The following is a 71353-nucleotide window of genomic DNA, read 5'->3' as shown; positions in this document are numbered from 1 at the left end:
CGTTTTAAGAATTTACGCCCCAATCACCTATTAACTGCTTTTCCTATGTTTATTTATGCTATTTTGGTTTGCCGGGATGTTTGGTTTTGAGTTTCGGAGAGTTTTGGGTCACTTAGTCCCTAAATGAGAGCTTAAGTATTGGAAAGTTGACCGGAGTCGGAACAGTATGAAGACGGCCTTGGAATGGAAATTTGATAGTTCCATTAGCTCCGTTAGGTGATTTCAGGCTTAGGGGCGTGATCGGATTGTGTTTTGGAGACCCGTAGCTAATTTAGGCTTGAAATGCTGAAAGTCGAATTTTTGAAGTTTCCGGTCCGATTGTGAGATTTTGATCTAAGGGTCGGAATGGAATTCCGAAAGTTGGAGTAGCTCCGTAGTGTTGAATGTGTCGTGCTTGCAAAATTTCAGGTCATTCAAACGAGGTTTGATAGACTTTTTGATCGAAAGCATAATTTAAGAGTTCTTGGAGCTCTTAGGCTTGAATCCTATATTAAATTGGTGATTTGATATTGTTGTGAGCGTTCCGAAGTTTTGAACAAGTTTGAATGATGTCATGGGATGTGTTGGTACATTTGGTTTGGAGTCCCGGGGGCTCGGGTGAGTTCCGAGATGTTTTAGGCCTAAAATCATAGCTGTTGCAGGTCCAGAGGAGTTGCAGACCTCTGAACCCATAATGCGGTCCGCACAGGATTTTGTGCTGCCATGGTGGGGGCTTTGTGGCCACACAAAATCCAGTGCGGTCCGCCGTGAGGAAAGTTTCACTGGTCTGACTTCAGGAGCTTATATCATTTGATCTGCAAACAATTTTGAGATGATTCAAAAACGAAAGTTGTAGCCCTTCATGTCTAGTTTCCATAAAGGTAAAGAAATCACAATTTGGACACCTGTAGAGAATGTTATGGCCAAAATATTAAAGCCTATCACTGCAGTCAAATCCACCACGAACAACATTGGTTTTTGTGCGGTTAGCGGTGGTTTTTGTGCAGTCACCAGTGGTGGAAATCCAGGAGGTGCACTATAAATACAAGGTTTAGGGTTTTATTTCATATTATGACCCAGAGAGCTCAGATTTTGGCGATTTTTTGAAGGTTTTTCAAGAAATTCACCGGGGTAAGTGATTCTAACTCGTATTTGGCTAGAGTACATGAATCTATCATTGAATTCATCATTTAATTCGTGATTTGGGATGGAATTTGGGAAGAAAATTGTGAAATCTTTCAAAAATATAAAATGATGATTTGAAGGAACAAATGGTATCGGAATTGGATAATTTCGGTATGGTTAGACTCGTGAGAGTATGAGGATTCTGAAAATGTAAATTTTACCCGATTCCGAGACGTGGGCCCAAGGGATGTTTTGGTCATTTTACCTAATTTCGCATATTAGCTTAGAATTTCTTTGTACAATTAGTTACTTGAAGTGTTATTTGCATTATGCAATTGAATTAAATAGATTTGGGTCATTTGGAGTCGAGTACTCGTGGCAAGAGCGTGGTATCAGATTGATTATTGAGCCAGTTCGAGGTAAGTGGTTTGCCTAACCTTGTGGGGGGGGGGGGGGGCTTCCCCTTAGTCTATGATATATTTGATAATTGAAATGCCTTGTACGTGAGGTGACAAGTGCGTACTTGAGCTAATTGTTGAAAATTCGATTTTCTTTAAGTATTTCAATTGAGTTCCTTTTTCCTATTTTATTCTACTTGCGAATTTAGTCTGTTGTTAGTTTAGAAAAGCATGTTTAGTTGACTTAATTGCCTATTTGCTTAAACTGCCTTAATTGCATTACGTGAAGCATGTTAGGCTAGATTTACCTATTTTACTTAGTACGAAATTTAGCTTAATTGAATATTCTTGTGTTGTTGCTGTGTGTTTTATTTTGGGACTACGGGATGGCATCCCGGGAGATCCCCCGAACGTATTTATGATTTGAAATGAGGTGAGGATACCAAAAGATCCCTATCATACATTAAGGATACCAAGATATCCTCGGAATACCAAGAGATCTCTATCATACATTGAGGATACCAAGAGATCTTCGGGATACCAAGAGATCCCTATCATACATTGAGGATACCATGATATCCCTGGCATATAGTGAGGGTACTAAGAGATCCTCGGGATATTGAGAGATCCCCGGTTTTTATCCCTGTTATGAGTGGTATTTCTTTGTGATTGTCTTTATCCATGTCTCAATTATTGCACTCCTTATTATCCTGTATAGATTCTTACTATAGATTCTCAATTGTACTGCTTATCTTATCCTGTCATATTTATATTTATTTAATCTCAGTAGGGCCCTGACCTTCCTCGTCACTACTCGACCGGGGTTAGGCTTGGCACTTACTGAGTATCACTGTGGTGTACTCATGCCCTTTCTGCGCATATTTTTTTTCATGTGCAGATCTAGGTACCTCTACTCAGACCTACCATTCTTGAGGCGAGGCGATCTTTCCGAGACTTCGAGGTATATCTGCCGCGTCCGCAGATCGAGGAGTCTCTCTCTCTATTCTATCTTGTAGTGATAGCCTTTCCATCCTCACTGTTGATGTAGACATTCCGGAGTTAGAGCATTTTACTATGTTTCGTAGCTTGTGATTCATGGGTTTCCGGGTTTTGGGAGTATGCATTGGTTTTGAGAAGTTAAATGTTGTGTATGCCGAGCGGCACCTTTAAAACGATGTTTCATTTCTCTATTTCTATTTTTAAATTATTTTTCTTTTCCTCCGCAAGTTTGGGGTATTTTTCCGCATTTTAGGCTTACCTAGTCATAGAGACTAGGTGTCGTCACGATGGTTCACGGAGGGCGAACCGGGTCGTGACAGTGCGGATGGCTTCACGCCTTTTTCTGTATTTGTGATACCATATTCATGTTGGCCTATCTTTCTTACACCTTATAATCTACCACCCCGGGGCTATTCTGAGCTGCCATAACATCACGAGCCCTACACCTTCGTGCAGACACCAGGTTTTTCATCACAGGGCCATATGACTATAAGTCCGGCATACAGTCTAGCTGCCTCACGACCACGTGGATCGCAACCATATGCATCGCATGGATCGCATACATCCATGTCACATCCACATGGATCACATCCATCTATGTCACAGCCACTCGGGTCACAGTCACTCGGGTCACAGACATCAGTATCATAGCCATCAGTATCACAGTCACAGGGATCACAACCATCTTCATCAGTGACTCCATATATTTCAGGCCTTCGCCTGCGAGATAGTAGTTCTGACCCCCTACACCTTCCACACATGCCTATGATATACATGCTTCGGACGGTGATGTCGATGATGACGAGGAGGTGCATTATGATCAATATGGCAGGATCATCATAGTCCCTGAGGGTGATGGGTAAGAGTTGTTTGTTATTTTTACTTTTATTATTTTGTACAGTTTGTACTAAGATATTAATGTATTTTTTTTAATTAAATTGCAGGTTCATCCCGAGTAATATTACTGCGAGGATAATCATCAAAGCCACCAGAAAGCTTTATGATGGCCCTTATGCGATTTGGAGTGAATTTCCATTCTTGCTGAAGGAGCAAATTTTCAATCAATTTAAGGTATAAATGTTCTTTTAAGCAGTATAATTATTTATATTTATGATATTTTCATATAATATTTAACTTTTGAAATACAGAGCAAGTGTGTATGGGAATACCGCTATAGCGCGGAAGTGGCTGCAAATTTTCATCACAAAGCTCGCAAGTGGTTGTCGCATAGTTTCTCTAAAGCTAGAAAGTTGAACTAGAAGCCTGACTGGTTGCTTCAGAATTTATGGGAGGATTTGCAAAGGCAATCGCTTACTGCAAAGTTCTTAGAGAAGAGCGAAAAAGGAAAGAAAGCTCGCGCATCTGAGAAGGGAGGCTCCTTGCACACTGGAGGTGCAATCATCCTAGGGACAATAAAAAGAAGATTGGTACGTAATCGCTTAATTTATTTTAATTTTCAAAGTATATTTATTCTGTTTATTAACTAAAATTTATGAGTTTTCAGGAAAAGAAGTTGGGGCGTCCAATGAACCAAGATGAGCTATTCAAGGAGACTCATATTGTAAAGAAGAAGAAAGAGACGGATCAAGAAAGGTGGGTCAAGGGCCGAGCCTCGACTATACATGTAAGTTTTCACTTTTCATTAAGTATTTTAATTTACTTTTATATAAATTTTGAAATACTAATTCAATGTAATTTTTCTTATAGGGTTGCTTCATAGCTGACGTAGAGGAATTCATACGCAGTCAGCCACCTAATGAGTCGGGCGAGCCAATCCAACCTTCGGACGAGGATGCTGAAAGAATGTGGATGGAGGCTGCTGGCGGTCCAAAATGGGGGAAGGTATATGGGCTTCCTACTAAGAAATTCCTTCTCTATAACTGTGGAATGCAAGGAATAGGGACTTCCTCGCAAGGCGAGCAACTTGATGGGGAGATCCTCTCCGCTATGCGGGAGACTGTGACAAAGCTCACATCCGAGCTAGAAGCGGCCAAGGAAAGAGAAAAGCTTAGAGATGCTCAGTACATTGGCATGCAAGCTCAGTACCAGGGCATGCAAGAGCAGCTCAAATCTCTCCTAGCTTCTGGAGGTTTTTCGATTCCCCGGTCTAGTGAGTCATCGCCAGAGGCTCGACTTGAACGTGACCGTTCCTTTTGTCCTTCCCATGCTCGTTCCTCCCGTCCTCCCCGTGATCGTTCTTCCCGTCCTCGACAAGTAGACCCTTCTGTATACTGTCTTGTTTATGAAAGTTCATCAGACGGTGATGATAATGATGTTGTACAAAATATTTCTTGACTTTTATATACTTTGAACTAGACAAATAGAACCGATTTTGAACTGGGTGTAATAAGCGTTAACTTAGTTTTGTTAGTTTAATTTGTTAGTTCTATTGAACTTTAATTTGTTGGTTTTAATATGTTTTTTGAATTGTGTTGTTGTTGTTGTGTTGTTGTTGTTGTTGTTGTGGTAGTGGTTGTGGTGGTGTTGTTGTTGTTGGGTTGTTGTGGAGATTTTGTTATTGAAATTGTAGTTTATGAATTGAATTATATTGTTATTCAGGGATTTTGGTATGCTAGCAGGTGGTGTAGCTGCTAAAACAGGCATTTTATGCCAAAATTATTACTCAAAAAAGCGACCAAAGTTGGTCGCTTACCTATTAAAAAAATAATTCTGGCAATTAGCGACTAAGATTGGTCGCTTATATATAAAAAAATTAAAAATTTAAAATTGGCAACCAAGGTTGGTCGCTAATAAACCCAGATTTTATCAAAAAAAAATATCCTGAAAATTAGCGACCCAGGTTGGTCGCTAATTTTTTTATATATAATCATTTAAAAAATATCGTAATTTAAATGTAGAGACCAATGTTGGTCACTAAATTTATATTATTAAAATATTATATCAACCAAAGTTGGTCGGTATTTTGTTTACAGTGAACATTTGGTCATTTTAGCTAAGCGACCAACTTTGGTCGCTCTATTGAGATAAGTGACCAACGTTGGTCGCTTTTTGTGGTCGCTAAAACCCGAATTTCTAGTAGTGTCTAGTCAGTCAGTGTCGTGTTTTAGTATGCTAAGGGTACATGTTGTGCTCGTACTATTTTCCAGGACCTTGTTATTGCACTGATTATTGATATTGCTTTTCCAGGTATATTTTCTGACTCTTAGCTCGCTGGTACTATCTTTCTGGTTATGTTATTGTTACTATTTCTATTGTCGCATTTCATTTTTTTGTGCCGAGGGTCTATCGGAAATAACTTTTCTACCCCTAGGATAGGGATAAGGTCTGCGTACCCTTGTTACATGTGTCATTCGGTGATTCATTCCTTTATCACGTCAATAGCTTTCGTTTGTTTCATGCATGAGGTTTAGTGGATCGAGGGGTTCATAAGACACACTTCTGCCAAGAAAATATATCTAGTTAATCATTAGGTAAGTTTAAGTATCAAACTGACAATTGATGCAAAATCTGAATATTTGTCTGTGTATTTTTCCAAACAACTTTGAGTGACAGCAAGTTCATTTGTAGTCCACAGCAGAGTAATGAATGGAGTTGTTATAACTATATTGATAATTAGGGTTACATGGTCACTGAATTTTACCCGTAATCACATCAATACAGTGACAATTACTTTTGTATTATTAAAATTAGTGAACATGTGTTAATTTTTAAAGAAATATAACTCATTAGAAAGTCAAATTTCTGAGATGAGAAAATCAATAAAAATTCATATAACCGATCTTAAGTTGTTTTTTTAAGTTTAAACCATCACTTTCGATTGTGAGTCTAGGGTGTGGGGGGTTAGGCTTGGACTCCTACCATATATATTGAATAATTTACAATGACAAGAGGAAGATATGGAACCTTGCCTCTAGTCTACAAAAAGTTTGCCAAGCAAAACAAGGAAAGGTGAAGCCTATACAAAAGCCTTTCCATCCATAAATCTAACTTAACTAACAAAAAAATTACATTTTTCATATCGTCTTCTAAAAGTAGGAATTTGCCATTTGTCAAGTTGAATCAACCCCTTTGCCTCTTTAGGAAAGTTGTTATGAGAGTGATATAAGGTCCTGTTTCCACTTGTAGAAGCCAACTTTGCCAACAGATCCGCAATTTGGTTTGCTTCTGTAAGGCAATGAGAGATACAAGAAACAGTGTTGTCAAGCATAGTAGTTGTGCCATTGATAATGTGTTGTAGCTTCAAGTTGTTGGTGCTCTGATTTGTAAGGATGTTAGTGAAAATCAGAGAGTCAATCTCCACATGAAGATGAGAGTAGCCATGTTGAGTGCACCATTCTACCCCAAATCTCGCTGCTATGACTTCTGTTTGCGAGCTGCTACTGGCTTGTACCGGGATAGAAAATGCAAAGATGAAGTCTCCATTGCTATTTCTCACAATACCCTCAATCCCAGCTTTCCTGCTTGTTTTGATATAACTGCCATCAGTATTAATTTTGATCTACCCAGGTGCTGGTTTTATCCAATGAACAGAGGTACATATGACCACAAGTTTGAGCTTCTCCACTAATTTGCAGAGATTACTCCATGTACCAGTAGTGTCCAGAGTAGGAGATGCATTCTGAAGAACTTCCTTGATATTCCAAACACATTGAGTAACCATTCGATACAAGTAAAAGCTGTTGTTGTCCCCATACTTACATGCAGCCCAAGATTTCCAAATCTCCCAACAGATAATTACAGAAAGAGCTTGCAATATTAGTTTGTGGACTATGTTTCTTGCCTTAATGTTCCACCACCTATTAAGAAGACCTCTGATCGGTAATTGTTGATAGATGATTCCCAAAGGATTGCCCATGGCTTTCCATACATACTCGGCTGCTCTACCATCCACAAATACATGTTGCAGTGTCTCTATGACAGGTGTTGGACAACAACTACAAACTTCAGTATCTTGGGAATCCAATCTTGTAATAGTTTGTCTAATGGGGATTCTACCAAGGAAGATTTTCCAACACATGAAAGATTGTTTGAAGGGAATTAATTTGTGCCATACCATGTTGATTGTGACATTGATTGTTCTGTGATCCCTAATTATATTCCAAGCAAAACCATTTATAAAATGACCATCCTCAGTTGCATTCCATATAGCATAATCATTTTTGTTTTCCTGGACCAACTGTATCCTCATAATGTGTAATGCAATATGGCTAGATAGAGTGTTGTATAGCATCTGTGCATCCCACCCATTAGTACTCATGAAATCATTTACCTTCTTTTTGGTGTTGCTAGTGTTAATATAGCTTGAACAAATGTGTGCTAAAGGTCCCAATTCAGTCCAGTTGTCCCACCAAAAGTTACAATTACCACCATTAATATTCCAAGTAATCAGTTTTTCACACTTGTCTCTGTCCCAAAGTAGGTGTTTCCACGCTTGAGAGTTGCCACTATACCATTTCTTAATAACAGGATGTACCCTAGGGCAGTATTTTGCCTTGAGGAAGTCAGCCCACATAGAATTACTAACTCTAAAATGCCACCATCTTTTGATGGTAAGTGTATTAGAGATATCATCCATTCCCCGGATACCAATTCCAGATTCATTATTTAGAAAACATAATTTTTTTCCAAGAAGTCCAATGGTACTTGTTTTTACCATTACAAGTGCTCCAGAAGAAGTTAACATTATAATTCTCAATGAGCTTCAAAGTTCCTTTGCGAGGATTGATGGCAGATAAAATGTAAATAGGAAGAGATTGTATAACAGATTTAATCAAAACCTGTCTACCTCCATAGGAAATCATATTACCTTGCCAAGTATTCAACCTTTTAATAACCTTGGTACACATGCTATCAAAATAAGAAATTTTTTTCCTACTAATGTAAATAGGAAAACCAAGGTAATTAAAAGGGAAGTTTTTGTCCATGAATCCAGTTTTAGTTCTAATTCTGTTTGATCCTATATGGACATATTTTGGGATCAGTAAGGAAAAAAATCTTATCCATGTTAACTTTCTGTCATGAAACACATTCATAGTTCCTAATTTATTTCATGATCAACTTAATGGAGTTAGTATTACCACTACTAAAGATCACAACATCATCAGCATATGCTAAGTGGGTAATATGATGTCCATTTCTATGCATAGAGAAAGGAATGAAGGCATTGTTCTGTAACAAACTATTTAGGGATCTGGATAGAACCTCAGCAGCAATGATGAAAAGGGATGGTGATATGGGATCTCCTTGCTTAAGACCTTGGGAAGAAGTAAAGAATCCATGTCTAATACCATTCACAATTATAGAGTACCACACATTAGAGATACTTTTCCAAATCAGATTACACCAATCCTCATTAAAACCAAACCTACATAAAACCTTATTAAGAAAGGACCATGATAATCTGTCATATGCTTTGGCCATGTCAAGTTTAAGGATAACATTTCCTCCCTTATTGAGATTAGATATACCATGAACTATTTTCTGAGTGAGCATTACATTATCAGTGATTGATCTCCCAGAAACAAAACCACTTTGATTTTTAGAAATTAAGTCCTTTAAAAGAGGATTCAATCTATTAGCCATAATCTTAGAGATAATTTTATTAGTGTAGTTATTAAGGCTAATTGGTCTCAATTCAGCAAAGCTAGTGGGGGAATCAATTTTGGAAATTAAAGTGAGACAAGTATGTCTCCTGGAAACAGCCTCTCTACCCTTCGGGGTAGAGGTAAGGTCTGCGTATATATTACCCTCCCCAGACCCCACTTGTGGGATTATACTGGGTCGTTGTTGTTGTTGTTGTAAAGTGAGACAAGTATGTGTGTAAAATTTGGTTAAAGATTTACCATAGAAGTATTCTTTAATAAAAGCAGTAACATCACTTTTAATAATATTCCAGCAGGTTTGAAAGAACATACCATTGTACCCATCAGGTCCTGGGGAACTGTCCTTGCTCATGTTGAATACTGATTGCTTGATTTCTTCCTCATAGGGCATACTGGCCAACATCAAATTGTCTTGTGCAGTAATGATTCGAGGTATACAATCTAAAATAATGTTGTCTCATTCAGTGAGATTCAAATTGAAGTGCTTCCTATAGTATTTGACAGCAGCCTTTGCCACTTTTTCATATCCTTGCACCCCATCTGCCTCTATGATTCCTGATTCTTTGTATGTGTAGTTTCCTTCTTCTACTTCTCAAAACACTCTGAAAATATTTGGTGTTTCTGTCACCATCTTTAAACCATTGAAGCTTTGTTTTCTGTTTCAGCATTGAATCCTACATGTTGAGCCATCTGGTATATTCAGCATACCCTTTGTTCAAGTCTTCTCTTCCCTGTTCAATATTGTGCATAATGTCTAATTCCTCTAAAATTTCAATCTTAGCTTACCATTCCTACATCTGTTCTTGGATATCACCAATTTATTACTTGGACCATATACTTAGAACCTTGCTAAGCCTTTTCATTTTTGTTTGAAGCCTCCAAATAGCATTGCCCCTTACTTCTTCATTCCAGGATGTTTGTATGATTTCCAGAAAGTTAGGTTGATTCACCCAGAAATTCGTAAGTTTGAAGTATTTGATGCGAGTCAGGTTCAAGTTTTGACATTTAAGAAGAAGTGTTCTATGATCAGACCCAAACCTGGATAGATGTTTAATACTATTGCTTTGAAAAATCTGGGCCCAATCATCATTGATAAGAATTCTATCTAACCTCTTCCATATTCTCTTACTTGGCCTCCAATAGTTGCACCAAGTGTATTTAGGACCTCTAATGCCTAAATCACTTAGTCTACAAGCCTCCATGTAATTGATAAACTCCATACTTTTTGACATTCTATGGGCAACCCACCCAGATTCTTATCCGGATCCATGATAATATTGAAGTCTCCTCCCGTGCACCAAGGACACCTGATTTGATTATGGAGGTTGCCAATACTATCCCAAAGGTCTTCTCTTTCCATTGGGGTGCATTTAGCATACACAGGAAAATGTACCACTCTCACTAGGAGTATCTTTCATGTTTAATGTGAGTTATTGATTAGTGTTAGCAATACAAATGGTGTGATCCAATCCATTCCAGAAATACCATATTTGACTATTGGAGTTAGTCATACAGTATTGGAATCCCAAGTATCTTTTGTAGCCTTCAATCTTGTTCATATTCATAAATGGCACATATATAACAACAAAAGCCACTTTATTAAAGTTGACAAGGTTTTTGAGTCAAAAGTAAGATTTCTGAGCCCTTATACCCCTAATCTTCCAAAAGATTGCACTAATCATAGAATAGATGGCGGTGGGGCACTATGTCTGTGTCCCTTTCCATTTCTTTTGGATTTGGATATGGACTTAGGTCTGTTGTTTCTTTTTTTTTTCTTGATTCTGCTTCTTCCTCTAGATGAAACATCATCCAGGCTTCCTTGTATTTGTACGTAGTCAGGATCATTAGAGTCATTGGGAACAATATTTCTACTGGATTTGGAATCTTCAAAGATAATCCTTAAGAGATTGATATGTCTCTGAAGTCTCCTTCCTCTGCATTGTTGATTGTTCATCATGCTGTGAGTGTTGGAGTTTTCCTCCACAGGTTCTTCAGTATAGTCCTCAATAGTACCCTTGTTCCTTATTTCCTTATTCTAAGTATCACCATTTGCAGGAGTATTCTTCCCAAATTCACCATTTACCTCAGGATTGGCATTACATTTCTGTTTTGGATTGCTGCTACACATAAGTTCCACAAAAATATCAATTCCTTCCTGGTTCTTGATAACTGAAGGTAGACTAGGAGAACTAACTATTTCAGCAGCCTTAGAATCCCCTTCTTGATGGTCTTATTTTCTGTTAGTATCTCCAAAATGAGTATCATTCTCTTTCTACACTTCCACTGTGTTACTAACATGAGTGTCTTCTGTTGACACTCTTTTTTGTTGCTCTTTGTTCTTTGCCTCTATTTCTTCTTTGTTATCATTCTTGTTTGTGACTGAAAATTGGGCACTCTGCCCATTTATCTTGGTCTCCTCAGAGTTGTTACCATTGTTAACTCCTTCCTTCTTTTGTTTCTCTTTGTACTTTATGGAGATAGTCTTAAATACTACCTTATTTTTCTTTTTGGGCATCTTTTTGGTTTCTTTTTTCAGTCTTTTTTTCCTTATTCCTTTGCTGTACCTGATGCTGATTTTGTGGTTCATGAGATTTTTCTGGCTCCTTAAGAGTGAATGTGTTGTTGTTCTCTTCACTTCCTTGAATCTTTCCCTTTTCTTCACTATTTTCGATGACTTGTGCTTTACTGATTTTCTGTGATTGACCTATGAGTGCATCTTCCTTCTCCTTTCCTGATTTTTACCAATGTATCATTAGTCTCATTTAGCTTGATATTGCCATTTCGTGTGCCTCTCTCCTCATCCTGTTTGTTCTGAGTGGTCTCTTTAGTGGGGTTTTATTTTTTTTCACTGGATCCAATATTTTTCTTCTCCAATGCTCTGCAATTGTTCATACTGTGTCCTAATTTTCTGTAGTGTTTGCAGTATTTAGGAACACCCTCGTATTCTAGTTTTCGAGTATAGCCTTTTAGAGGAGATTCATCATCTTCTTGCCCAACAAAAACAGAGTCAGGTAGTGATTTTAACAAATCAACCTCAACTCTATTTTTGCCATTCTCGGCCTAGTTCTCCCAAACGTAGCTACATCTAAGGCTAGATGTGTACTAACAGATCTCAAGAGTTGCTTGATTTAATGTCAGTCATGCATGTGAAAAGGAAGACCCGGTAGCAGGACCCATGCCAGAGCGATAGGGAGGTCCTCCTCCGGTTTGAAATCTGGTGACCATTTTTGAAGCCACATTTGCATACCCTAGATTTCAATCACCATCTAAACCACACAGTTTTGAAATCATCTTCATTATAAAGATCGATAAAAACATTGTAGTTGTCGTAGGCACCAATTTTAGCAGCACCCTTCAAAGTGATCAATTCTTTGAATCTAGACCTAAGTCTATCAATTTTGGGACGGGGTTTAAGAAATCGGCCTAAAATAGTGTACTTACAAGATTCTGACATAATGCCATAGTAATCTTTGGCCTTGAATATCACAGCTGGTATTCGTTGTGCGTCGTTTGTCTAGCAATGGCTTTGTCTTTTTCCGGTCGGGTAGGGTTCAATGTTGAAGATGAAGAAGCAGTGACCCTTGTAGCATAAGACTGTTTTCCTTCAATTGTTTCGTTGCTAAGCTTCGTGGCTGCTGGTGGGGTATTTCCCGCATGTTTACTGGCCGAAAAAGGGCCTTCCGGCGGTTCCATCAGGTGGAGCGTGAGGAAAATGTGCTTCTGAGGAAGTTTACGTTATTAATCGTTGGAGATAGGGCTGAGCACGGATCAGATCGGATCGGATTTAGCATATTTCGGATTGGAATTTCGGATTTCGGATTCTAGAAAATGCAATCTGAATCCGATCCGAATTATATCGGATCAGATCGGATTTTAAAGTTTGGATCGGATCGGATATCGGATCGTATTATTATGCCTCAAAGTTAAACTAATATGTATATTTTCTTTGTAAAAGAGGCAATACATTAAGAAAAATCCATGTTTATGCAATTATGAGAGTACTATGGTGTCAATATAGCTAAATCTAGCAATTGTAAAGATAATAGCTTGGAGGTTGATGTAAATTAAAGTGTAGTATTTATACATGTCCTAATAATTTCGGATTTCGGATTGGATTGGATTAAAATATACCAATCCGAAATCCGATCCGAAATCCGAAATTTTAATAAACATAATCCGAAATCTGATCCAATCCGAAATCTGAAATTCAAAATTGAATGGATCGGTTCGGATTTCGGATATCCGATCCGAATGAACAGCCCTAGTTGGAGAAAGAAGAGAGAGAAAACTTGTTCTGAGTTTATTGGTGTTGTAAAGGCTATAAAAAACACCTATAACCGATCTCAAGTTGTTTGGAAATTGGAACTGAAGCGTGATAATTGTATGGTTGAACAATTTTAAAATACTACTACCATAACACAACCACACATGTGCAGTTTAATTTATTTAATGTTGTTATTCATTACGATGACTATTAATTTAATTCTCTAAAAAATTAATAGTCATGATATTATCCAAAATGATGCTGAAAATTACTTGCCTCTCACAAATTTTCTCGAATATTTAGGTGAAGGACTATTCCATCATTTTTTATATGAATCTAAAATGAGAACGTTCTAATTGCGAAAATAGCCATCAATTGACATCCAAAATATATGTTGGCTATTTTTGCACCAAATCTGATGGCTTTTCCAAAATCTCACATTTCAATTGGGAATTTTTACCTAGTTATACTATATTAGAAACGTATTTACATATGTTCTCTTTGTTTTGTAGTTTTTAATAAGTATCTAGGTTTTTCTTACAAATTGAATACATTGCTCCTTAAAAGACTCTCACCTCATTATTAGTGCTTTTAATTAAGGGATTCAATTACATCTTTCTCTCTCTCTCTCTCTCTCTCTCTCTCTCTCTCTCTCTCTCTCTCTCTCTCTCTCTCTCTCTCTCGTTTACATCAAAATCTCTTAATCTGCGCCCAAAATCTCCATCTTCTCTCTTCCGACCATTGCCGACAGCTTTATATTATTAATAATATTTAAAAATTGTACGATAATTATATCATAATTGTATTTGAATTGTATCAGATACATCGATGCCTAAAATATAATTGTATCATTTTTGTATCATAATTGTATCTAACTTGTATCTGGTATATTAATACCCAAAATAATACCTGATACAATACTAATAAATTAATATACAATTATCATACGTGTGATATAAACTGTGAAATTCGTGACGAACTCACAACTACTCATAATAATATACAATGAATATACAATTATTATATATTTGTAATACAATTTCTACAACAATTATGATACATATATAAATATAATACAATCGTGATACATGTTTGAAAAATTGTGATACAATTATGATCTTTATCTTCTTCAAGTTTCAATCACAACTTTACACTTAAAATTTAATATAATCGTATTATAATTGTATTAGTATTGTATCGAGTATTATTTTGGGTATTGATGTATCATATATAAGTCACATACAATAAAGATTTTAGAAAGAAAGAAAACAAGATCCAAAACTTACGCATAACTTGATTCTAGAGCAATATTCCAAATATCTTCTTTATTGTATCAATAAGAAATAGAAATTTCGGGTGATTAGCAAGAAAGAGAGAATTTAGGTTTGAAAACCTTTGGAAAAGGAAAAAATTTGGATTTTCTTTTGGAAGGGTCGCGGGGGGGGGGGGGGGAGGTGTATAAAAATAAAAGAGAGATTTTGGGTGATTATTAAGAAAGAGAGAAAAAAGAAATAGAATCTTAAATATAGGGGGAGTTATTGGAAATGAGGGTGGGTGTCGTGTAACTGACAGGCTAAAATTAAGTAAAAATTACACGGGGCGCCCTATTTAGTCGCCCCCATTTAACCTATACCCTTTTTTAAAAAGGTTTTAACTTGTACCCACTTTTTAAACAACTTCAGTCCCCTTTCTCCTCCTCATTCATTTTCTTCTTCTTTCTTCTGCTGTTGTTGGTGTTGCTATGAAACTGCAGTTCATGGGATGATTGTCATAAGTATGTTTATCATATTATTAAAAATAAATTATAAATAATTACGTAAGTTAGTAGATAATAATTTGTGAATATTTTCACGTACGGGAAGTTTAAGGTCACACTTAGTGATTGTTTTCATGATAATTATGTTCTTTTCACGTTTATTGTTTCCAAAATTTATGATTTAGATACTGTTGGCAATCTGATTATTTATCTAGTATGTTAGAAAGCTTTTTCAAAAACTTCAGCTTATATATTGCTGAAGTTTTTACAAATGAACTAATAACTTCAGCATCTTCTGCTGAAATTTTTGAAAAAGCTTTATGACAAAACTAATGAATTCAAGACAAAAAAACTTCAGCTTATTTAGTGCTGAAGTTTTTACAAATGAACTAAATAACTTTAGCATCTTCTGCTGAAATTTTTGAAAAAGTTTATCCAGGACAAAAAAGGTTCAGCTTATTTAGTGCTGGAGTTTTTATAAATGAACTAAATAACTTCAGCATCTTCTGCTGAAATTTTTGAAAAGGCGAAAAAGCTTAATGACAAAACTAACGAATCCAGGACAAAAAAACTTCAGCTTATTTAGTGCAATTACAAACAAAAACTTTAGCAAATAGAGAACAAAACTTCAGCTACTATGCTTAAGTTCATCAATTACAAACAAAAACTTCAGGAAATAGAGAACAAAACTTTAGCTACTACGCTTAAGTTCAGCAATTACAAACAAAAACTTCAGCACACTTGCTACTTCAGGCCCGTCTACTAGAATGCTGAAGTTTTGCGTGATTGTCTTTGCTACATCAGCCCCGTATGTTGAAGTTACGCGAAAAAGTGGGTACGCTTACAATTTTTTTGGCAAAGCGGACACAAGTTAAAACGTGACCCAAAAAGCGGGTATAGATGCAAATGCCCCTAAAATTAAAGGATCTTGAATTTTTTTCTTTTTAATAGTTTTGTATGTAACTTGTAAACATAGATATATAAAGTAATTAATAAGGAACCTAAATCGTCCACAAAACTGAAAACAGAAAATTTACAAATAACAAATGATTATTATATAAAGAATTAAATAATTAATCAGCAAACAATAAATTGTAATTATAAAATTAAGGTCTCACTTGTTTGCACTTAAGGAAGGTCTGAATCTAAATGAATCAGATCTTAGCCCATTAAGTATATTTATTTTTTCATTTTTAAATAGTGTGAATAGGTCTTATTGGGTCTGTTCGGTCAGACCTTTAATTGAGTCTTATACTGTATTTGGCCAAGCTTATTTTTGGCCAAAAGTGCTTTTTTTTTAGCTAAAAGCACTTTTGGCCTCACTTTGAGGTGTTTGGCCAGACTTCTGAAAGGAAAAAAAAGTGCTTTCGAGGAGAAGCAGAAACAGTTTTGGAGAAGCAGAAAAAAATAGCTTCTCCCCAAAAGCACTTTTTGAGAAATATTTTTGAGAAAAATACACTTAGAAACAATTTTTTAAAGCTTGGCCAAACATTAATTGCTATTTGAAAGTATTTTTCAAACTAATTAGTCAAACACAAATTGCTTCTCGACCAAAAGTACTTTTTAAAAAAGTACACCGTTCATTTTTGCAGCTTGACCAAACGGTCTATTAATTCGGTTCACAAAATAGACGGCTCTTTTTGCTCTCTCTTGACATCAGGCTATTTCTTCTAAACCCAAAACAAATTTCATCCTTCACACGTCGGATCAAGCAGACGCCGAATCTTTTTGTGGGTAAGATTTTGAAAATTATACTTGGAATTCTCCATCTTGTTTCCACTTTTCTAATGGTAATTTTCAGTTTCGAGTTTAGGGTTTAAAAAAAACCCTTTTAAAATACGATTGAATCTCTGAATTTTCTGTAATTTTGTTGACATCCCGATTCTCTAAATCGTAAATCTTAATTGGGACGTGTTCTAAATTGTTAGCAATGTTTTTTTCTCTTTTGCAGATTCACATAGTCCCTTTTGAACCTTCTTTTGTTTTCTTCAAGAATTGCATATTAGTGACTGAAATTCAATTTCTCTAGTTTTTTGAAATATAAACCGTAATTGGTGTTTATGAAGCTCGTCCAAAATTAAGAAACTTTGCTATGGCTAGAATTCGGATAATGAAGTTCTGTGTTGTTGAAATTAGAGCCGCTATAGTTTCATATTTGGCTAGAATTTGGATAATGTATACATAAGTAAGATTTATATTTCAGTGCTTTCTGAATTTTTATGTGCTATTGCTCTTGAATTATTCAGTCATTTGTTACATGTTTTATAATTAAACCATGCTTTCTTTTGTTTATTCAGGAATAGCTTCTTTACTTCCTCAATTTTTTTCCTATTTTGTGTTTAAGATCATACCATTTACTACATCTTTGCAATCTTCAAACAGATTATTTGCTTAGAAATATACAACTTATCTTCATGGGTGAGGCTAGTAAAGCCTTCGCTTTAGGCCCCAAAAATTTTGAGGCCCCAAAAAGTGTTGTAAAATACGTAATAATATTTTGACTTAGACAATTCTGAACTTTGTAGAAAAAAGTATAAAATCCGTGTAAAAAGGTTTTAAAAAAACAAAGAATATTTACTTTTTAACATAAGAAATATTCTAGAACTTCGAATTAAACTACTCAAATCTTTGTATTAGCAAATAAAGTTTTTTACATCAAGATCCAAGGTAATGCATTGCAAACATATGGCTAACATCTTGCTAATTTGAATTAACACTTGATAATATAAATAATAATATTACTAGATGAAGCTAAAAGTCATATATCTTGTTTGAATACTTTACGTTCAAAATATTTTTTTCTACAATTGTTGTTATTATATATAATTTTCATTTATAGTTCAAATAGTTTAACAATTGGATCTTACATAAGATGTGGTATGCAGATCTGAACACTGAGATTAAGATGTGGTATGCAGATTTGAACACTGAGATTAAGATGTTGAAAAACAAACAATCTTAATCATTCAGTGTTCAGATCTGCATACCACATCTTAATATTCAGACGCATGATTCAGACATCTTAATCTTAAAAAAAACAAACGAGTTAATAAGTTTTGGGCTTTTAAAGTGGGCTTTATTGGGCTATTTAGCCCATATTAAGTGGTGGACCTAAAAATTAAAACTGACCCGTTCTCTTTTACCTCTATTTTTCTTTTTCGTACATCTGTTTTTTTTTACTCTTAGAAAAAGCAATGGAGAAGAAAGGGAGCAGCTCGAAGATGAATATAGCCATAATCCATCCCGATCTCGGAATCGGTAATTATCAATTTACATATTTAAATTTCTTGATAGATCTTTTTGTAATTGCATTTTGTTGAATCATTTGCTTCAGCGATCAAAATAATTTATATGTAGGAGGAGATCATGAATTCCAAAAGCTTCCACCTTTTTTCCAATGTCTTTTGTTTTTGTGTTTTTTTTTTTTTTGGGGGGGGGGGGGAGGTTGGGGGAGGAAGGGGGTGTCTGACTAGTGAGCTTAGCATTTTTGGTTGGCGTCTAGTCTTAAAAAAATTATTGTATGAATCATTAACTAGTGAAATCGTCAGGATGTTGCTTAGTGAATAAAGCGGAATAGGTATAGACAGGGGGGCCTAGTATACAAGTTATGGGTTTGGATAACTTTGGCTCAAACTCTGTATATGTGTTTAAAAATCCACTAAATAAGTACAAATAATAGAATTCAAATTCAGTTGATCGAATGGGCTGTGGTAAAATTTCGAACTATAACCTATAAAGTTCAAATCTTGGATTTGCCTCTGGGGTATAGATGATTTACATAGAGAATACGCTTGTTCTCGAGCTTTTGGCTAAGCTCACTAGGATTTATATAGGCGCTTTCAACTAGTTTGGGATTGAATTGTAACTGATGGGTTTACTGATAAGGAAGAGAATTGTAGGGAGGAGGTGGTAGTAATTTACATAATCCCCATTAAATTGTTTTGGTTAATCGACCTGCTGAAAGAATGATTTTTGTACAGTGTGATGATATATACTTTTAGAAAGCTTTTTGTATGGAGTGGTCATTGTGTTTTTATGTTGTCTAGAGGCCTTTGGATGACTCACTATTAATGGAACAATTTCCACGAATTCCTGGATAATTCCTCTCATAATATAAAACAAAAGAGTGTTTTATGTGGCTTGGTAACTTCCTGTCTTCCATGCAATTTCTTTTAAAAATCTTTTTTGTTGGTTACTTGGTTTGCTACACGATTTTGCCGTAGAAATCAAGTTAAGTCTGTTTAGATGAGAGCAATAGAGGTGCTTAACGTATCTGGGGACAACATTTTCTTGTCAGGTTATTTAGCAATTTTATCATTTTAACATGCATGACAGATGCTTAGGCTGTTGATATGCAACTAACCTACTCTCTTCCCTTTACATTATACACTCATCGGCTTTTTAGTATTTTTATGTGTTCACAATCAGTTGGTTCTTGAGGGCGGTTGATCAAATAGGTAAAAAGGAGCGGCTAAAAGATGGTTAAATGCTGAGCTATCAGAAGCTTGAGTCTTCTCTCATCTTATAGTCCTACAGTTCGAATGACTAATCTGATTTAATTTGTCACTTTTAGTTTTCTCTTTCGTACAAAAAAGTAGGTGGGCATGAGTTTGATGAAACAAAATAACTTCTAGTATTGGCTCTTTAATTATCCACCTCAATTCCCTGAAAGTAAGTTCTTAGGCTTTTTTTCTGTGGATATACAAATTTAAATTTATAATATATCTTGAAAATAAAGAAAGAAAAGGAAATTGCATTAAGGTTGGTCTTTTACAGTTTATTGACAATAAGAGATGCATGATTCAAGGAGAGAGTGAGAGATGCATGATTCTGCACTTAAGCTGGCTGCAAATTTGCTCCTGTTCGTGTTGATAGGTTTCATCATGACTTGTTAGGCCTTCTGCCTTCTAGGATTAGTCAAGACACAAATAAGCTGCATATACAAATATCTCCTGTATACTTGTGGTCATGCTCAATAATTACGTGTGCACATTGTGTCAGTCAGATGCTTGTGAGCATAATTTTCATATGATATATTTTATGCAATGCGCAGACCTATGGGATAACAGAAGTTTATTTTATAATGTATGTAGCATTTCTCCTTTCTTCCACTCATGTGTCTGACATTTTATGATGTTTAGGTGGAGCTGAAAGGCTAGTTGTTGATGCTGCTATGGAACTTACTTCCTTGGGGCACAAAGTTCATATTTTTACTGCACACCATGATGAAAATCGATGTTTTGAAGAGACTCTGTCTGGTCAGAATTCTTACTTTCTGTGCTCCAGTCATATGCCACAGAAACATCAAGTATGTCCTTACTTGACTGATGTAAATACACGTTACACACTTTACAGGTGTCTTTGATGTTACAGTATATGGTGCTTTCCTTCCCCGTCATATCTTCTATCGGCTTCATGCAGTATGTGCATACTTGCGGTGCTTGTTTGTTGCTCTCTGCTTGTTGCTTATGTGGCCTTCATTTGATGTAATACTAGCAGATCAGGTCTCTGTTGTCATTCCACTATTGAAGTTAAAGAAGACTGCAAAGGTATTTGGATGCTCTGATAAAATCAACTATTAAGATATGATCATAGAGATATATGAAATTTATACCTCATGCAGGTTGTATTCTACTGCCATTTTCCAGATCTCTTACTAGCGCAACATACAACTGCTCTTAGGAGGATATATCGGAAACCTATTGACTTCTTAGAAGAAATAACAACAGGTATTTCATGAGTCTGTCTTTTATCATTGGTGTTTGTTTTTCTCATTTGTCAATGTTCTACTTTTTCCCTTATCTGTTCAAACATCTGCTTCTTGTTTAATTGCTTTGCCAAACTATAGGAATGGCAGATTTGATCCTGGTTAACAGCAGGTTTACTGCATCTACTTTTGCGAAGACCTTCAAGAATCTAGATGCACGTGGGATTAAACCAGCTGTTTTATACCCAGCAGTCAATGTGGATCAGTTTGAGAAACCTAATGATACCAAGTAAGCACATCCTTCTAGTTTGAGATTTGATTGCAATAACACGGAACAATCCCTTCCATGCACTTTCCCCTCTATAAAAAAAGGGGCTCGAACAAACACAAATAATACATCAGATGTTAGTATAACTTCAGTTGTTCATTTTTTTAGGTTGAATTTTCTATCCATCAATCGATTTGAGAGGAAAAAGAACATAGAATTGGCAATATCTGCCTTTGCCACGCTTCACACCCATGGAATGCATGATGATCGAGGAGTTAACATGGATGATGTGTCCTTGACTGTTGCAGGCAAGTTTATTCAGTTCTTCAGTTGACGATTTCTTGTGTTCTGTTTTGCCTCTCATATCTTTTATTTGATGGTGGTATACTGTTATTTATCTGGTATGGTTGATTTGCATTCTTAAAAGACTCAGAAGGCCATTCTACTTTTGATATCTTGTATACTAGTTAAATTCTTGTGTTCTGTTAGAGGTAGAGTTCATGGAGAGCCAATAAGATATTAAGAATTTGTCTGGTGTATATAGCCTGTCTGATCGCATATATACCTAATAAGGATATTTAGTGCGCTGAATCTATACAAATATCATTTATATATTTTCTTTTTTGTGATTATCGAGATGTTACTCAGTTATCGATGTTAGCTGGAGAAAATAAGCCTTAGAAAGTTAAAGTTCCTAAATTGCTTTGTTGCACTTAAAAGTTTTGATAAAGCTGTGATATGCCTTCAGCACCTTAGACATGGATTTGAAGTATGCTTCACTAGATGAAGTCCAACATACCTGTTGTCCACCATAAGTGGCGCAATATATGCTCAAATAAAATCGTCATGTTTAGTTAATGGAGTTCTTCCTGCTTATTTCAGGTGGCTTTGACAATCGCCTCAGAGAGAATGTCGAGTATCTGGAAGAACTGAAAAAGTTGGCAGAAAGAGAAGGTGTTTCTCAGCGGGTCAGATTCATTACATCTTGCTCTACTGCAGAACGAAATGCACTGCTTGCCCAATGCCTCTGTGTTCTTTATACACCAAAGGTACATCTAATTTTGATCTCTCTTCAAACCAGGAAAAACATCATTGTTTTCTTGATAGACTGACTTGTCGGATGAACATCTCTCTCTCTTTAGAGTAGGATATCCTTTTACCATCATAGTTGATTGATGTTAGGAAGAGCATTTTCGCGCCTTTTCTCTTTTTTCTTTTTACCTAGAAAGCGGGCTAACATTTTTTTTTGGGAAGAGTAGGATGAGCATTTTGGCATTGTTCCTCTGGAAGCAATGGCAGCCTATAAACCTGTTATTGCCTGCAACAGTGGGGGCCCGGTGGAGTCAGTAAGGCATGGAGTGACCGGCTTCCTCTGTGACCCTAGCCCACGGGAGTTCTCTTTGGCAATGGCTAATCTTATTCAGGATCCTCACATGGCAGAGAAAATGGGGCAAGACTCTCATGAACACGTGACTCGGTCATTCTCTACCAAGATATTTGGCCAGCATTTGAATAGATATCTGGTTGATGCCGCACGAGGTAAGAAGGAATAGCATCCTTTCGGACTACTACATTCAAAGGAGTGGACCTATCAGGAAGTTGTAGTTAGATTAACTCACAGGGTGATTGCACTACACTTATTGTGATACAGAAATAGCTCCCAAAGTTAGGACGACTTATTGTTTTTTTCCTTTTAATGCTTATGAAAAGGTGTATATTACTTATTAAATAGAAGGTTATGGGTTTGTGGATGTGGTTTCTCAGCATTCTTTTTCCTTTTACTGCTTTAAAGGATTCTTTTTTGGTCTCTCAAGGTTACTTAGCACAAGCATTTCATCTTATACCTGATTGATGAGTTCTCTCAATGAACTGAATGTGTTATTCTTATGCTAAGAACAATTCAGTGAATGACATTCATCTGATTGATAAATTCGCTCGTCGTTAATGAAATTATTAGTATCAATTTTCCGTATTCTTGACATTCATCAGGAACTTAGTGCGCCGGGCTGCTATTTCTTTTTGTTGTGTTCAAATATCAAGTAGGTCCAGTGAAATCCAAGATGAGAAGCTCAACATTGGTGTTGTGTTTGTCTAATCAATGGAGAACATTTACAGAACTTGTGAATATACTTGTGAACATTGTAAGTCAGTTTAATTGCAAATTTCACCATGTCATTGGCATAAATCTTGTCACAAGTTGAAGATGATTGATGAATCTGTATTTTTTACCTTGACTAACTGTGGAATAACAAATTTAATGGTCTTTTGACATTCAAACTTAATGGTTATTAAAAGTAGTCCTCCCCTGAAAAAGCAGAATATGAAAAAAGAATGGAAATATTGCTTTTTCCTCCTTTGGGACTTAAATACTACTTCCATCCTTAACTAGTATTAGTACGCGCACGATGTGTGGATAATATTATTATCCTACTAAATTCTATAAATTTAAAAGAACAAATTATATGAATAACTATTGACATAAACTTAAATACTATAACCTCATATATAGTCGGTGATACAAACAAATAAAAATACAATATGATTCAAAAATAAATACTCCTTCCCTTTCAATTTACATAAAATATTTTTCTTATTAGTTTGTTCCAAAAGAATGACATACTTCTGTATTTGAAAATAATTTAGCTTTAAATTTTTTATTTTACCTATAATGAGAAGTTCTTGCACCCATACAAATACCATGGCTCCGCAAAACTGTTAGAACCATAAGTTTCAAAAGTTTTCTTTTTCGTTCTTAAACTCCGTGTCAAGTCAAACTATCCCATCTATATTGAAACTGATTGAAGTCATACTATATAGAGTAATAACTAATAAAAATACATTTAGTAATATCTTAATTTAAATTATAAAAATATATTATATTATTATCTCGATATAATAACTACTCTCATCAACATCAACTTATACCAACCTAAAATTACACAATGACAAATTAATATATACATACATGATAATTTATTAACAACCAATATATTCTAACTTTTGGGAGTTACCAACTTATAAAATAGTTGGATCGTAATTTGGTCAATAATTTTGGTAGTTACCTCAATTTTAATCACACAATTAAAGTCACTTTGTTTCTAACAATTTAAATAATACATTTAGGATATAGTTAAGATTAATATATTATAATTAAATAAATATTAACCTACTTTAAATATTTTTCTTCTACCATGCACATGTACTAAAAAAAGATAAGTTCTTACATGTAATTCTTAACTAAATGAATCTTACCTTATGATTTTTGTAATTCACTTTATTTTGTGTAAATATCAATTCCAAATCTATATAAGAATTTAAATTATATTTAAAATTTTCTAATTTGTTTCTCGGAATTATGCCAATTGTTTATATTTTTTTAGTTTTATCTATTATAACGACTTTAAATATGTGCATCTTATTTATATAGTATGATTTAGCTCATTATTATTTTAAAAACTTTCTCATTATTATTTTAAAAATTCTCTCTTCTCAAAGATCAAATAAGTCTTATCATTATGTATACATCTACTACTTAAGTTATTTAATTACATACTTTTTATTCTTTTTCTGATTCCTTGTTCATGTTATTGCATTACCATAACTTAGAGTTGTTCATATTATTGCCCACAACTCTCATTAATAGATAAATTTAATTTTTTTTTTGTAATAAAAATTATATTCTATTTTTTATTCTACTGCTTAAATTAATATTTAAATTTATCAATAGTAATTTTGAGTATCATTTATTTATTATCTATATTTGATATTTTAGCTGATTGAAGTACTGCATACTCGTAGTATGTATTGATAATACCTCCATATTTATCTTTATAATGAGTTAGATAGGGGTGTTATTTTTATCTTTCAATTCAATTTTTTTTTTTTGTGGTATGAACCTTATTAATTAAGATAGAGTAGTTGGTTATATCATTATAAAACTATTATTCTTTCTTTCCATTCAGATTCAAAATAATCTTATTTACTATCTTTCCATTTAAATTAAAAAAAATATGTTTTAATTTTAAATTAAATTAAATATTATTATAAATATTATCCTAAGTTGTCAAATAACTTTATAATAGCGTGTCATTGCCCACTTAACTTAGCGACAATGCAAATTATCCTTTAATATGTATAATATATATAAATATAAATATGGATGATTTCAACATTGAGTTTACTTATTGGTGAAGAAAATGCTCTTTCACCTAAGCAAATTTTCCTTTATTAATCACCATATAAGTTGATGCTTCAATTTATATTTTCTCTCTTCTGTTATCACTACTAATATAATATAAATCTTAATTTCATATTTGTTATACTTAAATTTATTGAATTAACGTCTTAGGCACACGGAGAAGTGAACACTCTTGATCACCTAAGGTAGTTACGAAAGTTAAGTTTTGATCCAACAACTCGGTAATTATGAATATGGGTTCGAACCTAGATTTTTTTAGTCTTATTTCTAGTAACAAACACGTTTTTGTTTTTTCTGTTTTTTATGTTGTGAACTCAAATTTAAAAAAAACTCTTTCTCATTATTTAGAACAATTCGCCTCACTCGTTAAGCCTCTCGTTTGAATTGGAACATTTATGTGTTGATTAGCTTTCCTAATTAATTAATTAATCAATTCAAATTTAACTTTCTTTCCATTCGGATTCAAAAGAATCTTATTTACTATCTTTCTATTTAAATTAAAGAAATATTATCTTTCAATTTAAATTAAATACTATAATAAATATAGTCCTAAATTGCCAAGTGATTTTATATTAGCTTGCCACTTGGCTTAACCACAATGCAAACTTTCTTGCTTTAATATATATACAGATACCACACTATGATAATTTACATGTATTTCGTATTCTGCATAAACTGACTTATTTTAAATTATGTACACGTCATGAATATTCTCAAAATTACAGAACCACCACCACCACCACCACCAACAACAACAACAACAACCCAGTATAATCCCACTTAGTGGGGTCTGGGGAGGGTAGTGTGTACGCAGACCTTACCCCTACCCTAGGGTAGAGAGACTGTTTCCAAATAGACCCCCGGCATCCTTCCCTCCAAGAACTTCTCACCTTGCTCTTGGGGAGACTCGAACTCACAGCCTCTCGGTTGGAAGTGGGGGTTGCTTACCATCAGAGCAACCCCTCTCAAAATTACAGAACCAATGAATTAATTAAAAAATTATCAAAATCTGAAGGAGAAGTTATTGGCCGTCGATCAAAAGCTGCCAACAAGACCACCAATGGCGATTTGCAAGTTATTCTCATGAACTCATGCTTAGGCTGGAGGTTCATTTTCTCCATTATTATTTGGTGAGACCTCTACTTTCCCCCATTTTGTCAAAAAAGTCAGTAGCAACATGCCCAAAGATTGACAGGCTAGACCAGAAATCAATCCCAACCATAAACCCTGCAACATATATTTTCCAAAAAGAATACTTGGTTAGAGCAACAAAAAATTGGTTACATTTGTAGAAAAGAGTATAACACCTATGACAGGGAACGTCTATAGGTTTTTTACACTATCAGGTTAAAATGACGTGCAAACATGTAATAATTTGGTAATTTATACAATAAAGCAAACAACCTGCTATAAACAGTGGTTGATGCACGTAAGTTACCTGAGCATGTAGTTTGAACTTGAAAGCAAGAAGACCAGCTATTGGCATGCCAATGAAATAGAAAGTTGCCAAGTTGATGTACATAGCCAAATGCTGCCATCCGCATCCCCTAGTCACACCTGATCAATTAATTTATGTTTTAGCTTGTGCTAGTTAATGTGTAAAACTAAAGTACAGTGTCTCCCTCACACACAAACACACAGTGTATTGCAGCTATATAAAAATTTAACCTGATAGGATTCCTTGAATGAAATCGAACACAAAGGAGATTAAGAGGAGAGGTGTCATGGAGGCAAATTTGTGAATTATCTCCGTGCTATCGCTGAAGAGGCCAGCCCATGCATTATGCCCAAAACCTAGAGCAATATCAACTACAATGGCAAGAAGAATAGATAGCTTGAGAGTAACAACCATAGCATTCTTAGCTCTGTCAGTATTTCCAGCTCCTAACTCGTTCGCCACTCTGGTGCTGCATATGTTTTAGAGTACACATTTGGTATTAGCAAAAAATTTAGGGAGAATTAACAAAAAAAGGTTCAGAATTTTTGACAGCTTTTTGTTGGTCACATTACCTCGCAGCTGCACTCAGACCATAAGATATCATGTAGGCAATGTTTTGCGTATTTACACTGGAAGGTCACAATCCAAAACAATTGGTATTAGCAACCAAAATTCAGCTTTCAAAACTATGAAAATGTGTCGTTGACAAGGAAAGAAGCTTACCACATTGCAACTACGGAAGTATTTGTTCCTGAGCTTGGCATCAAACCAGCCAATAACACAAGTAGCTCAAAAGCCCAGTACTCCAAACTGGTATACAGCAAAATAGGAAATTATTGATAAGACTTCAATGGCAATGTGTTTTATTGTAATAACACAGAGTTTAAGTTTTATTACAGTGTAAAAGATATTTAAAGTCAAGTAACTTTAAGGGAAATTGAAGGTAACTCTATGTAATAACTGTTGATTAGTGACCTGAGAAAATGGTAAGTGGACTGCTATAACATGCTAACATACACTTATAATGTAAAAGAAAATTATATTGTCAATGCATATTACTTAATAACAAAACGACAGCTAATTCTCACCACACCATGGCAGCAGAGGGCAAAGCCAACTTCAAGTTTGTTAAAATATGATGAAATGGCTCAAATGAGAAACCATTTGGCCTTATATGGCTGAATCTCTTGGAGAAAAGCACGTATATACCCAAAGTGAGGAGTGAGATCCAGATCGAAATTGAAGCTGCTAATGCTGCTCCTTTGAAAGCAAGACCTGTCCAATTTACCAACGCATAGGCAATGCCAATGTGGATAACCAAAGATCCAACTGAACACAAAGCCAGAGGCATGATGATTGACTGTGCCTGAAGAAATCTTAAGATGTTTTGCAGAAAGCTATATGCAAACAATCCAGGAATGAGGAACCTCAAGAACACGCCAGCTTCTTTAGCTATGTCAGGATCTTGATGGAGTAAAATCAGAATTATATCAGAAAACCACCAGATAACAGCAATCACTATAGAAAAGAAGAATGATATGATGCATGATGTTTGTAGATGCACTCCCAGCATTCTGTACATTTTTGCTCCGTATCCTTGGCCGCATAATGTCTCAAGTGCACCACTTAGACCAACCTAGATTGTTAATCGACAAGTTCAATATTATTTTTTGATATAATTAAGTAACTACATGTTGGACTGACAGCAACTTCCCAAACAGAATTATTATGCAGAATATAAGAATGCACATCTCTTGCAGCCACAGGAGCATACAATTGAGATTGAGTGTGCAAGGAGAAAGCCCTGTTCGAGCTATTAGGCAGAATGTTTTCAATAGGATATGAAGTTACTGATCCTCTGATAATATTTGAATAATCCTTCTTAGTTGTATCCAAATCAGTCTTAATTTTCAAAAAAAAAATTCACCAAGATACGGAACTTTCAAGTCATCAATTTAAAGTGTGTCGCCCACATTTTCCGTGAAAAGTGTATCAATATACATGTATTCAACAGATTCAAGTTTGGTGTTTCTTCCATTTACGCAACTATTTTAAGATTCTACATTGGTATCACTCATTAGCAATTTTTTTGACACCTCGCAAGCATCATTTTTGCATTCACCTTCCATGAAAAGCACATTAAGGAACATCTTCTAAAGCTTCAGCAGATTCTATAAGAATGAAATCTGAAGAAAAGAACCCTAACTCGAACTTATACTGCACTGCTTAGCTAACAACTCAAGTAACTAACTGTAACTATCTTCTAACAGTTCTAACTGCTTACTACTTCTGCCTATTCAGCTCTTTTTCTTAGCTCAGCTCTAGAATTACATCAACATGATAGAACACTTTTATTGATGATCTAATTAATTGTTAAAGCTTTAAGAATGAGTGGTTCAGACAAGATTTGGAGTACTATCTCAGGCATGAATCCTGACACGTAAAACTCAGCGTCTTTTAAGTATTTTCGAGTTTTGTCGATTAAATAGATAAGTCAGAGACAAAAGAACATTCGATTAGCTGTAATAAAACAAACGAATACTACATCAAAATTAAAAACAAACAAGTTGTCTACATCCTTATCCCACATGAGGCATGCATTATCAGCTCTATTCCCCAAATGTCACTGAAAATCATGTGTTTCCTTAATATAAGGTCTATCAACATTATAATTGTTTACACCACCAGGGTAAGATAATAGATTACTTACCATTTATTCTAACTTACCAATAAATATTATTAAACATAGTTACCTATAATTACCTTTTAAGCTGCCTGATCATGTGTAAATGTTTTTTTAACTTAAACTAAGCAATAAATATGAAAGTTGTAAATATACATACCATGAAAGAGAAACCAGTAACCATAGCCCAGGAATTAGCAAGATTTGATGCAGCGAGCTCAAGCTTGCCAAGATGACCAGCAAACATGACGGACACAAGGTTAATGAAATAGAAACAACTGTTCACCACAATCATAGGTAACGAAAACATCAACTGATTCTTAGCTTCTTTTACGTCGATCACCTTTGCCCACCACCTGTTTGATGAAATGTCCCTTTCATTGCCACCGCCGGCCAATGATGCTGACTGTAACATGGGGCTTTCTGGATTAGATGAACTATCTTCGGAAGCCATTGCCACCTTCTTGTTTTACTCTACTGCCTCAGTTTTGTCGTCCTCCTTTTGATATAGTAGTCTGTTTCTTTAGCGTCAAGAAAACTGTAGTTCAGAATTCGACCAAAGATAGTTCAGATCGAGCAAGGATAGAGAACTTCTCTTTATAATAGGAGAGTTAGTTGCATAGTAATAACTTTTTTTTTTGTTTCGTCCGGTATCTGCATTGGAGCCCAACTATACTCGAATTTCAATCGCGTAGGTCCCTTTCGGGGAAGCGCTAAGGTTCGAACCCGAGACCTCTGGTTAAGGGAGGAGTAGTCTCATCCACTGCAACACATACTTTGGTGGTTATAACTAAAAAAAATAAAAAGTTGCGGGTTAAATGGTGTAATATAATCAAATAGTATTTTCTTTTTCGTATTTATATGTTATATCTCTTTGTTTTATACACTTTTAAGAAATATATTAAATAACCCTAATCATAAGAGTATACGTTAGTCAAAATTTACCTTTTTTTAATACCTATAATAACGTTTCACTTGATTACTACTATTTACTAATTGAAGCAGTGATGATTGATTAGAATAATAAAGTAATAAACTAGCAATACTCATATTTATAATAATATAAAACTTATTTTAATTAGAAAAAAAAAATCTATTCCTATATAATTAATCTTATTTAGGTAAGAATTGAATAAATCAACTACTTTGAATTAGTCTGGCTCATTTGTCTTGACTAGCAAACTGGATTTCTCCAATCGCATGGTTCAAATCCGAGACTTATGTTAAGAGTGGAAGAATCTCATCCATTCCGTTATACTCTTTTGATCACGTACTTCATCAACTAAATTAATTTTTAATAAATAGTTGCTTGGATACATTAGAAAAAATTAATACCATGTTTAGCTAACAAAACAGGGACGAATCTAGCCTTAAGCCTATGGATTCCCGTAATCCATGCTTTTGCTCATATACTAAATTTGTATTAATAAATTTATTAAATATTTATATAAATAGCTTGAAATTTCAAACCTATAAAGTTCAAATTTTGAATCCGCCTCTACTGACCAATACATATGGTTGAGACGAATCACAAACTATCCAGTCATCTCTGATCGATCTTGGATTATAGATGTAAAAGAAGGAAAACTTACTTACACATTTCAACTTACAGTTTATCGTGGGGTAATATTATTTGTTTTGGATCATATTTACACGATTTTCTCCCAAAAAAAGTCTTATACTAGAGACGGATTTAGGAATTAAATTTTATGGAATTAAATATTTAAGGTTCTTAGTAATGAATCCATCGTGCTTTCGAAATGATGGTTCAGGCCTACAATTTTGGTACTATTTTAGTGGATATTTATACATAATATATGTTATGCGTCGAAAACATTAGGTTCAAATGAACCCGTTATCACAATGTTGTATCCGTCATTGTGTCACACTATTAAGAGTATTCAATACCCTTAGAAGTAGTTCTTTTAATACTTTTTATGCGGGACTTTATTTATACACAGCTTGAAGTTGTCACATCACTTATTATATCAGTCCCCACATCTAAGCAATTGGTTGATGAAAATTTCCATGGAAACACAAAAGAGTGTCACGTGAAATTTTTATTGCCAATTTATACATTGCTTGTTCTGGAAAATTAGTTTGATCAGTGTTTGTTGTGTGTCTCTTTCTTATGGATTCAAGATTTGAATTTTATCGATTCTGAATTCTACTATGACTTTAAAGTGTTAATATTAGATTCTAAGTTTAAATTCGTACATATATAATGAATTTCTTGGCATATATAATTTTAAAAAACCTATTAAGTTCGACGGAAACTGTAAGTTGCCTTGTATCTCCGTCCCTGCTTACACGAGGTATAGAATATAGATTGAAAATAAATTCATGGAATGATTTTTCTATTAGCTATTGTTTTTTAATTTTCAAATGTGCTCCGATCCTACGCAATTCTTGAGTAAAGAGATTCGTTATTAATTACTTATTCGATTAATTACCACTCCACTAATTAGAAGTTAGAACAGTGATTTCTTATTTTCTAAAATGTTAAATATTTCGAAACATAGTCAGTTTGCCTAGAGCTGATGGTTTTTCCGAAACAGCGTCTTTACTCTCCGGGGTAGGGGTAAGGTCTGCGTACACTCTATCCTCCCCAGACCCCCTTGTGGGAACTCATTGGGTTGCTCTCCGGGGTAGGGGTAAGGTCTGCGTACATTCTATCCTCCCCAGACCCCCTGTGGAAACTCATCGGGTTGTTGTTGTAGTTAGTTTGCCTAATATTTGAGACTGAAAATTACTAGTCAATGTATTGAAAAGCCATCTTCACCTCTCACTAAACGAATAATCATCAACATATTATAATATCTCTTGTGGATTATCTGTTATAGTATATATCGGGAGAAATTCAAAATAGCCAAATTTCAAGTGGTCATTGAAAAATAGTCACAGTTTCAAAAGTAATCGAAATTTAACTGCTTTTTATGTAAAGATAAATTTGAACGAAAACACTGTTCAAAATCCGGAAAATATTCCAGTATAATATGTTGGACTTCCAGTATAATATGCTGGACTTCCAGCATGATATACCGGAGTTCCAGTATAATATACCGGTCCAGCATAATATGCTGAGTTCCAGTATAATATACCGGTCCAGCATAATATGCTGCAAGTTCATACACAGATACACCAATCTCCAGTATATTATGCTGGAACTTTCCGTGTTGCAGCAAAATAGTAGCTATTTTTCAATAACTTTACAAACGCTAACTATTTTTCAGTGACCAGTCCGAAAACTAGCTAGCCCGTGCTATTTTTACGTATATATCGGGCTAACAAAAAGGGGAGATCATTAGCACCTTTAGTTCTGTTATACAACAAATTAATTACATGAACAGCAAATGTAACACCTTTTAATATGTGTTATAATGTGTTAAATGTTCCTTCAAAAATCTTAATTACTTCATCAACTAACAAGAATTTTAATAAGTACCTTTGATACAAAAAAAATTATACCTAGTTAAGCTAGCTGATACATGAGGGCGAGAAAAAGACTGTCAAAAACTAATCACAAACTACCCTGTCATCTCTGGTCTCGGACTATTGACGTAAGAAGCCTACTTACATATTGCATCTCACAACATAGAAAGCTTAAACAAAATTGCAATATGGTGTTTTACAGACCAAAGAAACCCATTTCACTGGCTTTTTCCTTCTCAAATGTCTCAAAATATTGGTAGATGATTGTAACAGCCAACAGAATTCCTGTCCCTGAACCGATAGCGCCCATCAGATCAGCCAACACAGTCAACAGGCCAATGCACACGCCACCAAAGGCTGCAGCTGTTGGTATATAGCGGTTCAACTCCTTGTACAAATTTGATTCCCTATGCCCAGGCATTACCATTTGTTGTTCCTGGATATTTATATGAAAAGGATATTCAGTTAAAACAGGCTTTGCAAGTAGTCTCACGTATCAACTTTCACATTCAATGCAACCCAACTTAATGCAACTCTATTCTAGTACAATCGCTACTTGCACTCAATAGCATAAAGACATTTAACTGCTTTAACTGCTAAGCTACATCTCTTTAACTGCAACGACGAATGAAAAGATTGGAAGTCATGCAAGTTGCAACAGAAGAATAGTCATACCTTTAACTGCTTAGCCACATCTCTTGCTGATGACCCTGAAACTTCGATCCAAGTCTTTGAGAACAAGGCACATGCTGATAGCATGAATACAATGTAGAATATTGCATGGAAAGGATGCGCTACCATATCCGCCAAGCTGCAGTTAGGAGTAATAAGTGTAAGTAAGGTTTTGAAAAAGAAATTCCCATTGATTGAGGTCTTATTCAGAGAAGTTCCATCAACAAAGGCAATCACTTATATAGTGAAACAGAAAGATAAGTTACCTTGATGGTGCAGTAATATAATAGGCAAGACCACCGACAGGTACAGATTGACCAGAATATTCAGATTCTTTCCACTTGCCCAAGAGGTTCACGAGGAAATTGCCACTGTACTTCCTATACAGCAACTGGGAACATACAAATATATTCAGATGACGGTGATGTAAACAGCTTACGGAAGAAGGTAACCACTACCATTTGTTTAATGGTATATGCAAAACGTAATATACCTGGGAGATAAAGTAAACATTGGATACAAGTGCTGACTGTAAGATAATGGGCATATTGGAAGTGTAGAACAACTTAATTGGATATGAACCCTGCTGTCCACGAGCATTCTTTGACCTTACAGGCAAGACGACACGGAAGCCTTGGAGGTAGATAACAATAAGGAAGATCAAGACTGTGGCAAGCAAGTTTGTTACATTTGGAAGGTTCTGCCGATAGAATGCCTCACGAAGTGCACGGACCTTGTCAGTTCGAGTGATCAATAAATGGAATAAAGCTATAACAGCTCCTTCAAATTCAGCTCCACGCCCACTGTTGATTGTGGTTGGACTAAATGCTTTCCAGATGATGTTCTCACTAGCAAAGAAAGCAGAAATTTTTCAGAAAGCTAGAACAAGTTGCACCACCTGTAATTGAGAGGAGATAAGATCAGAAGCTTACCACATGTTGGTAGCTATAAAAAGTGAAATACCGGATCCCAAACCATATCCTTTTTGAAGAAGCTCGTCAAGGCAAATAACAATAATACCAGCAAACCAGAGTTGGATGATTATCAGTATAGCATTCCCAACCCCAAGTTGACTAACACTGCCGTACATGCCAGAGAGAACATATGCAACTGCTTCACCAATAGCTATGAGGATGCCCAATAACTTCTGTGCCCCGTTTCTGAAAATGAAAAGAATATATGAGTGATATCATGAAAGCACTGGGAGATTACACATAAGTAACTAATAAAGACTACATAGTTCCTGAAAACATTAGAAAGTAAAGCAACAAAAGGCATACAAACGGAATATACACACATGACTGGTTCATTGTGAGAAATGCAACTCCATGAACCAAAATGCAGAAAGACAAGCTTAAGACTTCACTTGATAAATTTGATGCGCTTAAGAAAGAGTTATCACCACTAAAGTGCACTTATCTGGTTATCCCAAAAACAGCTAGCACTTCTTTCTCCCTCTTTCTTCACTCTCTCACTCAGCAATGCAGACTAAGCAATAAATGGTAGTATCCATTGTCTATACTAGTATAAGGTGGGAATAACCAGCAGCAGACAGAGTACCGGTTGGATCTCTGGCTTAGTTCTTCTGAGCCATGAAGGATTGTCATGTCCTTTGGACCTCCAAATCCACTTGTTTCACTAGCAGATTTGAGGTTGTTGGGAATAACTAGGGGATTTGGCCTTTGCTTGGACGATGCTATTGGAGTAAGCTGTAGCATTGTGTAATTTCTCTGTACATGGAAGGGATAAATTGACATGGCTCATCTTGGCTACCATACACCATCCATGGTGAAAAAATATCATTCCAATCGTTTAATATTTCTGCAACCTATTATCAGCAATATGCCACAACTGGTGTTAACAGTTAACTGTTAAGACAACGACAAAAAGATAGATGGGAGCCTAGAGCTTAGGAAGTTCCAGAGGAGCACAGCTTTACTGGCTTAAATTAGCGTTGGGACTAAACATAACTTACGCAGAATCATGTTAGGATGGAAACCCTCTTGCCTAGATATGCCTCATAAACAAGGTTTGCCTAACATGATTTCCAAATGCATTATCCTGATAATATTTTTGCGTAATCAAGCTTAAAATATCAATGGACATCAATCAATCACACAGCTCAACTGGGACCAAAAGGAAGCAATATATGGGTGAGGATTTTGGCAAGCTAGGAGGATCCAACACGAAAACATATTGACTGAACTATGGAACTTACAAGAGTGCTCGGTCCTCACGTACATTGTTGTCAACTTCAATGATCTTTGACCCAGCTAAAAGTTGCATAACCAGTCCCGAAGTAACAATGGGGGTGATTCCTAGCTCCATCACAGTTCCACGATTTGAAGCAAGGATAACACGCATCCAATAGAATGGATCGGCACCAGTTGTGGAGTGTATGCCATACAAAGGTAACTGACTGCATACCAGGAAAATGAAGAGAGAAATCACAGTGTATAAAACCTTCTCTCTGAATGGAATTTTTCGATCAGCACTCTGCACTTCAGGCAGGAATGAAAGAAACGGACGAACGAGATGGAGCACTCTGAATCCGCCTCCCATCTTGTTTTCTACAACTTAACCTGCTGTTCCAAAATGTATATTCTTAGAAAGACTGAGTACTAATCGAGCACACAGAACACTCTACTAAAACAGGCACAAACACATATTTCAAATCAAAGAGTTCATGGAGTTGGATAATGGGAGGGCAACAACAGAGGGACACAAAGTTGAACATGTTGAATTCTATGAAGCATCTACTCTAAAAAAAATATTGTTACAAAAGCTCACTCATTTATTTATCAATATTGTAATACAACTTTCACTGCACCGGCCCGATTGGACAGGATAGTGAGATTCAAACTCCTGCTTGATACCCAATTGTGTGAACAATAACATCTAAAAGCTAACTAGCTAAATGTGACAGTTTTTCGAGGAGATGGTCATACAATTCAACAAAACAACTCGCTAACAAAACAAGGAAAGGAAATAAAGAACATTTGCATAGTAACAATGCTGCTGAAGATCAAAAAATGAAAATAAATTCGAACGAATTAGACACTAAAAAAAACAACTGTAATGTAAGGATTCATCATGAAATTAGCTAATTTTACCTACTGTCAGTCTATCGCAACCCTCCTCCTTTACCTGGGCTTGAGAGACATTACAAAAAAATTATAAAATAAAATAAAAATCGGAAAAAGTTTCTCAAATCAATCAGGACAAAAAGGAATTAAATCTAACACATCAACATGTAACATGCAGCAGATCTGAAAGAACAAGTAATTCCAGAAAATGCTTATTTACTTCTTTTTCATAAAACAAATTACCCTTCAGCTCACGAACTAAGCTATTCCAATCAATCAACTATATATCAATCCTAAATTAGTTTGCATCAACTATATAAATCATTTATATCAATTCGGTTCACTCGTAATTCAGAAATAAATCAAAATATTAAATTCGTGGCTAATTAACTAGAAAAAAACAAAAATTTGAAATGAATAAATGCAAATACTAATAATTTTGGAAGGTGAATAGAAGCATGAGGCTCACCAAATTGAAGATTTGTTGAAAATCTATGGATTTGAAGGAAGGAGAATGGAGAATTCTCCTTTTCAGATCTATAAAATAAATTAATATTAAAGCTGCGCCGTGTCGTCAACTAAAAATGAGGAACGAAGATTGATGACATGGAACTCTTGTAACGTATTGCATCCAATTATTCAATGACGCGTGTCTCGAGCTGTCAAGCTGACTGGATTTAGCTCAAATTAAAAGATTTTAGTTAAACACACAAGAGTCCTTTGGCAGGAGGTATTAGAAAAAAGGCGAAATACATACGGAGACACTTAAAGTTGGCACGATCTTTTATTTAGACACTTAAACTTAAGAGAGTTCCTATTAAGTACTTATACTATCCGAAACTTATTCTAATTGAGCACTTCTTGCTGAGTTGACACATAAAGTGAATTTCACCCGATATAGGCGCGTGAAGACCCAAGAAACAGATTTTTTTTTCTTTTTTCTTTTTTATTTCCTTCATCTTCTCCCTGAAAACCAAAACAGATCTGCGTCTCTTCACTGCCAGAATTCGGCAAGAGAAACCGGCGACCTCATCCTCCCCAAAAAACCAACGAGTTCCCCTCTTCTTCTCCCGTGTTGGTCAGAGAAAAGATTCCAAAACCCTAGGAAAACGATCTGGGTTCCAACGAGCTCCCCTCTTAACAAGAGTTCAATGTTCTTCAATTTTTGATTTTTTAATTTTTATTATTGGATTTTAATTTTTCTTGTAAATCCTGGATTTGATTTAAGGTTGGAGAAGTCAAGAGCAGTAGTCGCATCCCCTTGTTGTAGTGAACTGCAATTAAATGAAATCCACCATTAACGGGTCTTTAAAAAGCTTGAAGGTTTAAAATGGGTTACTTGATTTGATGAAAGTTTGGGAAATTAATATTGGAGTTGTCTTTTGGTCGTCGTGGGGAATGTTTAGCTGAAGTTATAACGAATTTGGTGGAGTTTCTCTTAAAAATTTGGATTAAAATCGTGCTTGGAACAAGAACATACATGAAAATTATGAAAACACCAAGACCACTAATTATTTTGTTTATTAAATAGATTTAACATAGTTTTTCCTTTTTTTTTACTCAAAATAATATATGTCCTTTTATCTTTCGCCACGTCAGCAGCGAGTGCATTTCACAAACTTTGTAAGTTTGGCTGATTGTCAAATAACTGCTCAATTGGAATAAGTTTCGGGTAGTATAAGTGCTCAATAGGGACTCTCTTAAGTTGAAGTGTCTAAATGAAAGATCATGCCAACTTTAAGTGTCTCCGTATGTATTCCGCCTAGAAAAAATAATGCAAGCATTACCTCTGTGCATTACTAATATCTCGTTTGATATATTTTTTCAACCTTTGTATAACTAATATACTTGTATTAGTTATACATTATACTTGGTATTATGCTATGTATAAGCAATGCATAAGAAACCATGATATTAGTAATGCAAGGGTTTTTAATGATTGCATAAACATGGGAAAAGACCTAATTGCCCCCATCAAATCCCTAATAAAATCCTTTCCCCATATTATTAGCAAACAAATTTCCTCTGTACGCTTTGGCCATGGAAAAGCACAATTAATTTTTATCTATAAAGTTAATTTTTATAGCTAAAGTTAAAAATTATGGAGGGTACTTTTGTAAACACCCTATTTTTAAAAAATTATGCAATGCTTTAATACACCAAACCAAACAGTGAATAAAAAATAATCTCAGCATAACTAATGCCAGCATTACTAATACACTCTATTCAGCATTATTGTTATACCTCCTACCAAACGACCCCTACGTGGGCTTTTGGACATAAGAATTGTAAAATTCCAAAAGAAAGTTAAAAAAAATTCAAGTGAAAAATGGTATTTGAAAATTGGAGTTGTGTTTGGACATGAATATAATTTTGAGTTATCTTTGAAGTTTTGTGAGTGATCTGAGTGAAAATTTAAAAAAACAGCTTTTTGGAGTTTTTCAAATTTTTGAAAAATTCCAAATTCATCTTCAAGTGAAAATTGAAAATTTTATGGCCAAATACTGATTTTGAAAAAAGTGAAAAAATTATTATGTCCAAACGGGCTCTTAATTGTATGAAGTACTATATAGTATAATATTGTTCTATTTTTCAAGCTACAATGAGTCCATTTGGCTCTGGTGATAAAAAGGAGGCAAGAGCTGGTAATAAACACGACGTGTTGAAAAACACTTTTAAGTATGAAAATATTATAAATAAACAATGTACGTTTTTGATATAATTATTGAAGCTATATTTAGCAATAGTTAAAATAAGTAAAATATCATTAAAGCTAGTATTTTACATGGAAAAGACGGACGACTAAAATGGAATTGTTTTAGGAAGGATATAATAGAAAGAAATTTTAGCTATATAATTGTACATATTTGGCCAAACTAAAATTCTTATAAGTGAAAAAGTTATAAGTTAGAGAGTAATCAAGGCTTTTGTGACCTTGTTTGCTCCCGATGACTCACATTTTGAAGAGTGCTCTTGCTAGTTTTTCTCTTTCCTTTCATTTTAATTTTTGATTGGAGAATTGAGCAACTTAAGTTTGGACATTCAAATTGCAATAAGTACAAAACACTAATGATTAAAGCTCAAACACAATTAAAGTACAGTAAATTAGAGTACAATAAGTGACTAAAACACATAATTATAGCCTACCATCAACACCCCACACTTAAATCATTGCTCGATCTCGAACAATCACACTACACTTTATATAAACACGACTTTTTCAAACAACTCTCTTAGGTTCATATGATTTATGAGGACAGAGCTTTGAAATTCTTGATGATCAATTACAACAGCATCTACAACTTGGTGCTGCATAGCTGCCAAGTTTAGAATAAAACAGATCTATTTAAATTCAGTAGTTGTCAATTGCTATCTTGAAAACCGTATAGTCAGGAACCTTTTCCAACTTTAAGAACTACATTTTTTTTCATTTTAACATTTTGGGAAATCTCATTCAGAATGCATCAGATAGTAGGATATGAGAAGGTTGAACTAATATGAATCTGCTTGGAGATGGCAGGTCTCTGTCCTGTCGAGTTATCAATATTATACTTCACTTGACATCAGTACATGTTGAAAATACTGTAACTGAGCACATCACCTCAGTTTACACAAGAATTGATGTGTCTTTGGGTACAGAATGTATAACGGATGAAGGAGACGCCACTTTTCGATTACTATAAGTGTGAACATTAAGGAATGTCTGCAACTTTACAAACAGTGGAGTATCAAAAATCATGCAGAAACAGGTTATGCATACAAGAAAATGGTCCAAACTGTACCCAAACAAACCATGAAAAACCGGTAATCTCTGAAGTTTCAAGAACTTCTGAGATTGAATCTGAATCTCTAAGTCTTCTTGAAAAATGATAGAATATTCCCTTGCTTAGGATCCTTATTTCCTGCTTTCTTGTTTCCTGCTTTACCTGGTTGATGCATAGGTGCAGTACTTCCCAGCGCGGGAGACTTCTTAGCCATAGGTGGTCTGAAACATACAAAATAATGTTAAAAGATTGCTAACCAGAGAGGAAGCGAAGAAACGATGATGACTAGGAAAGGCTCAAAAATGTAGAAGGTAGTAATTACGATTGAAATTATCACGTTAACAAGCAGAGATAATCTATCATCAAACCTAGAGGCTGATGGAGCCTATTTTCTACGGGTTCAACTGAATGTCTGAACCTAATATTTTTGACACGGAACATAGATATATAAGTGAAACAACAACAACCCAGTAAAATCCCACTAATGGGGTCTGGGGAAGGTATTGTATACACAGACCTTACCCCTACCCTGAAAGGGTAGAGAGACTGTTTCCGAAAGACCTTCGGCTCAATAGAACAAAAGGACAAAAGCAGAGAATATTAGTATCACCACAGAAATAATAAGAAAAAATATGAACATGAAATCCAGAAGAAAGATGCAAAGTAAAGCGATAGCTATTAAATACGCCGTGCATTGAAATAGTAAGACACAACAATGGCACTAGCTATCTTAGGTAAAAACCCTACCAGACTAGTCTCGCAAATGTATAAGTAAGACAAGACTCAACTACCTCCTAACCTACAACCTTAATACTCGACCTCCACAACTTCCTATCAAGTGTCATGTCCTCGGAAATTTGAAGCCTTGCCATATCAAGTCTGATCACCTCTCCCCAATACTTATTAGGCTACCCTCTACCTCTTCTTGTCCCCTCCACATCTAGCCGCTCGCACCTCCTTACTGGAACATCTGGACTTCTCCTCTGAACATGCCCGAACCATCTGGTCTCGCTTCCCGCATCTTGTCCTCAATGGGAGCCACTTGCACCTTCTCCCGAAAATCATTATTCTTAATCTTATCCATCCTAGTGTGCCCGCACATCCACCTTAGCGTCCTCATTTCTGCTACTCTCATCTTCTGGGTATGTGAGTTCTTAACAGGCCAACACTCAATCCCATACATCATTGCCGGTCTAACCACCGCTTTATAAAACTTACCTTTGAGAATCGGTGGCACTCTCTTGTCACACAAGACTCCAGATGCTAACCTCCACTTCATCCATCCTACCCCAATACGATGTGTGATATCCTCGTCGATCTCCCTCCCCCTGGATAATCGACCCAAGGTACTTGAAGCTTCCTCTACTTGGGATGACCTGTGATTCAAGCCTCACGTCCATGCCCACTTCCCTCGGCTCAGTGCTGAGCTTACACTCCAGGTATTCTGTCTTCGTCCTGCTCAGCTTGAAACCCTTAGACTCAAGAGCTTGTCTCCAAACCTCTAGCCTCTCGTTAAGACCGGCTCGCGACTCATCAATCAGAACTATGTCATCGGCTAATAGCATGCACCATGGCACCTCCCCTTGAATATGGTGCGTTAACGTGTCCATCACCAAGGCGAATAAGAACGGACTGAGTGCAGAACCTTGGTGTAACCCCATTACAATCGGAAAATGTTCAGAGAAATACTAAATTCTGAACCCATAATTTTGGAAGTGCAATGAATTCAGTTGAGAACTTTAAAGGTTGAACTGAGTAAGTTAAAATCCTAATCCTGAATCCGCCTCTACTCAAACCTTTGGCCAAGTTAATAAAAAATATATGGAATACTGTACAGACCCATTTCAAACATATCTTGGCTGATCCTAAGGCCAGAACAGTAATGTCACCCAATTGTTCATAAAAGGTGATGGTAACCACGTCTCAACATCATCTTAGCCGGAAAAATGAAGGAAAGCTTTTGTATGTTTGGCTAAGTAGCCTCAATGCTCTACAGGCCTCTCTAACACGCATATACTTTTAGTCAGACGTTAATGTCATTTCTATTAACATATAAGGACTTGAAATGTCCAACATTAGAGCAACCATGTGTATTATAGTGACATCAATAAAATGCCTGAACATGAATGTGTTCACCTGTCACCAGTACTATTAACTGGTTTGTTGTCAGCTTTCTTCATTGTATTACCGTCAACCTTTGCTTCTGCATCTTCACCCTCCCAAACAACTTCGGTCACTGAAGAGTGCACGCAAATGAATCAGTGCAGAGACAAAAATCTTTCGGTAGTTATACTAGCGCATTAAGGCATAGAATCTGGCTACTCTTGAGTAAAGAAATTAGTAGAGAGATCATCATATCTATGTGAAAGGAAATGAGCATGAATATTATGAAATAAGAGAATGTGCATTCAAGAATAAAAATTCCTTAAATGATAGAACAGGATCTGACAAAAAAATAAAAAACAAATATCAATGCAATCTTCTGCGATGAGTTAACTGCTTAGCTCACTAAGAATTGATATTTTATTCACTAGGAGCTTTCTTAAGACTGCTCTAAAAGGCCTGAAAAGCAGCAATTAGAGGGGTCAAGACTATACATAAGTTTTTCATAAAGAATCATGGATAAACATTATTGGATACATTTAATGTTTCATTATCTTAGATCATATAATGTTTCATTATCTTAGATCATAGGGTAACACATGTATAGTGAGGAAAGGTCGATTTTCACGTTCAACTTTCTTCCCTCCATGGCATGACCCTAACCCAAGTATCAAACTGTTATACTTAATTTAGACAACTGAATTTCAACATAAGTCATACCTTCTCTTCCACGTTCATCAATTTGTGTCTTCAATATTTTTCTCCTTTTAGGGGAAACTGGAGCAGCATCAGCCACTTCATCCTTTACAGTTGCATTCTTAAGAGTGGCATGTTCTGAAATCATCTCTGAAGAGGACAACTTAGACTTCTCCGATTCGCTGGTAGGTAAGGGTTCTCTTTCTCGCTCATGACTCTTGGTGCTAGCCTCCTTTGCCTTCTTGACTTCCTGCTTTTCCAGTTCTAGAGTACTAGGACTTTGTTTTGATCCTAAAATAAATTTCTGCTTTGGAGGATCAGGTGATGCTAGGTTGACGGCATCCTTGAATTCATCTTCTTCATCCGAAAAATCAAAAATTACCCTCCTCTTTCTATTTCCCTCACCATTTGATGTTCTCCTGACGCTGACTTGTTGATCATCATCATCACTGACCCTATCTTCTATTCCTTCCGGAGTACATATTTGAGCCGCATTACCTAAGTAAACATTTGTTCCAAAGGAAAGAAGTGGTCAGTCAAGGACCAGAACAAAACATAATACCAACTTCAATGACAAGCAACCAAACAGCCAAAGGGACAAACCAGCAGGATTTGGTGTGGCGTCACTGGTAGCAGCTGAAACACTGTCCGCTTTTGGCTTTGTGGATACACGACCCCACATATTAGCCAATGCCCCGCCATTTTTAGCAGAACTTTTGTCAGACTGAACTGCCTTCTTAGCAGCCGGCAGTTGAGCAACTTTGTCTTTTTCTGCAGCAAGCTTACTACCCTGTCCAGGACCTGATGTGCCACGACTCTCACTTTTGGCATCAACCACATGCGAAGATGGCACATTGGCACTAGGACTTGGTACCTGAACCTTTTTCTGCTCAGGTTGCGCTTGAGCAGTAGAGTTACTTTTACGAAGTCCTAATGCTCCACTTTTCACCTGAGGAACAGTAGCAGTGCTTGGAATTGTTCCTCCACCATTGCGCTTGACGAAAGGATTTGAAACTCCACAAAATCTGCAATACCAGTGACAATCAGAAAAGGAATCAACACCACCCACCACATGTGCATTCCACAACATGAATTGCCTAATCACTTTAAAATAATGAATGTTTGTCAAAATTCTTAATGATTTGCATATCAAGGAAGAGAAAAAATTATCCACTCTAAAATATAAGTCCTATACCTATTATCAAGCAAACAATTATCAACTGAGAGGGGCTGCCTAAAGAGCTCTTCAGCCTGGACAAATTCAGTATTCCAGAGGGCCACTGGATCCTTAGGGATGCAAGCTTGCACGCTATAGACCTGAACTGAGCAATCGTCCGATAATTCTTTCTTGGCTTCTGCATAGAAATTAGCCGGATTATCTTTGATAATAGTTGCAACAACTAGCCACGGCAACCAAAGCGCATGAATAACAGATAGGAATATATAAAACTTCACTTCTAGCATATTTCCATCAAAATGACACACTCATAAAAGCTTAATGAAAGGTAAAATGGCAATTCTAACATGCTAGCTTCAATTAGCCAAAGGTCAACTTCATAAGTGGATGAGGATAAGAAAGCTGCAAACAACTTATGTAACTAGGAATCATCTTAATGCATTCTTCATTCAGAATTGATATACTCAACCAGTTTTTGATGTCATGAAACTGGAAATAATGAAATGGATCAAGGGCGTGGATCTATCATCTTTCCAAGTGACGAACAAGAAACTTATAGTCTCAAATTCTTTATCTTTACTATTAGTTTCTTGCAGGATCAATAGACTCAAAATTACATACTTGCTAGAGCTGAACAGAATCTCCATCACCGTCCACACCAATAAAGCCCGAAATTAAAGCTTGTATCACTTATAGGGCGCTAGATGTATCAGAATGCAGATATTGTTATTAGCATGAGCTGAACCAAGTATTAAGCTTCTGAATATCTAACCATATATTACTGGTAACTAGTCAAAGTAAAAGAACCCGGTCAGAATAAAGAGAAATCTTAGTCTTCTAGGTAATATTATAAAGCTATGCTTCTTCTATGGAGAAAACCTTTTTTACTTAAAATAATTAACTGAGATTTCTAGTATGAAGCAGAGAACTGGCACCAAGAACATATACATCAGTCTTTAGAGAACTGGCACCAAGAACATACACATCAGTCTTTAGACATATGATAAAACAGAGAGGCAGCTAACAGGAATTTTGTATTTTTGTTCAGCTATCAGCCCCCAATACTGGCTTGAGAAAGTTTTGAAGTTGATATATCAGGAACATCCTCCATATGGTTCCAACTAAGGTGCTAACTTGGTAAGAGAATGAAAATAATAGTAAAAAATCGGAAAAGGGGGCAACGAGTTCAGCTCGCTCCAATGCAAAATGTATATAGCTAACGCCCGGTAAAACAAATTATTTTCATTACAAAGTGACATTTAAAAAGGACATCCAACCTGCGAGGTTAGGAGTAGAGACAAGTCTTATATGGTAGGTTGAGGGGCTAGTTTTCAACCAGCCAGACAAGCTATAGACTACCTCAAGACCATTTCCATGCTTTTCAACAAATTCCTGAAGCAACCTGTTATAAACAAGCAATTAGCCTTAGCATTACAAGATGGACAAACCAAAACATACCTTACAGAAGAATTCACTAAAAGCTCTCACCTCTTTGCAGAATCTGATGACACCAAAAAATTTCGACTCAGCCACTTGTATGAAACCTGCATCCCAATAAATATAGAAGTTTAGATGGTTACTGTTTATTGTTCCTTCACCCCCCCCCCCCAAACAAAAAAATATAAAAAGAAAAAAGACACGTCCTTTGACTTGGGTTAGTAAAAGGGCTACCAAGTCTTTGGTGACTTAGAAATTCTTTCATTTTGTAACTGAAATTGTGAAGTTAGTAAGTTACAATTCTAATTGAGCAGATTCATCTTGTAAATGATTCAATTTCATTTCAATCTGTATATATACAGTTACAAGAGGTACATTAGGGATTCCTTGAATGAAATATGACTTCTCTCTCCTCTCAAAAATTTCTTCTTCTTCTGCTAGAATTCTCGGATTCATTTCCTGATCTAGCTTCCATCTTCCTCGAGCTATAGCTCCTGGATTGTTCCTCATTCATTTGTTGTGTGTATGCATCATCCCAGATGCGGATCTAGGATCTGATCACTATGGGTTTGAGTTCAGGATTCTACCACACCCCATTTGATTTACTGGATTTGAAATCTATTAGTTGTACCTATTCAGTGGAACACAAATATAGGGTCCATAAGTTATCTTCCAGATCTGCCCTTGCATCAACACCCCCCCCCCCACAAACCCAACCAAAAACAAGGGGAGAGTGAATTATTAAGAATTGCTCCCATTCCCCCTGAAATTCTACAACTAAGCAAACAGAAAACTGTCTGAACCAAGAAATATGTGCTTCCTACATCAATGAAACTTAGCTTTATCTTTATTTTACTTTTTTTTCAAAATTAGCAAACAGAAAGCTTTCTGGACTAAAACGACTATGCTTTCTAAAACAATAAAAAATACTCCCTTTGTCCCAATTTCTGTTATATCCTTTTCTTTTTAGTTTATTCCAAAAGCATGATACTTTTCTTTAGAAATAATTTAACTTTAAGCTTCCCATTTTACCTTAATGAGATATTTATAGCCAATATAAATTTTTGTGACTTGTTTTAGACTAAAAGTTTCAAAAGTCTTACTTTCTACCTGAAACTCCATTGCATTCAAACTGTAGACACTGAAATTTTAACGGATCAAGCAAAATCCTAAATTCAAGACACAAGACGACTGTTGAAATCCTAGGAGTCTATTAGGGTTGCTTGGAGGCTACTCTACCAAAGCCCTAACTTGGGAGCTACTCTACCCTAATCCTAGGTCACTCCTATAAAAAGATTTATGTATCCTCTCAAAGAGGCATCTCAAAAATGGAGATCATATATCCCATAAATTTTGATGTGGCCGGGTAATTCTTGATATTCAAACACTTCAAGAAGATCCACAACATACTTCCATGGATATCAGATACATCCAAAGAGGTATGCATCATCCTACGTTCGAGAAACATGCTACTCCAGCTCTCGAATCATGGAAATAATCAGGAAAGAAGAATCAAGGGAACATACCCACATCATTTTATCAATAAAATTATGTTTCTTCATATTTATATTGTGGTTGCAATTTATTTTTGTATCACAAATAAATTTGATGCAAACACCAACAATGTCACATAAAGTGGGACGAAGAGAGTAGCTTCTTTTTTTTTTCAAAATCAGCAAGCAGAAAACTTTCTAAAACAACTAAGCTTTGTAAATCAATGGAAAATGGCATTTTCTAAATTATTTTAGTGAAATTAGCAAAAGTAAGGAGCTGGTGGGATAAAAAATCCCGTTCAACAGGTCACTTATTATGGCAATTAGAAAGATGAAAATTTGAAAACTTTATCTTAAATTACCGAAATGATAATTTAACAGTCAAGAAAAGGGAATATACTGAAACAAGCGAGAGAGTTTACCACTTGAAGTTTGTCTGATACAAGAGCTTGAATCTCGTCGAGGATGCCTAGGGTTTCCATATCATCCGCCATTTTCGGGTACGTCCAGTACGGGTCGGGTCAAATCTCACAGAGGAGAAACAGTATCCAAATTTCCCCCGTAAAGAGCACTCGATTTCCCGCCATTGCAAAGGACTTGGTGTTTTTATATTGGGGATAGGGAGGGTTGTGTTCTTTGGGAACTCACGTGCGCTTCACGTGCTTGGAGAAGTCTACCACTTGACAGCATATGTATTTGACATAAAATATTGGAACTTACGCAAATGTCCCATATAAATCTCAACTTTACTAACCTCTGGCCATTAGTTATAGACTTACCAAAACTAACCAATTATATATAAAAATTGAAAAAAACAAATAAATAAGATTCTTTCTCTCAAAGAATCACATGCAAAAATTATCTTCCATATTTGTAAGCGTGATTAGCAACATTAGATGCAAGACGGAAAGGAAATTTCGTGGATGAAGTAGCAAATAAGGTGATGAAATACAAAAAAACTTATACTATATTCCAAAAATCTAAGCAAAAAAAAGAAACTTTTTCGATGGGTATAGTTGAAATTCATTGAAAACATATAGATAAGTCAATATACAAAATTTGAGCAAGATTGGAGGTGATTTGGACCGGTTTTGTACCAAAATTCGTAATTAAATCGAGTTCAAAAAAAATTCTGCGACACATCTATCACGCATGTATCTCACACGCAGGTATACATGGATATACATGTGATACGCAATTGATACAAATATGATACATATGTGATACACAAATGATACATAGTGTGATACGCATATCATTTTTTTATGTTCAGTTTTTTACTTCGAATTTTCAATTCAAACCACCTCAAAACTTCCCTAAATCATCCCAAAACTGAGATTCAAGCTCCTTAAGATGTACCCAATCTATTCTAACAATACCCACTCAAAAGAAAGCAAAAATTTGACTTTTTTTGTTACAAATAGCTAATTGGCTAATATTAGTAATATTTTATGAATTGACCAATTTTTTTAATGAGCTACTTATAAATAGACATAGCTGATAGTTTTCCTAAAATAAATTTAGTGCTCCTCTCATTTTAATTTTAATTAAAACTTCTGCTCTAAATCATCATTTTCTGCAACACGGAATTCATCATTTCGCTGTTATATACAGCTATTATTAACTTTTACGTGGCCAGTTAATATAATCTCTCATGTGCAGATATTTAAAAATGTAAAGATATTATTAAAACAAGAATAAGGAACATTGAGGAATTATTGATATTTTTCAAAAGTAAAAGTACACTGAAGTATATGAAGCTGGAATTGTATTAAAAAAAGTATTACCCAAATCAAATGCTGAAATTCTTCCCCTGAGATACAAATGTTATCGGAATCAAATTAACACATCATGTTCATTTCGTTGCACTAAAGATAATGTTGTTTTATACTCCATGTTACAATTTATGTGGCGGTGCTGGTACGAAGTTTAATAGAAAAATAACAGCTTCTGAAACTTATAGTCTTAAATATGTCATGGATTTTTGTAGCCGTTAAAGCATGTCATTAAAGTGAAAAATTTTAAAAGTTGAATTGTTTTTAAATATAAAAATGTATCATTATTTGGTACAAACTAATAATGAAAGAGTTTAGGTTATATACACCATCTGTATAAAGAAATTTTAAAATATTAGGTTGTCTTTACTTGTTGAAGCATCGTAACCTGCCTTATTTTCAAGATTACAAATCTCACTTTTTTATAGAAACCAGTATTCTTTAGATGACTTGATAGTCTAAAACTCTTTTTACACTGACTTAAACATGCCACATAAAATGAAGAGTAGTTCTTTTCTTATCTTGTCATATATGCAGATGAGCCCCTTAGTATATGGAGAGGCGAAATACGTAACTGTATGCTCTTTCTGGTGACATACCAAATTGTTGCACGAGAAAAACAGCATTGAATCAGCCATGTCTGGAACCTATTTGGGCAGAGGAATTAAACAATCATAATACAGGTGGTATAAAGCAATTCGCTTGTCGGAGTTTCTGGATAACGGAGATTGAAGACCAGAGTGAACCGTGAACAACATTCGCATGGCAGCTTTCTCATGTATAAGCTTAGAGAACATTCAATGCTTTAGTAGTTCACTGGCATTTACAGAGAGCTCAAGGCGGGACGCGGAGAGAAGAGGTAGACCTCATCAAAACTACCCCTACAGTATGAGAGAATGTGTATTAAGTTCTTGAATTCCATCATTCTAATTCTCAAGAATCTCAACAGCTTACCCAGCTTTCCCAGCAAAAGAGGGACTATAGTTGTAGATGAGGTTGTCAAGCAATTTGCTAGGCGCTGGCTTGTTAGAAGATTTTCTTGCTTCACTGCAATTTTGCGAAGAAAATAAACAAATGAATTAAAACAAGACACACTAGAAGCACAGCGGTAACTAGAAATTGAAAGGTTCTGGAATCACTTTGGTTCACATTCCACAGCAGAAAGAGTGGGAAAGAATTAGAAATGAGCTGCTAATTCTGGCTATATGTAAATGGGTAGTTCTTATGCTTTTCTTTAATCATTTTATGCGAAAGTAGAGCAATCATCACTGAAGAGTGAAGAGTAGGAACACATTATAGCTTGCACCTAAATAAGAACTGAAGTCATTTATTTTATTTTTTGGTAAATACTAAAGTCATTTAATATATTTCAAACAACCTGTGAAGTCATATACATTGAAGAAACGATCTTGCCTAAAAATCTGCACTTTACCTACTTAGCTAACAACATAAATCTAGCACAATATAGGATGAATCACCTATAACTTCTCCTAAGAAAAGCGTTAGCTTTATGCAACATCAATTGCAATTTCAGTTATTAAATAAGTCAATATTCCAAATTATTTTCCAAAAATGAAAAAGTGAATATCAAATATTTGAGATTAGAAAGAATTTCCTGTCTCCCTATTGTATGCTGCGTCTGAACCAATCCCCCCCCCCCTCCATACATAGATAAGAAGGGGACAAGAAAACTGAGGAAAAAAGGTCAAGACCTGACAAAATAGTTGGCAACATGTTGAGTTACTTGAATTGCATCCTCGGTATGTGGAATCTGTGATGAGCGCCATTCAAAAACATTTTTCTGCAATGACGTAAGGAACTAATGCAGTTAAATTTCAAAACTTCAGATGAAAATGGTGTCAGAGTTTGAATATTTATATTATGTTCAACTTTTCCCTCCAGGAAATAGCTATGCAGGCGTGTAAAGAGTCTTATACTACTTCTCATTTAAGAGAACCTTATAAAGTCATGTAATCATTCCTATGGTGATTAGACCGCATAGTTTTGATTAGGAAACATCGTCAGTAATGCCATTGCAGATATCAAAAAAAGCAGCTTAAATCATGCTTGTCTCCTACCCTAGAGAGCAGCTACAAAACTGTGATAAGATATTTAATAAGGATAACATGAAAGCCACAAAGAAAAAAAGGGTACCAAACTCCAGTACATTAATATAATGCTACCTGACATGTTTTCAGATCTAACAACAATTTCCTGTCTTTCAGACAACAGCTAAATCCAGTTTGTTTCAGATAGCAAAATAGATCAGCCAACAGTTTCCAAAGACAGTACCTCAGGGTGCCACTGGACAGCAGTTACGGGATAGCGTCGTGCTTGAGCAGTGGAGACATAGACCTGAATCAGTTATTAGCAAATCAGAAACAAAAAAGCTCAAGTAGAATCTACACTACATTCCATACCATTTGGTGATAATCTCATAGATAAACCAAAGGGGGTAAAGGAATAGAATACATCCTGTACCTTGTTCTTCTTATCTGTACTAGTCGTCAATATCCTGAAAAAACTACATAAATCTTTATTTGCTTGAAGCCTTTCAGGTGATATGCCAAACTGTAGCATAAAAAAACAACTTTCAGCCTCATTGCAGCATTCAAAAACTGACAAGTTCCAAGAAAATACAGATAAAAACTGAAAGCCAAATGGAATATCTAACATTAAGTAGAATCCATTCTAAGATCAACATGAATCAATCATCTTAAGCTTTTATGCTGTGATCAACTAATTATCTCTCCTCCATTACACCTCTACATAGGCTTTATGCTGTGATCACTAATTATCTCTCCTCCATCACATCTCTACCTAGGCTTTTATGCTGACTAATAACTGGGAGAATGATTTGATATAAAAGTTAACCTGCCAATATGGTTCTTAATTTTAGAAGATCAACCATAAGGGTAGTTTGCTGGTCTTGTGAGTATACACCGCCAACATATCATCAGGAAAAAGTATTTGTCTGACATAGTTAGAAACAAAGTCAACTTCATCTTTAAGTTAACTAATGATCCCAAATATTCTTTAGGAATATAAATAATGTTGCCCTAAGAAACTGCAGTAGAGCGACAGCAGCTCGAATAAATTCTGAAGGTATTGAAAGAGATATGGTAGTAATCCCAAGGCAGGTCAGTTGATAACAAAATGACTATTGATTTTGAAATCAGTGCAGGAATCTTAGCATTTCCAAACTTTTCAGAAAAGATACAAGCCGATTAGACATTAAAAGGGAAACAAGTATTTGTGATACTTCTAGTATAGAGTACCCATTCTAGAGCAATCATGATCTCAAATAGTACAAGTATTATCATGAAGTGATCACAATCTCCACTGATGAAGACGGAGAAAGAGAATTAAATCTTGTACTGATCACAAATAATCTACTACACTAAGGGGAGAGAGAGAGAGAGAGAGAGAGAGAGAGAGAGAGAGAGAGAGAGAGAGAGAGAGAGAGAGAGAGAGAGAGAAGGTAAATCTCTTACTGATCGCAAATAAATTACAAAAATGGCAATATGACAAAGGGAAAAAAGAAACCTATCATGTAAAACATACATGATGATTTTGCATCACAAGGCAATCTGTACTCATCTTCTTTATCAACACAGAGGGGAACCTGCAGGAAACAGTTGATAGCCAGTTGTCTATCATCAAAATTAGAATTACCATAGATCTCTTCACATATTATAAAACTGCATTTTGACGTAGTTGTTAAGAAACTATAAATGTATAATTACATGAATAACTACATACATTACTTTAGCTATTTGCAAATGTGGGTTGTGACAGTTCATTCAATATAAATGTAAGCATATCTTACAGGCAGTAGCTGCCAAACTGCAGGCGGAACAATAGAAAGACAATGCCTTCCCCACTATGCTCATAATAATCTGTGCTACATGGACTCGGTTATGGATAAGTATCCCATACGTGTGTCTGCAAATATGCAGTATGATTAAGGGTAATTTCTTGGTAATCTATAGTGTTTTTTGATAAATAGCACCTAAGTATTCACACGCATCTCACACCAGTTCGAATACCACTAGGGAATCAGTCTTACAACCACCAATTGTTTGCTTCGTAACAGCCATTGGAGAAACATAAGGAAAGAACAATGGACACTTCTTGCAGATCAGATTGAAAAGCCAGGTTTCAATCTTGGTTGCTTTAAATAACCGCTTGTTGTCGTTATCTGATAATTAGTAATTACTACTACAGTAAAAGACAAAAGACATTACAAACCCTTATAATTTTAAAAGTTTGAAATATACACACTATTTGTCATATTTCCTATCAATCAGGCACCTATTAAAAATTTAGCCACTAAAGCCTTTTTTTTTAGAGCCTTTAGAATAAGGGTAACTGGGATTTTCCCAAGTGGGTGAAGATGGAGGCAAAAAAGAATAATAGAGAACATGAAAGAATTTTAAAGAAAAATTTATACCTTCCAAACACTGTTCTTTCCAATTTTACATTTTCCACGAATTGTACTGTAGAGGCTTGATTGGCTGCACTGAATTCCTCGAGAATGTTATTGTCCTATTACAGCCAAAGAAACATCTTAAAATCAACCCATGAAACAAAACTTAAGTAAAGTATTGAGATGAGCTGTTTGGTTCACGCACAGTACCTGGGGAATACGAATCCCACAACACTATTTAAGAAAGCGGGAATGTATCTCTCACATACTGTATTTTGCTCATGGTTGCTTTAGAAAAATATACTAGCTTAGATGTCAAGTACTGTGCAACTTAGGCCAGAAATAATTATCACAATAATATCAATTGTGATATTAGGCTTTTATAAAATAAATTAGATCTCATTACACAAAATAAAACCAGAAAGAAAAGAAATTAAAACATCCAAGCAACTACAATATATAATTCAATATTGCTTACTGATCTAATCCGAATTAACAAATTGATTCCTCATCAAGGTATTATCCAATACCATTTTCTATAGTTTACTGCAAGCCTGCTCATGGAGTCTTACCCAAAAATACTACTATAATTTATTGGATAAACTTGCATACGTACAACAAAAATAAAGCATTTTCATAACCTGTTCATACATATTTGAGTTTCTGGATCTTAAGAAAGCCAAAGTACTAGGAGATTAAACATTATCCGAAATGCATAATAAAACTCTTTCTTACTTCCGATAGAAAAAATTTCCTCATTAGAGTTTGTTTGCTTGGCCAAATACTATCACAAGAGTCCATGCCACCAATTATGTTGTGTTATAACAGTTCAGACTTCTCAATTTAAGTGCCTTTTGATAAAGTTAAACCATCTCTATCTTCCCGTCGGCCTTCATTACCTTGGAGATGATCATTGTTAAAAGTTCAAAACCCAAGCAGATGGCAAGAAGAGGGAAATGCTCACCCGCATCATTCTTCTCCAAGACTTTCTGCAATATCAGGAAATCATTTTCAACGATTGTTGATAACAAACAACTTCGGACATGCTTAAACAAAAAACAACTCTTCAGAATATGATTATTAGCAGAATATGTCTTGGCATTAAACTAAAAAAAAAAAACGGAAGATATCCTCTTCAAAGTACAAAATAGGGAATTTGTTCATGCCAAGACTACTTTCCAGATTCCATGCTGGTTCACCAATCACATGCAGGAAATTTTACACGTGCAGAAAAATGCAGCAGTGGTAGCATAACTAGATGCAAGTGTACCAATAGGAGAGAGTACCTGGAATATTCCTTTGACAACCTCAAAGTAGAGACCATCCTTGACCCGTCCTCCAGTGAAGATAACGCCATTGACTAGATTAAGTTTCTGCATGAAGGTATGTAATTAATTTGTCAAACTGCAAATGCCAAAATGACAGATTATAACATGCATTTTCAAGTCTTTATGATAGCACAGTAGTCTATAAGACATCTTCATGCTAATATATATACAACCAGCACTTAAATACACACAATAAAAAACTTGTACAGGTGAAAAACGGAAGAAACCGAAGGCAATCTTGCAATTTACATACACATCAAAAGATCAGGAACCGAAGCTAAAATAAGGAACTAAGTGGTTTTGGGAACTTGTGAAAAGACCAATCAGTCAACCAATCAACTCTGCCTCAATCTCATACTACTTGGGATCAGCATGAATCTTCTCTATCACTATTATCAGAATTTTCTGGGGAGGAATTTAATAAGATCTTATATAAAGAATCCTTGATATTATCATCTAAATCAAGTTCTTTGATATTATCCTTAACTTTGGAGTCTCTAGCGTAATGGCCTACCCTACCACATTTGTAGCAAGCCTGAGGACTTTTTGATTTTATGTAATTTTTCCTAGCTTTTTGAAAACTTTTTCTCCTCTTTTTTCTCTCGTATCTTTTATCAGGAGATTATTTTTTCTTTTTATGAAAATCTTTTTCTTATGAGGCTTTTTCTTGCTTGCAGGAATATCAATGGCGAACTGATCACAGAATTCACCCAACTGTTGTCTTTCCGTGAGACGATGCTTCTTCATTTGTTGATTTAGCTTAATTTCATTGCATAGAGCTAAAGCTTCTTGAGTGCATACACTAAAGAGTTTTCCATATGAGTAAATATTATAATCGATACTCATCGTTGTACCTCTAAGAGTTTTTCTAGCCCTTTCAGTAAAAAGTGGAGGGAGTCCACCAATAAATTTGGACTTCCAGTGAGTGCTATTACATTCTGGTAACTCCTTAACTCTACATAGGAATATATCCTTATACCATCTAAAAGATGTTAAGGTTTTGCACCTTAAATTTTGAAGCACGGTTCTAATAGTCTCACTATTATCAGACCATCTTCCTGAGAAATGTTCTATAATATTAATAGCTAATGAGTAGACAGCATTTTGGACATTCTGTCCATTTTCTTCTTTTACTGCGCCCATAATGATTGCTTTCTGCTCAGCAGTAAGGTAGTTATCCCACCAACCTTTTAGCTGGCCTGTAAAACCTACTACTATCTTTCAGCAATGGCTTTATCCTTATTATCATTAACCTTACAGATCGTGCTATACATAAGAATTCTATGTATAATATTATAAATCTGGCGATCAGTAAAGCCATCTATGTTCCATTCATAGATTTCCGTCCCACTAAAACTATGGGAAAGATTGCTGCCATCATATTCTTCAAAAAGAACATCTTGAGGGGTTGGTCTAAGATAGTAGAATAGCCTAGAAGTTGGCTTACGAGCATATTTCTCATTGTACTTACTAAAGATTTTATTAATCTCATCTGACACTTTTCATTTTCTAGCTTCATCTGCTAGATGATCCAGATTCAAAGGACTTATCTTTAAGCCTTAAAATCTTTCATCAAGGAGTTTTTCAAGATCCGAGAGACTTGTTAACCTAAAGTCTCTAACCTCAGGAGGAGGTTGGATACTTGAGGTAGCAACTTGCTCCTTACCTTATCAGGATTATTATCCTTTTTTGTCAACTTCTGGATTTCCAAAGTTAACTTGTCTATTCTCTCTTGGAGAGACATAATTTGCTCTCCTAGAATACTCACATAAATATTAGTATAATTACGTTGTTTAAGCATAGTATTAACCTGCTTAACAGTAATCGAGCCAGTCTCATATTCAGAAAATCTTGAAAAAGCTGTAAACTCAACTACCTTGTCTCCACTGCCCATTTGAAAAGATTGTTGTGGAGGAAAAATAGATTTATTAATCTTACCATCACTAAGTTTATAATCCTTTTCAAGAACAGAAATATAATTATGAACATATTTAGCCATAAACCACGGAACAAAAGCTATAATTTTATTATGGCTACTAATATCTTTATAAAAATCATCTTAAAAGAAAGTTATTAACCCATTATCAAAATTATCAAAAAAACAATTTCTAAAAGGATCCTATCTGGGTTTTTTAAATTCTTCAGCAATCATTTTTCTTGCCGGAGAACCCGGACTAAAATCTATTTGGTTTTTATCCATTTAAACCATTTGGAAAATCCATTTCAGATGGGGTGGGGTCAGGATCTGAACTAATTTTAGCAATATTATCATGTCCAATTCTAATATGATCAATTCTATTCTCTCTAATTTGTGATATAGATACTCTAGATGGAAAATTTACCACATAATCAATTGGAGAAATATAAGAATTAGATCTAGTTATTCTAGATGAAAGATTGATATTATCAGGCTGAATAGGTTCATTGAACTTGATTTTAACCGTCCCATCCGAGGTTTGTTCTATTTCCTTAGCCTCAGTATTATCAGTATTTTTAGGAGCTACTGCTTCCTTTATGACCCATTCATTGGGAAAATCTATTGCACCCACTTAATAGATCTTCTAGTAGTAACTTTGGATCTACCAAAGTTAGTCTCCATAAGAATAGTTTCATTTTTTAAATCCATCATTTTGCACATAGGATTTAAAGTATATAAAAGCTTGTAATAACCATGTAATTTAATGCTAACTATTAAAGCATTTAAAGAGTTCTCATCACTCAAAGAAATCTTTAAATTCGGGTAAGCATTAAAATATATTGGGGTATAGACCAAACTGGTCCGTACAGTCCCTATTAGTGACTTTTTCCAATTTTGGTTTCTGCCGTCTCTGAGAGCTACTATAAAGCTTTCAGGTAAGCCTCTTAAGGTAAGTAGCTTAAAGGCAACTTGTATAAAACCTATATGTATGAATCTATGTGTTTCCCTATAAGGGGCCAAATCATTTTCAGATAATAATCTAAAAGTGGCATGATTACTATCTACAGTGATCGTCTCCTCAGTAGTTTTGACTACTTGTTTTAAACCTATTTTTTCAAAAGTACCTAGTTGGTATATAACCATAGGTTTAACTAATAGAATAGCCCATCTGAGGTAATTCATACTCTTCCTTTCTACTGTTTTTAACAATATCCTTTTTTCTAATGATATTCATTAAGAAGAAATATGTTAAACTTAGCACCTATTTATACTCGTTAACCTGGCTCTGATACCAAGTTAATACCAGATCGCTTCTAATGGAGCTACAGGAATATATTATCGGAGACTCCAGTCCTGGCTAGTCATAGCCTCCACAGTAGACCCTAAACCACGGTCCTCCTATCTAACCCTTCTACGCCCATCCTTAGCTAAACGGGTCAATTAAGGATCACTAACAACCTTAGAATCATTGGGTAAAACAATAAAACTAATAACAAAACATGTCAAGAGTAGCTTAGTGTGACTAAGTTTAATACAGAAATACTTAGCGTATCATTTAGGCTAAAGGTATAAACATACTAAATTAAAACTTAAAATAAAAAGTACTTGAGACCAGGAAGCTGTGGCCAAGTAGCCTTTTTTGATTTTTTATTCCCAATATAAAATTTACAAAGGGAGATTTACAAAGGAGGGGATTCTAGAGAGATTGGGAGGCTTTTTAGAGAGAAGGGAGAAGTTAGCCGAAGCCTACCTCTCTACTAAAGATTTTGATCCTTATATAATGGATCGTACCTAAAACAAACAAAAACTAAACAGTAAAATCGCCTGCAAAATAATTACAACGTGGCCGACAAGATAAAGCGTAAATCCTAAAAAGTCAAAAGTTAAAAGAAAAACGGACAAACTACTTTTATAAAAGTAGATTCCCGACAGTGGCGGGGTCCACTATATATTAAAGTTTTTTGTCTTCATTATCCCGATAATTCATCAATGGGGCCTTCTGCATCTCTATCAGGCTTTATCTTTTCCTTTATTGTTTTTAGTGGAAGATTCTTCTGTAACCTCTTTGAATTGCTGTAGAAATTTTTCTACTCTTTCGAGGTTTAATTCTTCATTGTCTTCCTCTTGTGATTCTCCAGCTATGACTGCATCTTCTTCCATGATATGTCCTGTGGAGGTCATAGAAATATCATCTGGTATTTCTATCTCCAAATTTCTCATTAAATCTTTCTTAACTTCTTCCGAATACGAAGCTAAGATTTCTTTTTTGGACATGGAAGGCTGACAACTGTCCAAGATATAAGTAATGAGATTACCAATCTCAAAAGGGAAATCTTAGATCTAAAGGCTTCAAATGTAGCCTTAGATAAAAGGATTTTCAAATTAGAAAATTCTGAGACAAATATCAATCAAGGATTCAGTATTGATAGTACTAAAAAAGAAGACAAAGTTGGTACTTCTGAAGATGCTGCAAAAAGCAAATTCTTAGGAGCACTTGATTTTGCAGAAGGGGAATTTCTGCAAAAACTTCAATTTTTTACTACTCAAAAATTTATAATTAGAGTAACTCTTTTAATTGATTATAATTTTAAAAAAGAGTTCATTGCTTTATTTAATAGTAGAGCAGATTTGAGTTGTATAAAAAATGGAGTGATACCTTCAAGATATTTTCATAAAACCACGCATAGATTAAAAAATGCTAGTGGTCATCAAATGGATATTTCTTATAAATTACCAAAGACCTATATTTGCCAAAATAAGGTCTGTAAACAAGAAGTTTTGTTTTGGTCAAAGATATTTCCCATGATATAATATTAGGAGTTCCTTTCTTTCATAAATTAATTCCTTTTACTCACTGGGATACTCAAAGCTTTACAGGAACTTTTAATGGGCAAAAAATTACTTTTGAGTTCATAACTCAGCCAATTCAGAGAATTTAAATGAAATTATTTCTAATAATATTTCTGCAAAGGCTAAGCAAATTGATTTTTAAAAAAATGAAATATGTGGGGGCTAAGCAAACCCTGTTACTATTGAATAGGATTTGAAAAATCAAAAACTCATTGATAAAATTGATTTTTTCTTGATGCAAATATGTGGGGACCATCCAAATCAATTTTGGAACAGGAAGAAACATACTGTTAGTCTTCCTTACGAGGAAGATTTTTTAGAAGATAATATTCCTACTAAGGCTAGGCCTTGCCAAATGAAATCGGATTATTTGGAATTATGCAAACAAGAAATTGATTCTTTATTGAAAAAAGGCCTTATAGGACCTTCAAAGTCGAAATGGTCATGCACTGCTTTTTATGTTAATAAACATGCTGAACAGGAACGAGGGGTTCCTAGATTAGTTATTAATTATAAACCCCTTAATAAGGTATTAAAATAGATTAGATATCCTATCCCTAATGAAAAGGATCTATTATTAGATAGATTACACGATGCCCTATTTTCTAAATTCGATTTAAAATCGGGTTATTGGCAAATTCAAATTTCTGAATCAGATAAGTATAAAATTGCTTTTAATGTCCCAATGGGTTAGTATGAATGAATGTCATGTCATTTGGTTTAAAAAAAGCCCCTTCTGAATTTCAAAAAATTAAGAATGATATTTCCATCTCATATACAGACTTTATAATTGTTTATATAGATGATATTCTATTATTTTCAAAAAATATTGAAATACGTTTCAGACATTTAGATCTGTTCTAAAAAATTATTATTTAAAATAGTTTAGTAATTTCTAAGCCCAAAATGTCCCTTCCAACTAATATAAGATTTCTTGGGCATAATATTGAAAAGGGTAAGATAATTCCCATTAATAGAAGTATTGAATTTGTTTCTAAATTCTCTGATATTATTACTGATAAAAGTCAGCTTCAAAGATTTTTAGGAAGCTTAAATTACATTTTTCCTTTTATAAAAGATCTGGCCAAAGATACTGCTCTTCTTTATGAAAGACTAAAGAAGAATCCAAAACCATGGACGATGGTCATAGTGATTCAGCCATAAGGATTAAACAGAAGGTTAATAATCTTCTGTGTTTAGCACTTGCTAATCCAAGTTGGGCAAAAGTAGTAGAAACTTATGCCTCGAATATGGGGGAATATTGAAACAGTGCTCCCCAATTGATAAACAAGAATACCTTGTCCAATTCTATTCGGGAAAATGGAATAATTCCTAAAAGAATTATGCTATTGTAGCTAGGGAATCCTTGCTATAGCAAAATGTGCGTTAGAATTCCAGACTTATTTATATAATCAGAGGTTTTTTAATAAAAAGCCGATTGTCAAGCAACAAAATTCATCTTTAATAAAGATTTCAAGCATGATGTGTCAAAACAAATGTTCGCTAAATGGCAAGCTTTATTAGCATCATTTGATTTTGAAATTATTTATAAAAAAAGGGTCAGATAATAGTCTCCCTGATTTCTGACTAGAGAATACCTGAGTTAATAATTCTTTTGCTATGTTATAGGATATGAGGCCTAAGTACATACCCCCTCGTATGAGAGGAAGTGGAAGGACATCTTCGCATGGCAGAGGGAATATCCTTGCCTAGATTGGAAACTAACAGTTAGTGGCTGCTAATATAGCAGGGACATCAGGTGTTAATACAGAACACCCAATGTATAAAGAATTCCTGGATTTCATAAAATCCAAGTAGGAAAAAATGGAGGAAGATCATGAGAACCTTGAGGTTTATAACCGCAAGGAAAGAAAAGAATTAATAATTCTTTTAGAACAGTCCGACCTAAAATGGAAGGATAATCCATGGAAATTAATGACCAGGTATTTCGATACAGTGTCATATGTTACTCCTGCTTATAAGTACAGAATGCACTATGAGATAATACTCTCATCTACAGGAACGGATGAAATCCAGCATTTTTATCCTGTTAACACTAAGAGAATTCATAACTTCTCTAAGATAATCATTAAAAAGGTATTAGCCTCAGATGAATGGGGACTTAGTACCTTAAAGGAAAGGGAATACACCCATCCAGAATAGAAAGTCACGGTAAAATTTAATTACTGGGATTATGTAGAAAGTTTTAATAAAATCTTCTTATATGAGAATCCTAATAGGAAGTACTCATGGTTTATTAAATTGTGTCTAATATGTTTGACCAACAGATCCCAGATTGGTTCTGTAAATGGTGGATGTTATACGGTCCATCCCTGGAAATACTCCCCCCATTTTATAAAAGTTTATATACCCAATGGATAGATGTATCCCCTCGAATTATTGAATTACAAAGAGAGAATATTTTCTTTGAAGGAATAGCCACCATGTATTTCTTTATAGAATTTTCCATTCCTTGAATAATGAAATGAGATGTCGACAGAGGTGGATCTAGGATTTCTAGTACATGGGTGCACTACTAAAAAAAGGAGGAAAACGTATATATTGGGAATTAATCCCTATACCTCTAGGTAAATAACTCAACCTTCGACCAAGTGCACCATTCAACATTCCTAGAGCATGAGTGCCAACAGTTAATAGTATACCAATTTTATAAAATATGTACATAAAATATCTAATTTTACGAAGAGACCATGGGTTCGTGTGCCCTGTAATTACACCTATAAATCCGCCCCTGGATGTCGAAGTAAATGAGACTGTGGAAGGATTCCCATGCATTAACATAATTTTTTATACCAAATTCTAGAGTAAATTACTCCAAACACATCCACAGGGCAAATTATATGGCCAAGATCTTAAGGATAATATCCAGCGAAAGAGTCTTATGGAAAACAAGAACAAACCAAGGCAGAAGCAGAGGGATTAAGTCTGTTTCAACAAGTTACTAAGAGGCTCCAAATGAAAAAGGGAGCAATATCCAAAAAGAAATCTTAGCTTCGTATATGGAAGAAGTTAAGAAAGATTTAATGAGAAATTTGTAGATAGAAATACCAGATGATATTTCTATGACCCCCACAAGACATACCATAGAAGAAGATGCAATCATAGCCAAAGAATCACAAGAGGAAGACAATGAAGAATTAGACCTCGAAAGAGTAGAAAAATTTCTACAACAATTCAAAGAGATTACAGAAAAAGCTTCCACTAAAAACAATAAAGGAAAAGATAAAGCCTGATAGAGATGCAAAACGCCCCATTGATGAATTATTGGGATAATGAAGACAAAAACTTGAATAAAGTAATGGACCCCGCCAATGTCGGGAATCTACTTTTATAAAAGTAGTTTGTCCATTTTTCTTTTAACTTATGACTTTTTAGGATTTACGCTTTATCTTGTTGGCTACGTTGTAATTATTTTGCAGGCCATTTTACTGTTTAGTTTTTGTTTGTTTTAGGTACGATCCATTATATAAGGATCAAATTCTTTAGTAGAGAGGCAGGCTTCGGCTAAGCTCTCCCTTCTCTCTAAAAAACCTCCACATCTCTCTAGAATCCCCTCCTTGTAAATCTCACTTTGTAAATTTTATATCGGGAATAAAAAATCAGAAAAGGCTACTTGGCCACAGCTTTCCGGTCTCAGGTACTTTTTATTTTAAGTTTTAATTTAGTATGTTTATACATTTAGCCTAAATGATAGACTAAGTATTTCTGTGTTAAACTTAGTCACACTAGCTACTCTTGAACATATTTTGTTATTAGTTTTACTGTTTCACCCAGTGGTTCTAAGGTTGGGACTATATAGACCAGACAATTGTTAGTTTCGACAGTAAACCCTAGTTATGGAAACATAACCGGTGGTCCTTAATTGACTCGTTTAGCCAAGGATGGGCGTTGAAGGGTTAGATTGGAGAATCGTGGTTTAGGGACAAACTGTCCAAGAACTAAGTAATGAGATTAACAATCTCAAAAGGGAAATCTCAGATCTAAAGGCTTCAAATATAGCCTTAGATAAAAGGATTTTCAAGTTAGAAAATTCTGAGACAAATATCAGTCAAGGATTCAGTATTGATATTACTGAAAAATAAGACGAAGTCGGTACTTCTGAAGATGCTGCGAAAAACAAATTCTTAGGAGCACCATCCTATAACAGATGCATATAACTTCTGTACCAGGTAAGTAATCATAACCCTTAGTAGTTCAAATAAACTACCATTAGTCAGGACATTGATATCTAAGAGGTTGTTTGGATGGGCTTAAAAGCTGGTTAACATGTGGAAGTGTTTAGCAACCAAAAAAAGGGTTTAAAAAAAGTTAAAATCTGCTTAAAAAAAGCCAAAACCAATAAGTTGGAAAATCCAACTTTTTCGAAATTGGCTTAAAAGCCATATTGCTTTGACCAAGAATATTACATTCTTATCCCTTATAATTTTTCTAAATCCCGAAATTACCTCTCAATAGAAAACCCTAAAATATACCATCTCCCTCTCGCCCCTGACCAGTAACCCCTCGTTCCATTCACCTCCACAATTCCAAGTGATGGGTGAAACTTCAGTCCCAGAGTCAGTCTTGAAGAAGCAGAAGAGGAGTGAGGAATGGGCTCTTGCAAAGAAGCAAGAACTTGAAGCTGCAAAGAAAAAAAATGCTGAGAACCGAAAACTAATCTACAACAGGTCAAAACAGTCCTTAAAGGAGTATGAGGAGCAGGAGAAGGAGTTAATTCGTTTGAAACGTGAGGCTAGGTTGAAGGGCGGTTTCTATGTGGATTTTGGGATAGCTTCCTCTGCCGGCGCCGGCCACCTCTATTGCTACTTGATCCTTGCCAACTTTAAGGATATTTCAGTCATTTTAACAAGAAAAGTACTTACTAACACTTGTTTACCAAACACTTCATCAGCTATTTTTCAGTTTCAGCACTTTTATCCAAACACGTAACAACTTATTTATAAAACAAGTTCCAACAATTATAAAGTGCTTTTAAGCACTTAACTTAAAAGCCATTTTTTTGAGCTAATCCAAATGGCCTCTAAGTCCTTAAATTGTAAATAAATATTATAAACGTCATCATCAGTGTCATTACAACACTGATTTTGTTCGCAGGGTCCACACTCATCTTCACAAGTAGCCAAGTCTCTCCATTCAGACACATTTCATACTAAATACTGATGTTTAGATTATTCATCATAGTTAAACTGTTTTTAGTTTAGCTGCAACCCTCCTTATTATCTGTAAACTTTTGAAAAGACTAATCTGTCAAACATTCAACTGTGTCTCAGTCCAAACTAGTTGAATCAGCTATAAGGATCTTTGTTTATTCACTGTAGTTAAGACTGTATTTACATTGGTTACAATCCTCCTAATTAATCTGCTAACTCTTGAAAGATCAATCAGTCAACCAATATACTACAGCTCAACTCAAACTAGTTAAGTCAACTTCATGAATCCTGTGTATCCCTTCCCTCCATTCAGACCCATTTCATACTAGATGCAGACGTTCAAATGGTTCATCATAGTGAGAGAATTTTTATTTGGCTGCAACTTCCTTTACTCCCTCCTTTCCAAAGAGAATGATACTATTTCTTTATTAGTTTATTCCAAAAAGAACATTATTTTTTAAATTTGGAACCAATTTAACTTGAACTCTGCATTTTACTCTCAATAACAAGCTTTTATAGTTGCACAAATGATATGACATATTTAAGACCACAAGTTTCAAAAGTCTTATAACCACACATATGTTATGACATATTTAAGACCACAAGTTTCAAAAGTTTTACTCCCTCCGCCACTTTGTTTGTCATAATTTCGTTCGACACGAAATTTAAGAAAGAAAGGAAAGGAGGGAGTCTTAAGACCTGTAGTCTTAAATATACCATAATGTTTATGTGGTTATAAGATTCTTGAAACTTGTGATCTTAAACATGTCATAACATTTATATAGCCATAGAAGCTTCTCATGAAGTAAATATAAGAATGTATCATTCTTTTGGAACAAGCTAATATGGAAATAGCGCCAAACAAAGTGAAACAGAGCGAGTACTTTCTTTCTTAAACTTCGTGTCTTATCAAACTAAGCCATATAAATTGAAAAGGAGGGAGTAATTCAAAAGTAGACTTATGAAAAGGATCAATGAGTCAATCAATCAACTACTCCTAAATTCCAAACTTATTATGATCACCTATACAAATCCTCAATATCAATTCCCTCCATTCAGGCCCATTTAATACCAGATGCCTATGTACAAAATTAGTCATCTCATCTAAAAGCTTAAGTTGTTAAAATTATTATTTACTTTAATTAAGTATTACACGCCCTCACGCGTAGGCCTAGTTCTTTTTCCAAGCACGTGTACATTCTTTCAGGGAAAATACAAAATTGGCCAGTCGGTTGAAACTTATAAAATCCATTAGCCAAAGAGTATATAAAATGCGTAATATATATATATATATATATATATATACAAAAGATATGTTTTTTATTGGCTATTATTTTTTGGAGCAGCTAATTTCTTTTTGATAGTTGGGCGGGGTGATGAGACTCAAACCTAAGACCTTGGCCAACTAAGTGTGATCATCTAAACTAAAAGCTTAAGATGTCATAAAAAGCACATTTTAGTCAACGTAATTATGTACTCATTGATAAAATCTGACTTTCCAAAAATACGAAGTAAAGTTGAACTAAAGGGAAGGAAAAAAAGTTATTTACTTTTTTACACGATGACCTTGAAGATGAAGTTTATATGGAGCAACCACCTGGGTTTGTTGCTCAGGGGGAGTCTCGTGGCCTTGTATGTCGCTTGCCGGTCACTTTATGGTCTAAAGCAGTCTTCTCGAGCCTGGTTTGGTAAGTTCAGCACAGTTATCCAGGAGTTTGGCATGACTCGGAGTGAAGCTGATCAACTGTGTTTTATCGGCATTCTGCTTCGAGTCTTTGTATTTATTTGGTGGTCTATGTTGACGACATTGTTATTACCGGCAATGACAAGGATGAAATTACTAAATTGAATCAACATCTCTTTTAACACTTTCAGACTAAGGATTTGGGCAAACTAAACTATTTTCTGGGTATTGAGGTCGCTAAGTCTAGCTCAGGTATTGTGATCTCACAACGGAAGTATGCCTTAGATATTCTTAAGGAGACAGGAATGATAGGTTGTAGACCTGTTGACACTCCGGTGGATCCGAATTCTAAACTTCTGCCAGAATAGGGGGAGCCTCTTAGCGAGCCTGCAAGATATAGGCGGTTGGTTGGTAAATTAAATTACCTTACAGTGACAAGACCTGACATTTCCTTTCTTGTGAGTATTGTGAGTCAGCTTATGGATTCTCCGTGTGATAGTCATTGGGATGCAGTTGTCCGCACTCTTCGTTATATAAAATCAGCTCCATGCAAAGGTTTATTGTTTGAGGATCGAGGCCATGAGCAGATCGTTGGATACTCAGATGCTGATTGGGCAGGATCACCTTCTGATAGACGTTCTATATCTGGATATTGTGTCTTAGTAGGAGAAAATTTGGTGTCTTGGAAGAGCAAGAAATAGAATGTGGTTGCTCGATCTAGTGCGGAAGCAGAATATCGAGCAATGGCTATGACGACATGTGGGCTAATTTGGATCAAACAGTTGCTCAAGGAGTTGAAATTTGGTGAGATTAGTCAGATGGGACTTGTGTGTGATAACCAAGCTGCTCTTCATATTGTGTCAAATCCAGTGTTCCGTGAGAGAACTGAACACATTGAGATTGACTGTCACTTTGTTAGAGAAAAGATACTCTCAGGAGATATAGTTACAAAGTTTGTAAAGTCGAATGATCAGCTTGCAGATATTTTCACCACGTCTCTCACTGGTCCTCGTATTAACTACATATGTAACAGGCTCGGTACATATGATTTATATACACCAGCTTGAGGGGAGTGTTAGAATAGTTATGTAATTAGTAATAAATAACCCTAGTCTCATATGTATTCATTATATCATTGTCATGTGTGAATAATATCATTTTTTCTCCCGTGCATTCTCACACACAAAATAAAAAACTTGTAAAGGTGAAAATCGGAAAAAACCGAAGGCAATCTTGCAATTTACATACACATCAAAAGAGCAGGAACCGAAGCTAAAATAAGGAACTAAGTGGTTTTGGGAACTTCTGAAACGACCAATCAGTCAACTAATCAACTCTGCCTCAATCTCATACTACTTGGGATCGGCTATATGAATCTCCTGTATCCACTCCCTCCATTCAGACACATTTCATACTAAATACTAATTTTTAGATGATTCACCATAGTTAAACTGTTTTTAGTTTAGCTGCAACCCTCCTTATTATCTGTAAACTTGTGAAAAGACCAATCTGTCAAACATTCAACCGTGTCTCACTCCAAACTAGTTGAATCAGCTATAAGGATCTTTGTTTATTCACCGTAGTTACGACTGTATTTACGTTGCTTACAATCCTCCTAATTAATCTGCTAACTCTTGAAAGATCAATCAGTCAACCAATATGCTACAGCTCAACTCAAACTAGTTAAGTCAACTCCATGAATCCTTTGTATACTTTCCCTCCATTCAGACCCATTTCATACTAGATGGAGATGTTCCAACGGTTCATCATAGTAGAGTATTTTTACTTGGCTGCAACTTCCTTTACTCCCTCATTTCCAAAGAGAATGACACTATTACTTTATTAGTCTGCTCCAAAAAAGAATAACATTTTCAAAATTTGGAAGCAATTTAAGTTGAACTCCGCATTTTTACTCTCAATGACAAGCTTTTATAGTTACATAAATGATATGGCATATTAAAACCACGAGTTTCAAAAGTCTTATAACCACACAAATGTTATGCCATATTACAACCATTTCCCTCCATTCAAATCCATTTCATACTAGATGCAGATGTTCAAACGGTTCATCATAGTTAGAGAATTTTTATTTGGCTGCAACTTCCTGTACTCCCTCCTTTCCAAAGAGAATGATACTATTTCTTTATTAGTCTGTTCCAAAAAGAATAACATTTTCTAAATTTAGAAGCAATTTAACTTGAACTCCGCATTTTACTCTCAATGACAAGCTTTTATAGTCACACAAATGATATGGCATATTTAAAACCACAAGTTTCAAAAGTCTTATAACCACACAAATGTTATGGCATATTTAAGACCACAAGTATCAAAAGTCTTACTCCCTCCGTCACTTTGTTTGTCATAATTTCGCTTGACACAAAATTTAAGAAAGAAAGTAAAGGCTTTTAATACTTGTAGTCTTAAAGATACCATAACATTTATGTGGTTATAAGACTCTTGAAACGTGTGATCTTAAACATGTCATAACATATATATAGCTATAGAAGTTTCTCATGAAGTAAATATAAGAATGTATCATTCTTTTGGAACAAGCTAATAAGGAAATAGTGCCAAGCAAAGTGAAACATAGCGAGTACATTCTTTTTTAAACTCCGTGTCTTGTCAAACTAAGCCATATAAATTGAAAAGGAGGGAGTAATTTAAAAGTAGACTTATGAAAAAGGACCAATAAGTCAGGCAATCAACTACTCCTAAACCCCAAACTTATTATGATCACCTATACAAATCCTCGGTACCAATTCCCTCTATTCAGACCCATTTAAAACCATATGCCTGTGTACAAAATTAGTCATCTCATCTAAGAGGTTAAGTCGTTACCATTATTATTTACTTTAATTAAGTATTACACGCCCTCATGCGTAGGCCTAGTTCTTTTTAATGGGCCAAGCACGTGTACATTCTTTCGGGAAAAATACAAAATTGGCCAGTCTTGCATCCATTAGCCAAAGAGTATATAAAATATGTATATTATATGTATATATACACACACACAAAAGATATGTATTTATTGGCTATTATTTTTTGGAGCAGCTAAAAATATACATTTATCATCTCTTTTTGATAGTTGGGTGGGATGATGAGACTCGAACCTAAGACCTTGGCCAACTAAGTGTGATCATCTAAACTAAAAGCTTAAGTTGTCATAAATGGCACATTTTAATTAACGTAATTACGTACTCATTGATAAAATCTGATTTTCCAAAAATACGAAGTAAAGCTGAACTAAAGGAAGGGAAAAAAAGTTATTTACTTGATTGAGAATTTCAGGAGGCTCAGTATAAATAAGCGGAATGACTCTAGCACCAGCCATTTCAGCAAACTTGACATAAGAAGCTGCGATGTAGGAGACATCAGTGCCGTTATTAAGGCGGCCAGAAGCTCCGTCGCCGGGATGACTAACAATTCCGATGACCGGCCGGTAATTAAGTGTCGGGTCGGGTCCAGGACAGCTAGGGAGATTCAATTGGGACTCGATTAGCTGCTGGGATTTTACAGTAGCCGTCATTAATTGGATGAGAATTGTGAAAAACGAAATCCAAAAGTAGGTCCCCATTTGGATTGATAACAGTATGATAAATTGAATGATGTGATTTAGGAGGAGAATTTGGTTTTCTCCTTCTCCTCCCCGAAGGACTCTGGTCGATAATAAAGTGTAGGGAAAAGGTCCACACTAACCGGAGGAAAGGAGTATCTATTTATTTATTTATTTATTTTTATATATATAAAAGGAGAAACAAAGAAAGCTTACGACGACAAGTGGCATAATATTAAATTTATAAGTGTCTAAATTTAGGACAATTCTTCAACTTTGTTAGAGTTGAAATTATTTTAAATTTTAAAAATCTGCAAGTTAAAACAAACAAAAAAAATCACAATTCCTCCCACGTTTTGTTTGGTATTTTTGAATTTATTTATTAAATAAATTTGGGTAATAAAAAAACTAGTTAATTCCTCTCACGTTGGGATTAGACCCTTTTTTTTATCTTCACATTGGGATTAGGCCTTTTTTAAGTTAATAATATATATCTAAATAATTAGATTTGCAAATTTTTACAATAAAACGGGGAAAAAGAAGAAGAAAAAAAACATGATCCCAAACGTGGGCTTCATCACTAACTTAATTCCATAACTGCCTTTTATCTACGCAAATAATATTTTATGTGATTTCTTCTTTCTCTTTAACAATAGTATTCCGCAAGTTGATTCAACAGTAGCATGTGGTTTCTCTTATTTTGAATTGCAAAGATGGCTACACTAGTTCATGAAATCCGAAAATTTCAAGCAACTCGAGGTAATGGAATTTGAAAGTTGTGGGAAATTCTGGATCGTTAGATCAAATTTTCTTTTCTGTAGATTCTCAGTAATTGAATTTTCTTAAGTTTTTTGTTTCTTTCATCACACACACTTTATATATATGTATGTATGGCATTAATAATGATATGTTGTGTCTTAGATTTACTACATTTTGAATGTATGGCATTCTGACACGACCCAGACTCTGATCCGGTCGTGAAGACAAAGCCAGCCAACCAACCAATTTCGCCTTTTCAGAATAGTTAATATGAATAAACAGTTTTAGCATAATTAAATAACCACAGTCTAACAAAAGTTTTCTTTATTAAGTGCGGAATACAACCCAAACACAACCCAAATCGGGGTGTCACAAGTCACGAGCATCTATTAAGGTGTAAATACAACTACAACGTCTAAATTATACAAAACGGGAATAATGAACAAAAGGGAGGAAAGCGATGCTGCGAACGCCGGCAGCCACCTTTCTAAACTCCGATAACTCTGCCTCTGATCAACCAAAATCCGCTACCGGGTGTATAAATACTTGTATCTGCACACAAGGTGCAGGGAGTAATGTGAGTACTCCGACTCAGTGAGTAATAAAGGTAAATAATAACTGAGCAGCAAGAAATCACGTAAAACAAAC

General features: G+C 35.1%; 6 protein-coding genes across 8 annotated transcripts; 1 reads left to right on the top strand and 5 right to left on the bottom strand.

The window, feature by feature from the left end:
- Positions 1-6450: 6450 nt before the first annotated feature.
- LOC104220529 (uncharacterized) lies at positions 6451-8145 on the bottom strand. Its single transcript, XM_009771412.2, has 2 exons — positions 6965-8145; positions 6451-6919 (listed from the first exon to the last, which is right to left on the bottom strand). Exons 1-2 carry the CDS (start codon positions 8143-8145, stop codon positions 6451-6453), a joined length of 1650 nt encoding a protein of 549 aa, XP_009769714.2.
- Positions 8146-16711: 8566 nt separating this feature from the next.
- On the top strand, positions 16712-22810 carry LOC104220522 (uncharacterized). The gene is made up of 9 exons (XM_009771402.2): positions 16712-16818; positions 18271-18342; positions 20226-20342; positions 20440-20633; positions 20708-20813; positions 20933-21080; positions 21228-21367; positions 21942-22108; positions 22319-22810. Exons 2-9 carry the CDS (start codon positions 18279-18281, stop codon positions 22610-22612), a joined length of 1230 nt encoding a protein of 409 aa, XP_009769704.1. The 5' UTR covers positions 16712-16818; positions 18271-18278; the 3' UTR covers positions 22613-22810.
- A 3367-nt stretch (positions 22811-26177) lies between these two features.
- Positions 26178-30123, bottom strand: LOC104220523 (protein DETOXIFICATION 18-like). Its single transcript, XM_009771403.2, has 7 exons — positions 29539-30123; positions 27784-28331; positions 27419-27505; positions 27268-27324; positions 26926-27164; positions 26696-26814; positions 26178-26484 (listed from the first exon to the last, which is right to left on the bottom strand). The coding sequence occupies exons 1-7, from the start codon at positions 29830-29832 to the stop codon at positions 26353-26355; spliced, it is 1476 nt and encodes a 491-aa protein (XP_009769705.1). The 5' UTR covers positions 29833-30123; the 3' UTR covers positions 26178-26352.
- A 2593-nt stretch (positions 30124-32716) lies between these two features.
- Positions 32717-37154, bottom strand: LOC104220524 (uncharacterized). Of its 2 annotated transcripts, none has more exons than XM_009771406.2 (7): positions 37038-37154; positions 35701-36064; positions 34415-34642; positions 33976-34330; positions 33749-33873; positions 33486-33621; positions 32717-33246 (listed from the first exon to the last, which is right to left on the bottom strand). In XM_009771406.2, the coding sequence occupies exons 2-7, from the start codon at positions 36042-36044 to the stop codon at positions 33007-33009; spliced, it is 1428 nt and encodes a 475-aa protein (XP_009769708.1). In that variant the 5' UTR covers positions 36045-36064; positions 37038-37154; the 3' UTR covers positions 32717-33006. The 2 variants fall into 2 exon arrangements, with proteins under 2 accessions (XP_009769708.1, XP_070009146.1); XM_070153045.1 differs by having other exon boundaries at positions 35701-36067; positions 37038-37144.
- Positions 37155-40213: 3059 nt separating this feature from the next.
- Positions 40214-47903, bottom strand: LOC104220525 (uncharacterized). Of its 2 annotated transcripts, none has more exons than XM_009771409.2 (8): positions 47661-47903; positions 45797-45852; positions 45586-45710; positions 44327-44486; positions 43735-44156; positions 43156-43629; positions 42469-42568; positions 40214-40553 (listed from the first exon to the last, which is right to left on the bottom strand). In XM_009771409.2, the coding sequence occupies exons 1-8, from the start codon at positions 47730-47732 to the stop codon at positions 40418-40420; spliced, it is 1545 nt and encodes a 514-aa protein (XP_009769711.1). In that variant the 5' UTR covers positions 47733-47903; the 3' UTR covers positions 40214-40417. The 2 variants fall into 2 exon arrangements, with proteins under 2 accessions (XP_009769711.1, XP_070008912.1); XM_070152811.1 differs by having other exon boundaries at positions 44327-44483; positions 47661-47858.
- A 1512-nt stretch (positions 47904-49415) lies between these two features.
- Positions 49416-70076, bottom strand: LOC104220526 (gamma-glutamyl hydrolase 2-like). Its single transcript, XM_009771410.2, has 10 exons — positions 69665-70076; positions 54729-54815; positions 54342-54431; positions 53467-53561; positions 52578-52638; positions 51495-51584; positions 51306-51368; positions 50726-50814; positions 49968-50060; positions 49416-49894 (listed from the first exon to the last, which is right to left on the bottom strand). Exons 1-10 carry the CDS (start codon positions 69965-69967, stop codon positions 49837-49839), a joined length of 1029 nt encoding a protein of 342 aa, XP_009769712.1. The 5' UTR covers positions 69968-70076; the 3' UTR covers positions 49416-49836.
- Positions 70077-71353: the final 1277 nt, after the last annotated feature.

Source organism: Nicotiana sylvestris, chromosome 8 (genome assembly GCF_000393655.2).
Source record: "Nicotiana sylvestris chromosome 8, ASM39365v2, whole genome shotgun sequence".
In the NCBI taxonomy this organism is placed as follows: Eukaryota; Viridiplantae; Streptophyta; class Magnoliopsida; order Solanales; family Solanaceae; genus Nicotiana; species Nicotiana sylvestris.
This window is presented reverse-complemented; position numbering and strand designations above follow the sequence as displayed.

Excerpts from the sequence above, each read along its gene's own strand:
- LOC104220522 (XM_009771402.2), top strand. The coding sequence starts at position 18,279 with ATGGAGAAGAAAGGGAGCAGCTCGAAGATGAATATAGCCATAATCCAT. Across the intron at positions 20,634-20,707 it reads AGTTAAAGAAGACTGCAAAG|GTTGTATTCTACTGCCATTT; the intron begins GTATTTGGATGC and ends TACCTCATGCAG. Across the intron at positions 20,814-20,932 it reads CTTAGAAGAAATAACAACAG|GAATGGCAGATTTGATCCTG; the intron begins GTATTTCATGAG and ends GCCAAACTATAG.
- LOC104220525 (XM_009771409.2), bottom strand. The coding sequence starts at position 47,732 with ATGGCGGATGATATGGAAACCCTAGGCATCCTCGACGAGATTCAAGCT. Across the intron at positions 45,853-47,660 it reads TATCAGACAAACTTCAAGTG|GTTTCATACAAGTGGCTGAG; the intron begins GTAAACTCTCTC and ends ATTGGGATGCAG. Across the intron at positions 44,157-44,326 it reads AATTGTTTGCTTGATAATAG|ATTTTGTGGAGTTTCAAATC; the intron begins GTATAGGACTTA and ends CTGGTATTGCAG.
- LOC104220529 (XM_009771412.2), bottom strand. The coding sequence starts at position 8,145 with ATGTTAACTTCTTCTGGAGCACTTGTAATGGTAAAAACAAGTACCATT. Across the intron at positions 6,920-6,964 it reads TGGATAAAACCAGCACCTGG|GAAAGCTGGGATTGAGGGTA; the intron begins GTAGATCAAAAT and ends CAAAACAAGCAG.
- LOC104220526 (XM_009771410.2), bottom strand. The coding sequence starts at position 69,967 with ATGGGGACCTACTTTTGGATTTCGTTTTTCACAATTCTCATCCAATTA. Across the intron at positions 54,816-69,664 it reads CTCCTGAAATTCTCAATCAA|AAACTTAATCTAGTCAATGG; the intron begins GTAAATAACTTT and ends ACCTTCATGCAG. Across the intron at positions 50,815-51,305 it reads CTGTCCAGTGGCACCCTGAG|AAAAATGTTTTTGAATGGCG; the intron begins GTACTGTCTTTG and ends ACGTCATTGCAG.
- LOC104220524 (XM_009771406.2), bottom strand. The coding sequence starts at position 36,044 with ATGGGAGGCGGATTCAGAGTGCTCCATCTCGTTCGTCCGTTTCTTTCA. Across the intron at positions 34,331-34,414 it reads TTTATAGCTACCAACATGTG|TGAGAACATCATCTGGAAAG; the intron begins GTAAGCTTCTGA and ends TTTCTTTGCTAG. Across the intron at positions 33,874-33,975 it reads ATGTTTACTTTATCTCCCAG|TTGCTGTATAGGAAGTACAG; the intron begins GTATATTACGTT and ends GTATGTTCCCAG.
- LOC104220523 (XM_009771403.2), bottom strand. The coding sequence starts at position 29,832 with ATGGCTTCCGAAGATAGTTCATCTAATCCAGAAAGCCCCATGTTACAG. Across the intron at positions 27,165-27,267 it reads GGTCTGAGTGCAGCTGCGAG|CACCAGAGTGGCGAACGAGT; the intron begins GTAATGTGACCA and ends AAACATATGCAG. Across the intron at positions 26,815-26,925 it reads CATTCAAGGAATCCTATCAG|GTGTGACTAGGGGATGCGGA; the intron begins GTTAAATTTTTA and ends TTAATTGATCAG.